Source organism: Protopterus annectens, chromosome 5.part0 (assembly GCF_019279795.1).
Source record: "Protopterus annectens isolate FY-2018-M chromosome 5.part0, PAN1.0, whole genome shotgun sequence".
Lineage (NCBI taxonomy): Eukaryota > Metazoa > Chordata > Ceratodontiformes > Protopteridae > Protopterus > Protopterus annectens.
In genome coordinates, this window is record NC_056735.1 from 939,929,330 (window position 1) to 940,001,418 (window position 72,089).

Sequence of the window (72,089 nt, forward strand, 5' to 3'; positions counted from 1 at the left end):
TAACTTTAGTTATTATTTTTGGGATTGATACATAATTAAATTAAATTAAGAAAAAATAATTTGAGGTAGCAGATTTGTGCAGATTTGTGCTTAAGAGTACTTATGAGGAACAAATTGTGAATATGCTTCTGAGTGTGATTTATTTTTTAATAAGAAGATAAGAGTTCCTATATAATGGAAATGGGTGAGACTTTACTTTTAGTATAAAGGAACCAGTAGAAATTGATACCATACTTCATTTTAAAGAGTCTGGCACTGAAACGGAACTATCTCACAATGAAAGTGATGACTGCCAGTTAGATTTTCATTTAATGATTTTCAGGCTGCTAGTCACTTAACCTCCTTTCCAAATAGTTATGGGATTCTAACTACGTGAGACTGTTGCTTGTTTCTGCATACCTTTGAATAAACTATGATTTCTAACAAGTTAATGTGCTTCAGCAATCATCATTGTATTATTATTTATTTGTTTTATTTATTTTCATTTGTTAGCTGGGATGTTCCAACTGAGCTGAGAGCTCATTTTCATTGAAGGCCCAGGGAGGAAAACTCCAAGAATGGAGAAAAAAGTTTACAATAATTGTAGGTCAGAGTTATACAACAGAAAAAATATTGAGAAAGAGAGCTGAGAGTAAAGTCTGTGAGCATTGTGCTGTTAAAGTCAAGTTTGGTTACATGTGCAGACCCAGGCAGACGTTATATATGTTTTTATCTGCTTAGAGAATATTTTGCAATTGGACTTACTTCTTAGTTCTGGGGAATGTCAGAATTTGAAAACACACACTGACTAGAATGAGTTTTGGCTATGGGATAAGTCTACATTTTTCGTAAACCTTACATTTTGATCAGTTATGACTCCTAAGAGTTTACTGTAAGTGATGTATTCAATAGATTTGTTGCTCAGGGAAGTAACATTAAGTTATATTAGTTCTTTATTTGAAGTAACTGAAATACTATTTTTTTTTTTGCATTTAGGATCAGTTGGAAAATAAAATAGTCATGTTAGCAAAGGTGTCTTTTGCAAGTAGTAGGAGCTAAGATTAATTGCCCATAGTTCAAATTAATGTGGAATTATCAAGATGGTATCTGGAAGTAGCTTTGTTCATTGTCAAGTGCATATCATTAGAGGATATGTTGAGTAGTAATGCTGAATCCCAGTTGGCATAATGGCTAAGGTGTTTACCTCCCATGCACAAGGTGCAAGAATCAATCCTGACCCCTAGCCAATTGCTTTACAGAATTTGCATACTCTGCCTGGGTCCCTGTGGGGTTCTTCCCACCTCTCAAACACATGCTGACTGTTCCTCCCCCTCAAATTCATCCAAGAATGGGACTATAGGCAGCAGCATATTCTCTAGATGGTGCTCTATGAGGGGAGAGTTGTATAAACCAACTGCTTTGTGCATCAATTGTGTTACAGTATATCCTCAACATAGGAGAATACAGATCACAGATGGAATGCCAGGGCTAGCCACTCAAGAGTGTAAAAAGTGTCTCTAGGTGATTTATTCATGTTGCCAAATGGTCATGGTCATGGATATTTGTGCCCATGATAAATGCGTTGAGAACCCGTCCTACTTTAACCTACAATAAAGATGCATGCTAATGTTGGCATGGATGTATGTGTCCCTGTTGGTCAGTGTGTGCTCACCATAAAGCCCAATAATCCTGGATCAATAAACCACTGGCTATTTGGTGTCCATTTGCCCAGCCTGAGTTATTTGGGGTAGTTCTTTTGAATGAAACTGAACATAAAAAACAATCAAACTGTGAAACATGAACTAAGAATTGTTACACTCAGTGGAGGTTCACTGATAGGATGCAGCTTGGAAGTGGATAATATGATGGTAAGGAGGAGGCTGGACATACTATGTATCAAGGAGGTGAGACAAAGGGCAGTGCAGCAAAGTCACTTGACTTGGGGTGCAGAGTTTAGTACACATGAGGAGGACAAACTAGAAATTGTGCAGTAATTGTGGTATTGGAGGGGCTTCAAAAACAGTGGTGTGTCATCAGACGTCATGATAGACTCATGGGAACCAGACTCCAGTGTAAGTAAAGGGCATTTTTCATACTCTCAGCCTATGTCCCATAGCAGGGTTATGATAGTGAAGAAAAGATTGCATTCAGACAGCAGTAGCAGGACCTACTAGATAAAGCAGTACAACGTGAATTGGTGTTGATAATGGGTGACCTGAATGCACATATGTAGATAGATAGAACAGGATATGAGGACTACCTGGGTCCACAGGGTGGGGCAACAGGAATAAAGATGAAGAGGCCATTCCAGGCTGCTCTCTGGCAAATGGTTTGATGGTGGCGAACACATGGTTCAGCAGGAGAGGCAATCACAAGATCACATACGAGAATAGCCAACATACAACTCAGGTAGACTTCCTTCTAGTAAGGAAAGGGTATGGGTGGAATCAGTCATTGTTAAGTTATACCCAGTGAAACAGTAAGCCCACACCCCACAGCAAAAGCCAATGGTACCTCAATCACCTGCAAACACTGAACAGAGAAGGCTCTAAGGTTAATAGAGACCAGGCTGAAGAACTGAAAGATGACTGCAAAGAAAGCACAAGAGTTCAAGGAATTACTCAGGACTCCAGCAACTCATGAAGGTGAAGAAATAAGTGGAGTTGAAGAAGAATGTCAGAGCCGCAAAACAGCATATGTGAGGACCATATGCTTCTGAGGCAGGTATGAAAATATGGTATATAAGGAAAGGTAGTGGTGGAATGCAAAAGTCTAAAAGTCCAGGAAGTTATCAGTAGAAAGAAAAAGGGCAGGAAAAAGTGTGAGACAGAAAAGATGGACCGGGCTAAGAAATAATAATGGTTGGTTATCAAAGAGAGAAAGAGAGCAAAGAACAAGGTGTCAGAGTATAGCTCCCAACTGTCCAGATTTTCACCTTATATTTTTTGCCTGTTCCTCATGAAATTTTGGTTTTCTGGAAAATCACTGTCTAATTATTAAGGATTTAATTCAGAAAATAATAGCAGACATTTGAGTTTCAGACTTCATAACCATCAGAAAATTCATGCTATTGCAAAATCCTTCATTTTATCAACTGTCTATGTTTTTAACAGCGATATTTAGGCCTTTGTCCTCTCATTTTTTATGCTTCATCCAGACTTCTTTCTAAGAGGTTGAGCAGCATATGTCAGAGGCAGTCTTCCAACGTCTGGAAAGTGACTCAATAGATGGCATAATAAAACTATATCAGCTTACAAGTACTAATCTAAAGACAGAAAGATAAAGAATACAGCCTGGCATAGTGAAACTATATCAGCTTACAAGGCAAAGACAGAAAGATGAAGGTAGACAGGCTACCTTGTAATGGATCCCAGGAACATCTTGCTACCCAGACCACACAAAATCAAAGGCAGAAGGAAAGGGTATTTCCAGCAGCTTCTGAATGAAGAAAACCCTGCAGAAACTGTATTGTCTCAGACACAGTCTATGATGAAACAAGAGAAGAAAACTCTAGAATAAGTAAGAACAGCTCTCAGGAAAATGAAGTCAGGACAAGCAGTAAACTTAGATGAGATCACAGTTCATATGAAAATGATGCTGGGCAATATAGGGGAGAAATGGCCCCAGAGGGCACTCATAGCAGTGTGGAGAGAAAGGTGTACCCCAGATGACTGGAGAATAAGCATACTAACACCAATTTACAAGATCAAAGGGGACATTCACAACTGTAGGCAGTATAGAGGTCTCAAACTCCTGTCCCACTACATGAAAATTCTGGACAGGGTGATGCAAATATTCAGAGCAGTAGAAAATAAGATGGGAGATGAGCAATTCAGATTCAGATCAAGGTGCAGCACAACTGACCTGATGCTTGTAGTGAGACAAATAGTTAAGAAGCCAGAGATAAAGAAAGACTCAAACTAGGCATTCTTAGATCTGGAGATAGCAAATGACAAGGTTCCAAGAAAGCTGATTTGGGCACTCCTGCAATGGTATGAAGTCCCAGAAACATTGGTAGAATTAGTGCAGGCTATGTACTAGGACCCAATGACTCAAGTACAATCAGTGTTTGGTCTCACAGAGGGGTTTCCAGTGGGAGTGAGTATGCATCATGGTTCAGCTCTGAGCACACTAACGTTCATGCTGATGATGGACAGGTAGGAGGGGACAGATCAACAAAGTTGCTGTATGTAAATGATGTGGCATTACGAGCAGATTCTGGGCAAGAACTTCAGCAAAGAATAGGGGAATGGAATGCAAAACTGAAGGCACATGGGATGAAACTGAGTACAGATAAGACAGTTGTAATGGCAGCAAATGGATGAAATCAAGAGATGTTGAAAATTGAGAGAGAAAGAAAATAGTGGACCAGGTTAACAGCTTAAGGGTGGTTGAGGGGAGGGAAGTCCAAATCAGGATATCAAATCTAGAATCAAAGGAGCTGCAGCCAACTAAACAGAGTGTCAGGAATAGTGTAGGACAGGAGAATTCCAAAGAAGTAAAAAGTAAGGTGTCAAAACAGTGGTGCAAGCAGTACTACTGTATGGTATGGAAACATGGGCAGTAAAGGCAGAGCAGTCGAGGAAGCTAAAGGTAATGGAGATGAAGTGCCTGAGATGGGTGGTAGGATGCCCACTATGGGATAGATGAAGAATTGAGGACATCAGAGGAGAAGCCAAAGTAGCTGAAAAGTGAAGAGAATCTGTTCCAAGAGAAAAGATTATGGTGGTTTGGGGACATGCAGAAAAGCAAAAAAAAACATCTGTTAAAGAAGATTTGGGAGAGACAGGAGGAAGATAAGAGGAAATGAGGGCATTCAGCAAAGAGATGGATGTATTGTGTGAGAGAAGACCTGTGACTGTCAGGCATAAATGTTGAAGAAGCTACGAGTGGCATTGAATAGGGAGAGATGGCATCAGCTGACATGACACCACAACCCCATTTAGAAAATGAAAAAAGGGTTCCATGAGACAGGATGGATCCTTCAATCATGACTACTGTTGCAGTTTGTAAAGAAGAATAAATTCATTGCCATTGATTGGATTTTGATCTTTGTGTAAGGTAGCTTCTGAACCATGTTAGGGTGTTCTTATTACGGTCAGCAATCATAACCTTAGCTAGGTCATCTGGCAACCTGGGCATTTCTCAACTAATGTCCCCCAACCCAATGTTGAAAGCCAAAAAAAGGAACTTCTCAAAGTTGAACACCAAAAAAAAAAAAAAGTCCTTGCATCTCATAAGCAGCTGCTGATTGATCCACTAACAGCTTTTCAGGTAGCTAACCCAGTCATCCTGCGTTAGTCATGGCTCTGCCAACAGTTAGCAGTCTAGTGAGATACATGCTGTCTAAAACAATGTTAAATGCTTTATTTAAATGGAAGCTGTGAAGAAGTGTTTGTTTTTGTGTTAGTTACTTGTATTTAGGAACATAAGTATAGTAGTTGAAATATTATGCCGTGCTGAAAACCATGCTGGATAGGTGACAGAATACTTACAGTAAAGTAGGTATATACAGTTTTCAAATATGTTCAGAGTGTGTAACAAAATGGCAGATTGCTTATAATTAGTTAGGTTTGAGTTCGACCTTTATGAATGTAAGATTGTTCCAGAGACTGGATACATATTGTGTTCTAAGATATAACTGTTGATTTGCCGATTAACAGGATTTGCTGTAGCTTCAGCTGCTATATTAGAGTATGTTCTGGTGCTATGGCAACAGCTTTTAGTTTTTGTAGACGTTTTTTATCAGTCGGAGGTTGAAGAGGCTATATTGTTGATTGTTTGTATGATGTGATTGTGCTGGGTTGTGGAGGTTAATTAATGATGTAGTTATGTTAATAAAATATTGGTTTAATTTTGAGCAGTGTGATAATCATGTTTTTAAGGGGATAGGGTTTATATTCTAGAAATTTGAAGATCGAGCTGTGGCTATGCTTCTTAGGCAAGTCTTTGTAATGACCAGTGTTTGATCTGCAGATAAGACAACTATTCAGTTACATCTATATTTGAGTCTATTTCTTGGTTAAGAGCAACCAGTCAATATCATCTAAATGCATAACTTTATTTTCTTCACTGATATGAGACATTTTAAAGGTAAATGGAACAGGAGTTAGATTTTGCCCATGAGAAAATTTGGGGAGCAGCCACCAAGAGCAGACAATACAGAACTTAAAAAAATGTGTTACATAAGGTACATTCTGCAAATCAGTCAATGGATGAACTATTGCCAGCCAGATGACCAAGTCTTGTGGGTTTATAAAAAACTTTGTCTATGTTTCCATGCATCATAAGTTAAAGTCACCAACTAAGAGTGTAGCCACTCCATTAATAAATGGATGTTTGAGACATATTTGCTAAATGTGCTTAGTACATCAATAGATAGATGTTAGGTATACACACCAAAATACCAGCTGATACAGTTTAGCTGGGAATAATTAATTTACTATCCTGCCCCTCTGCCATACTTATTCATGCAGATGTGCATTCCACCTTTTATTGTTTAATGAGGTTTTTTTTCATTTCTTTTCTGTTCATTGTTAATGTACCTTCATGTAATATTGTATGTGTGTATGTGTGCTTGAAACTGATAGCTTTCCTAGAACTGCTAATAAGATTAACAACTGGGACAAGCTGATAATATCATAACTCAGTCCTTTCACTTTCCTCTTCCAACTGGCAGTGTTTCAAAGCAGACAATTTTTCATCCATTATTCTGTCTGAAGAACAATGTCAATTTATGATCTATGTAGATTCTGCATTCAACACGGCATACAGAAGGCAGCAGGACAATAACAAAAGCTATGGTTATGGAAGACTGCATCATGAGACTAAACTTCCAGTAAAGTAGATAGTGCCCAATAAGTTTCCTTACTATTGTTTTTATTACTAGTATTATCATTATTAAAAAGGAGGCATTATATCCCTACTGTTTGGCATCTACTTCTCAGAGGTCCAGGCAAAGACAAAAGGCCTGTGGCTGACCAAGTTTGTGGATGACTGTAAGTTGGGTGCTGTCATTGTCTCCACAAATGATGTTAGCATACTGCAAGAGAGTCTCACAGCAACTAATGACTGATGCTAAAGTCATGGCCTGAAGCTAAACACAAAAAAAAAATGTATCATCATACCATTCTGCAAAAACACGGCCCCTACTGATTACCACATCAATGGCAACCCCCTAAGCACACAACCTGTGGTGAGAGACCTGGTTGATAACAACCTCACATTCGACCATCATGTAGCAGCAGTGGTCAGAAAACCTTTTACTTGGTTCATTTCATAAGTAAAGGGATTGCATCCAGAAAAAAGGAGGTTATTACCTCTCTATGCTCTTCTCTCATTAGACCAATAATTGAGTATAATGCCCCATTTGATATGTTTCTCTCCAAACACTTCCACCAAATGGAAAGGCCACTAAAATACCTCACAAAGAGAATCCGTGGCCTCCAACACCTGTCCTATGCGGACAGGCTCAAATCACTCTATTTGGTATCATACAGATTGCTCAGGGGTGTCTCGCCTACAAGGCAATCTCAGACCTTGCCCTTCTAGAGATGCTCCATATCCATAAGTCTAACTCCTCATACATTACCCACTCAAAAGGCCTGAATCTAATACGTGACATCAACAAAACCTGCTGGAGAGACAGGTTTGTCTCCCAGAGGCTACCCCATCTCTGGAATAGACTTCCCATACATGTCAAACAGAGCACCTCACTGATCCTCTTCAAGTGCAACCTTGATGAGTTGATGGGAAACCACAAATTTTTCCCAGGGGTTCCAACTCTGTCCCTCATTGACAGAGGTGACAGGTGCTGACTGAGGTTTCTTTTTGGGGATAAACTCTTAGCTAAGCTTGTAAGGGCCCCAGGGCCATTAGCCTAGTAACCTCCTATGATCCTATGATCTTATGGAGAAAGTAGTATATTATGATTGTTCACCAGCAATGTGTTTTCTTGTGAAGCATGGTTTAGTAGGACAGTTTACAGATACGCAGTGTTTTAAGGACACCAATCACAACCAGTGTCTATTTAATCTAACACTTCCTTAAAGATGAGTAGTCCCACTAGACCATTAAAGAAGTGGAGTAATGTTTACCATATTGTGGGTACGCTACAATTGAGAGAATGACTAAAATAAGCAAAAAGGACAAAAGAACAACTGTTAAAATGAAGAATAACACTACAAAAAGCAAACAATGGAAGTGACAGAGAAAATCTGAAGAAAAATGTATAACTAAATTATACAAGGTACTGCAGAATGATGTACGTGGAAATCCTTTTGTTGACAGCACCCTGAGAATTATAACCAGACACTAAATAATGCAAACCATTGATAATTCATTGAGCATAAAAACACACCACTGAAGAAGTAAACAAAAATGTAAAATGAAGTAAAATAAAGGACAAGACTTCCAACAGTATTGTTTACAGTTTATTCCTCCAATGCCTACACCTTCTAGGGATACAAAGTATCAAAACATTTTGGAAAGGAGTTTCTGCCATCCTTCATTCCTAAATACAGAAACATGCCTGGTTCCATGACAAAGAGGGTTGGATTTCTGACTGGACTCAGGCAGGCAGTACTAAATTACTGACCCCAGCAGTGAGGGAAGGCAGAGGGAGGGAGGTGAAAGGGCATGATTTGCCAGCCTCTTCTTGTGGAGGGAGGTTGCATATGATCATTGAGCACATTAGGTTGTGTGACTTCTCCGGTGGAGAACAGAGATACTACTGCCTATGCTCGAGGACAGGAGGAAGGGTCTGTTTGCTGGCACTACCCCTTATAGAAGTGAGGTATGACAAGTATGGTCAGCCTATTCACACCCCCCTTAGTTGTGGAATTTGAGGGTATGCAGCAGATATAAGGTTAAGACAATGAGCTGTTGACAAGCTACTATTTTCAGCTTACTGTTTGATTCCCTTAGTCCTTATTTTTCTGTGTTGTGACTCTAAGCAAGTCACTTAACCAGACAGTAATCTAAAGCAGTTGGGAAAAACTGGGCTATGCTCCTCTATCCTGAATCACATGGCGTGTAACTACGTATGAAAAAAATATTTCCTTATTTACACACAACTTGGATCTATGGATGGTAAACAGAAAACATATCCTAGGAATGCCCCCTGTACTACTACCAGATGGAAGCACCCCTAAATGCTTTATTCCATCTATGAGCCCCCTCCAATAATCTATAGTTTGATCCCAGTTATTCTCACCAGAGGTAATATATAATTATTGACCATAAGGTGGGTAAGACCAATCTATTACCAAATGGGATATCTTAATTCAAGCCCCAAAGGGAAATTAGCTTGGCTGAAAATGGTCCACAAGAGTAGCTAGTGCTTACCTATGAACCTATGAACCTATTTGCTAATTTATGTTTTCCCTCTTATCATTTCAGGCTATTTCTGCTTGGAAAGTTCTTAGTATGGTATGAAGCCTTATAGTGTTTTCATTCAATAAAACTGAACAACAGCCATGCAGAACAGAGCATGGGTTGTGGTAGGTCAGTAGTATTATTTTGTGTTTAATGCCATATAGTTAAGGAGTGTTTACATCTTCCCCTAGTGAATGAGCTTTTGTTCCCCCCTGAGCTTACTAACAAAATATCCATCATTAAGTGACCCATTTTCAAGAAGCCTTCTTGTTTTACTTGATAGGCCCATATTTATCCTGATAAATTTGCTTCTAACAGACTTGATTCACTGAGACTTGTAGAACCTATTTGATTGTTTTAGGTATATTAATCAGTATCTTTGTATAAGCTGTGTAACATAAACCACTGTAGCTCTGCATAGACAGATGACGCATTTCTGTTACCTAAAATGCATTCCAAACAGCTTTGTACAATACAAATTCCCCTGCCCATCTGACTAATGTATGTTAGCCCCCCAATCCTAAGCCTGCTCCTAGTCCAAACCTTACACCATACCTTAGAAAAACAATGTTCTGTAACATTACCAATATTCAGACAAATTTGATCTGAATGTAGTGTTCTTTGGTTTGAGATAGATTAGAAAAGAAATCTGTGTTTCTTTAATCAATTTTTTTTATTGTATTTCTATAAATGTGTTTTTGATATGCTAGCTTCAATCAGTTGAGATTCAGTGCTTGTGCATTTCAGGGATTAGACAAAAAACAGAGCCATATCTGACACATCCAGCTCCCTGTGCTTTTCACTGATCCTATGCTTATCACCTGTCTCCTAAGGAGTGTCATGTCTTATACTCACACCAGTTCGAGGAGAAAAAAACAAAACATGTCTCCTTAAAAACACTGAAGCAAGGGCTTCAGTCCTGACTGTGTGACCACAAAAGCTGTATTTTTCAAATGGATGCACTGCTCACCGAGTGGTAAATCATGTCCGCTAATACCTTGTACCCAAGGTTGATAGCTGCAGCAAAATACAAAACTTCACTTAAATATGTATTTGTATATGTACAGATGGATAGCTAAATATATTTGTATGTGTGTGTGGACAATTATCTGTGGTTGTGTCTAACAACTGGGAATGTACTTCTTTAAACTCATGCTAGGTAAACTACAGACAGACAGAATGTTTGATAAATGAGAGCATTGTCAATTCAAAATGTGTTTAGCTTAAAATCTGTATAACAGATATGAACAACATATATTTTGTTGATTCTATAGGAAATTCATTCCTTAGTTGATAAATTAAATATCTGTGAAGTATATCTGTTTGGACAGAATAAAGACATAAAGACATTGCTGCACTGAACATGTAAAGAAAAAAATGAAATATTGCGAACAACTTTATTCATACATTTCGTTTATTAAGCAAATCCCACCCAGCTAAGGGTCTTTTTACCACGAACACTTAGGCAGAAAAATAGGAGTAATAGCTTCAGATTAAAAAAATACACATGCATTAGACAAAGAACATACACACCAGAAATAACACTGGTGAGGCAAGACCTACCCTAATCCTCAAAAGGATAAAATCATGTAATTATTAACTACATTTACATTTCATAGTTCATATTGACTGTGCACAACTGTCTCTAAACAAGCAGATCACATTTAAAATTAGCATTTCTTAACTGAAGCTAAAGTCAATCATACATGCAATTTAATTTCTGAGATATATATATATATATACCAGGATTTATAAGTTATATGCAAGATCATACAATGCAAATAAAGTTAAAAATAAGATATGTCACATAATAAGGTGAAAACAGGTTTGGGTGGTTCAGTACATATGCAAATACTGGACACAGGGAGCACATGCGTACAATATCCTTTAGCCAAGTTACTTTTCAGTTCACTGCCTTTGGATGGAGTGAGCAAACTGAATGAGTAATCTCTGAAAGTTCCCCACCAGTTTTATGCAGAGATATTGAGCTCTGAAATTGCAAAATCTTATGATCAGTTGTTAAAAATGTCTGTGTGTGCCAATTCATTTTCTAATGTTTGTTCGATTCATTTTTGCTGAAACGTGACTTGACTGGAAGATTAAATACCTTGATTTCTTTTACCATCAAATTTAGCTTTAACATTCTAATGGTCTTTACAAAGTATAATTGAATTAATTAGTTGATAAAAATATTCCAAGATTAATTGATGGATCGTGCATCATTACATATTTGATTCAAAGCACTTTTTCAACATTTGCTGTTACAAAACTCAGTAGCACATTGTCCTGATACATTTTTTTGTAGAATACTGCCTCATAATCCCTCTTGAATCTACTGTTCTATAATACTGGAAAAAATGAAATGAATAATAGTGTCCATAAAAAAACAATAACTTTAAGTTGAGAATGGGCAAGTGCATTTTTCAGAAAAGCAGAATTAATAAATTATGCAGAGATCTGTGTCTGGGCAACCTTAATTACATATGATAAAGTGTAGTTCACGTCGACAATATAAAAATGTGAATTACATATGTACCACAATGACTACTAATGCTGCTTTTTTCCTCAGACATGACTATAATTCACATATAAACATGCTTGCGAGAGTGTACTGTGACAATCTTTTCTACACCTAGATGTTTTTGGTGCTTTAACTGCTCTTGCATAAAAAATATGTGTCTTAAACTGTCGTGAGAAGGTTTAATAAGAAATAGGTAAAGAAAAAGAACAAAGAATGCAGCCACTACGGATAAACTTCACCTTCTCCAAAAAATGTAGAACAATGAACACAAATAGCAAGAATGGAGATGAGAAGACCACAGCATAAAACCAACGATTTATTTCAAATCCAAGGAATCAGGTACCAAGTAAGCGCTTTCACATCCAACAGATGCTTCATCAGACTTCATTCAAACAGAACTTGCATACCATTTAAATGCATCATTGATAAAATCATTTGCATTATCAATCAATTACTAACCTTAAAGGTATAACTCTAAAAAACATACTAAATTTAAAAATACATGCATATATGCAATCAAACACAAGTATAAAAAGTTTATTAAAAATTACTTAAATCTTTTAGCAGCAAGTAAAGGTTTTATAGATGCCTGTTCATTAAGACCAGGGCATTTATCGGCCTGTAACTTGACTATCCAATGTAATTCCTTTTGTTCAGTAACATTTCTCTTATCACCCAGCCTTAAACCACAATCTATACTACATATAACTAAAAATTTGAAAGTATGGCTTTTATTCACCCTTATGTGTTTGGCTAATGCACTTCTTTCAACATCATCATTGCGAATGGCAGAAAGATGTTCCCTAATTCTTTCACGAAGAGACCTATTCATCATGCCTACATAAAATGATTTACAATCATTACAGACTGCAAGATATATCAGGTCATTGGTGGTGCATGTAGCATTTACTCTGAATTCATATCTAATGCCAGTCGTGGGATGTATGAAAATATTATCCACACTTAGTACTTTACATATATTACACTTCCCACAAGATATTAAATATGGTTTAAACACTCGCTTCTTTTGCGAACATTGTTTATCTGAGTTACATAATCTCTTTAAATTCTTTTTATTCTTATATCTAAAACGTGGTTTGTCACCCACAATCTCTTTAATTTGGGCATTAGTTTGCAGAATAAACCAATTCCGTTTCACAATATCCGTTACTATGTTAATATTACTAGAATATTGTAAGCTTAAAAAAGCTCTATTTATATTATAATTATCTTTATTTCTAATTTCAGATATATCCCTAGTGCCCAAATTTGGATTAAATGTGAATTACATATGTACCACAATGACTACTAACGGTGCTTTTTTCCTCAAACATGACTATAATTCACATATAAACATGCTTGCGAGAGTGTACTGTGACAATCTTTTCTACACCTAGATGTTTTTGGTGCTTTAACTGCTCTTGCATAAAAAATATGTGTCTTAAGCTGTCGTGAGAAGATTTAATAAGAAATAGACAGACAGCTGATTTAGTCCAAAGTCCATGAGATCTATACTGCAAACTTAACAATTCAGGGGGGATGAGCAAAGACTATACCTAGCTCATTAACATTTTTTTAACTGTTTCTTGCTCCCACTGACTGCCAATCATCATTTCCCTCCTGACCAATTGGCCTGTTCATTCCCCATCACTGGAGTGAAGGCCAGCCAGGAAAGGCCATCGATTAGGTTCCATCAAGGATAGTTTAACCTTTTTGCAGTTATACTCTATCCCCCTGCTTGCACTCAGCAAAGCTCTGGGGTGGAGTGTGAACTTGGAATAGATATGCATTATGTGGCTTCTGTGAACTATGACAAATCAGTATCTTGTTACTTTCAGAGATGATATGGCATTGGGAATGCTATAATTACTTCTTTCAGACTCATGCTAGGTAAATTACAGACAGCTGACACAACGTTATCTTTATTTGCCATGACATCCCCAGCCAAAGCATTATATTGGAAGGAATTCATAAAGGTAACCTTTTGGTGTTCAGCAACCACCATAAAACAGTGCCGCACAGTGCTGAATGGTAATGAAGCAGTATGAAGAAAGGCATATGCTTAGTCACATGCTCTCTGTTCTGCAACTGTCTCCAGAAAGACATCTACACACTGAGCGAATCAAGAAATCGCTTGGTCATGTAGATCAGCACCACCAGCCTCACGTGCTGAATGGTAATGAAGCAGTATGAAGAAAGGCATATGCTAATTAGTCACATGCTCTCTGTTCTGGAACTGTCTCCAGAAAGACATCTACACACTGAGCGAATCAAGAAATCGCTTGGTCATGTAGATTAGCACCACCAGCCTCCCGTGCTGAATGGTAATGAAGCAGTATGAAGAAAGGCATATGCTAATTAGTGACATGCTCTCTGTTCTGGAACTGTCTCCAGAAAGACATCTACACACTGAGCGAATCAAGAAATCGCTTGGTCATGTAGATCAGCACCACCGGCCTCACTATGTCACAGTACTGAACATTTAACTACATACCATGACAGTGGTACAAGGATTGGGGGTAGGGGAAGCAACTAGACACCCCTAGGGATAACTCCATGAAGTGCCTTAATGGCATAGATATCAGTAAAGGGATGGGGGGGGTGCTATCCACCATGGCTACATTTTACTTAAGTGCCTTCTTGGCAATGGCATCAGTATGGAGATCAAGGATGGGGGAAAACTAGCCATCTTAGACACACTTTAAGTGCCTTCATGGTACTGACATTGGTACAGGCATTCAGGATGGGAGAAATCAATAGACACTGTGAAAAACCCAAGACTAAAATGCCACAATGGCATGGGCATAACTACATAAAACAGGAGTGAGGGAATCATTAGACACCAGAGATACATCAAAATGAAAGTGCCATAACAGCACAGAAATCAGTATAGGGATCAGAGGGTTCATATGTGCAAACACTAAACACCAGGGATAACTCTACCATTGACTGCATAATTGCACAAACATCAATATAGAGATCATGGGGCTGGGGCATACGGGTCTATATTGTAAGTTTGAAAACTTCGAATCTCATATGATTGACTTCATATGAGCGAAGTTTTCAAACATCAAACGTTTCAACAGAGATCGCTGTAGGGAATATTTCCCTTAACGTCATTGCAGTGTGATCTCGGAGATGCTATATTTAGGTAGCGGGGGTGTGGGTGGTGTAGGGGGGCTTGCCCCGTGCATAGAGCGTTCAGGTAGTTTTTTTTATTTTTAGTTTGTTTATATTTTATGTTCGATGTTTGAAAACTTTGCTCATATGTAGTCGATCATATGAGATTTGAAGTTTTCAGACTTCGAACATATAATATAGACCCGGAGCATACTAGGCACATTGGAATCTACAAATGTACCATAACAGCATATAAACTATTGTAGTGCTCTGGGGGTGGGGGATACACTAGCTACCAGGGCAACTACAAGTGTGCCGTAATGACACTTAAACTATTATGGTGATCAGGGAAGAAGTAAATTTTACTAACATTAATATTTACATGATACTGAATTTTACTAAATCTATAAATATTGCCACTTGATGCCCTACTAGCTGCTCTAAGCTTATCGACAAGAAAGGTATTTGCTGTATATTAACTGCTTTATAAGGTACAGTTTTATGAACCATTTTATAGGGACAATTTGCTTTCTAGGTATTTGCTACTGTACAGGGCACTGCCAACCAACTCTGTGCAGTGAGCATCGCTGTACAAATGCACCAAATTTAGAGCAACACAGAAAAAATAGAAAACTAACTAATGATTCCTCTGCCTAATAAAACAACTGTACTATGAGGTCTTTTTTGTGCTTCCCAACTCATATAGACCAGGCAAACCCATCCTGCCACAAAATGAATAAACCTAGTCTTCCTAATGTAAAACTAAAGTAAAAGAAACCCATTCATTAATGTTACCACAAACCAGTTCAAGATCTAGCTGGAAATTTCTTCTTGAAGGTAATTTCAAGACAATCTTACAGCAGTAACAGTGAGAGGATGAGAATTAAAAAAAAAATACAGTAAAATGCACAGACAAAATCAGGAAACAGTAGTATTAACCCAAAATAACTTAAGCAAATCCATTTAGTAATTAAAAGTATTTATATTTACCTGGATGGCAGTGAATACAAGTGAACCAATTTTGGAACACATGCTAGGATGCTAAGCTTTGGTGAGCTCTGGAAAAATGAAAAGAAAACAATATGTATAGAAGTGTTTTTTCTCAAGAGCAAAACTGGTTTGTTGGGTGAGGACTCAGTATAATTGATCTATGGAAACAATGGGCAGGAAGAGGACCTAAATAGCTTATGCAACAGACAATAGCAATGAAAAAGTGAAGGATTTGTCTTCCCACTTGTTTGGGAAGTATTATTTTGTCACTTTTGAACATAAAGCCCTCAACACAATTTATTTCCTCCTCAAGTGAAAAAGACAGCTAAGTTTCTTACCTCGTTGATGATTTATGCTCATGTCATCCTTTCATTATAATATAAGCCAGTATCAACAGACATCTGAGATTCTTTTACCTTTGTCTTTGACAGCTATGATATTTAAGCAATAACCCATGCCTGGGTGTGGGTAAGGGTGGATTTACCCAACGTTGGTGTTTTGGTCATGAGGGTGAAGCCCAAGTGGCCAAACAAAGACAACCATGGGTAAATCCAGCATTACCCACACCCAAAAGTGAGTTATTGCTATTATACAATGACATTATTTAAGAAAACAAATACTTACTTTTCTTAAATAATGGCATTGTATAATGCCTCCTTGCTGCCTTTCCGCAGCTATCCAGTATTCTGTGGCAGTTCTGATGTACTGTGCATGTGTATGGTTATGCAGTACATCAGAGCTGTGTGTGGAAGCAACGGAGAAAGGAAGAGCTCCATTGCTTTTTAAAAGGTTTCTCGCTATGTTAAAAGAGTTTAACATAGTGAGATATCTTAAAAAAAAAAAAAACAATGGAGATCTTCCTTTCTCCGTTGCTTTTTTTTAAGATATCTCGCTATGTTAAACTCGTTTAACATAGTGAGATAACAGCAACGGAGCTCTTCTGTTCTCCATTGCTGTCCAACACACACACAAAAAAGACATACTAATGGAAAAAGTCCAGGCGACTGGACCTTTTTCCATTAGTATAAATCTGATTTACAATAGGCACACTGACCAATCAGTGTGCACGTTTTGAAATATTAATGGGGGGGTCATTTTATAATAACCATATAATCTGTAGTTGTTATGTTAACAGCTCTTATTTAGTAAGTGTGCTCTACTAAGAACATCTGCTATGCATAGATCTTAGCATGGTCTATATAGGTACTTGCAATCCTGGAAGTGTTTTGTAAAATAAATGTTTTGAATATACTTTGCACGGATTTATGGTATATTTTTTGAATATTTGCTAAGCAGGCAAGTCCAATGGACACAATTGTTCCTTTTCAGGGGCTACATGGGAGAACGTTCTGGGTAAGTGAGTTGCTCAGAGTCACATGGTAGACACTGAAGCTGAAGGAGTCAAACACTGCATCACAGACTACAGGAAGCAAGTCATTAACAGCTCAGAGGCTTAATACTATTTGCAACCTGCCAGATGTGGTGCCACCTGAACTTGTTTAACTATAGATATATTCATGACATTTCTCACATTCATACATTACTGCAAGCAGTTCCTCTTCTATCGGAATGAGTCTCTTTTGTGTATCTTTAAGTTTTTAAAGATTTTTTTTATTATTTTAAATCCAAATGAAGCCAGGACTATTCTCTTGCAGGATCACACTTCTATATCCCTGTGATTTGCAATTACATGAGAGTAGTTTATTTTCGTTGGTATTTTTGCATTGAATAATATTTCCTGAATTTAAAAGAGGCATGAGCAAGACAAAAAAAAAAAAAACAAAGAAAAAAAAAAAACAGATGCATCATATAACATTAAAAATTCAACACTATATACAAATCATGACTCACGTAGTACACTTATGAACTAATGCCTGTTTTCCAATATTACATGAAGTCTCTTTTATACTGTTATTTTTCTTCCCTCCTTGAATGGCTTAGCTATAAATGTGGATTTTATTCTAATTCAACCAAGTATCTCTTGTCATTATTAAGTCTGATCCTAACTTTAAAAAATGTTCTCCCACTGTTGCTACAAATTCTGTCTCTGTTTTTAATGCTAACTCCCTTTTCTACAGCTTTTTTTTTATTTTTCATTGCATTGCATTACATTGCTAAGCTGTATGCTCTGTATCTCCATTGCTCCTTAAGCATACTTTCTTTTTTGTGCTCCTTCCCTTCTGTGATATTAGTTTTGCATACAGTATTGCCTTTATTATGTCTATGTCCAGTACATTCTTTTCTTCCTCTCTTTGTTTTCCATTGTATATTGCTTACTATACAATTTGTTTCAGTGTTTTTTTTTCTTTTGTGCATCAGTGTGCCCATCACTATTGTTTCATCTCATGGTCTTGAAAGTGTTGCACTGATCATTGCATGGTCTGAGATCCTGAATCAAATATGTATACCTAGTAGTCTCACTAATACAGATTCCTTCTTTGAGATATTGTCCATCCTACTGGCCTGTATAGTAACATTCCTTGAAAATGCGAGCTGTACATCTTCTTTCTGATGCTGTTTCCATTTGTTAATCCATTCTTCTAATTACAGTGTTTTTAGAATTCATCCCTGTGCTTTCTTATAGTAATCCTTCTTTCAAAATAATCTAGTTTTTTCAAGGTCTAATGTGAAATTAAAGTATTCCACTATAACTGATTCATGATTTGCTTGAGTGTGTTTGCCCACCAATTTAACGACTATTGGACATGTATGGAAGCATCTTTGTTTTTCAATTAATTTCTTTTCTCTGTTGTATCAATTATGATAATGTTGCAAGTCATTTTCCAAAATGGAGAGACTATAGTGTGCTATATGACTTTTTTGTTTTATTGTTTACACAGTTTTTCTCTATAACCAGGCCCACACTATGATGCTATGATTGCTACTGAGGAAAGATTTACATACAGATGCAAAGCATTAGGGACAATTAAAAATAACAACTCTTTAGAGGAACTGCATCTTATTTATGTCATGGTTTCATCTGCAAGAACTATTTGATAACTTGGCTTTTTAGAAAGAAATAAACTAGTAGTGATGCATTTAACATCAAAATAGATCAGTTTATACATTCATTTTGGTAGTGAAGCATTGTAGGTTTAGTCTTTCATGATGCCAGGGCAGGGATTTTTAGCTGTGAGAAAATTTTACAAGAGGTCAACTTTACCAACAAAATGGAATGTAAAAGTAATACAATGTTTGCTTTAAAAAACGCATAATTTGTTTTTGAATATAGTAAGTAGGCTATATCCACCTCTAAAGGTTTGTTATCATTGCAAGCATTCTTAACCCTGGGAGATGCTGACATTTGTGCAGTCACAGAAACCTGGTTCAAAGCTGCAGAAAGCACTCCAGCCTTACCTGGTTACTCATCCTGTCATACATTCAGATGCCAAACTGTGGGTAGCAAAGTCATAGGAGGTGGAGTTTCAGTATATATATATATATATATATATATATATATATATATATATATATATATATATATAAAGACATACACACCTCCAGGCTGGTTAGTCAGTATTACGCACATGAAACACTCCAGATGCATTTAACCATTGACAAGACCACTATTCAAATCATAGCTAGCTACAGGCCCCCAAATTTGACTCAAGAAGCCCACTCTGCCTATCTGGACCCCTTCGAATCTATCCAGATTCAAACCTTTACCCTGATCCTGAGTGTCTTTAACTACCCAAACAAAGACTGGAAGAACTACTCATGCCAGAAAACAAATGCCCAGAGTTTCCTCGATTTTGTCAATACAAACACACTGGAACAGCTAGTCGATACCTCCACAAGAGGTGATAATATCTTGATCTTGGTATTAACCAACATAAGTAACCACTGCAGCATCCCTACAGTATCATCCTCCCTGGTAAGATCTGACCATAAAGTGGTCACTTTTGAAGTTAGTATCTCCCTCAACCCACTTCTAGCTAGGGTCAAACAAAAAAACTTGTCAAAGCTGATTGCAAACTCCTGAGGGATGGTATAAACAGCTTCACAGCCCCCTCCCCCTCTGTAGAAACTGGCACCAATGTCCAAATCTACACCAAAGTACTATACAAGCATTTATATAGATGCATGGAATCAGGAATACCTGACATGACAAAATCATATTCCGCACAGAACAGTAAACTTGTCTGGTAGACATATGCAATAAATAAACTCTGTAACAAAACAAAAATTACTGTCCAGGATCAAGAAGGAGCAGGTGCCCAATTGGAAGCAATCTCTCCTTAGCCTGAACAAGCAAATAAGAGCACTAGTGAAATCCTCTAAAGCCAACTTCTAGTCCAAATGCTCACATCTATTAGAGACAAACATAAGGCCTTCTATATGTCCGCAGTCTCAAAGGTAGCACCCAGATCTGTTGAGAAATGGTGGTTAAGGACACCACATACACAAATGCCGTGGATATAGCCAACTTGCTGGCTGACAGATTCAGCAAAAACTTCACCCCACTGTCCCCCCATTAGTAAATCTTGACATCACCAGTATCTGCCCCCCTCCCCTTATTTCTAAGGAACAGGTCATCACTGCCCTTTCAAAGGCAAAAAATACAGCCTCCATGGGACCCGATAGCATCCTAGACTGCATCCTACAAGAACTCAGGCAGGAACCTGCAGCACCATTAGGCACCCTATTCAACCAATGCCTGAGTACCGGCTTCATCCCAGCTGAGTGGTGGACAACCACTGTCATCCCTTTGCACAAAGATGGAGCGTCCACTGATCTGAGAAATTATACATCCATCAGCCTAACTACCCTGATCTGCAAGGCTATGGAATGGATTATCATGGATCTCATTAACAAGGTCATTGGCAACCTCCAAACACTCAATCCCACACAGTTTGGCTTTGTCAAGAGGAGGTCATGTCTGTTAAATTTGATCAACTTTTTTGAGGCAGTCAGCAAAGGCAAGGACGAGGGGAAGATAGGGCACATGGCCTACCTTGACCTGACCAAAGCCTTCGACACTATTCCCCACTCAGGCATAATAGATAAACTGTCTCAATTAGGCATCAATCCATATTTTACCAGATGGGTAGCAAACTGGCTCACTGATAGAACCCACCTAGTCAAAATAGGCAAAGCCACCTCAAGTAGTAGACCTGTAATGAGCAGCATACCCCTGGGGTTGGATTTGGGGCCTCTGTTATTTGGGATATACTTTTCTGAGGTGCAGGCTAAAACCAATGGGCTATGGCTGACCACGTTTGCAGATGATTACAAGCTGGGCATTGTCATCAGTTCCCCTAGTGATGTGGACATCCTCCAAGAGGGTCTCACCTAAACAAATGACTGGTACCAGAAACATGGCCTCAAGCTGAATACCAAAAAAATACATTGTCCCCTTTGAGGAGAGTGATATCCCCACAAATTATCACATTAATAACAACAACATCCTAAGCATGCAATCAGTTGTGAGGGATTTGGGAATCCAGGATGATAGCAACCTGACTTTTGACCACCATGTTGCTTCCATTGTACAGAAAGCTTTCTATGTGGCCCACCTTATAAGTAAGGGTATCTCATCCAGATACAAGGTGGTCATAATATCCCTGTATTCTTCCCTTATATAGCCCATGATGGAGTATAATGCCCCTTTCAGCATGTACCTCACAAAGCACATGTGGCAGCTAGAGTGATCACAGAGGTTCCTCACCAGGAGAATCCAAGGCCTCAAACGTCTAGCCTACATTGACAGGCTAAAAGCCCTGTCCCTCTACTCAGTTTCATACAGACTCGTCAGAGGTGACCTCTGTATGACATACAAAGCAATCTCGTATCCCACCTTGATGGGACTACTGCATATCCACAAGTCAAGCTCCACTTGAGTAACCCACACATGACCTCAACCTGGTCTGTGACATCAACAGGACTTGTTCGCGGAACAGATTTGTGTCCCAGAGACTCCCCCATCTATGGAATAGACTCCCTCTCCATGTCAAGCAGAGTACCTCATTATCCATTTTTAAGCACAATCTGGATAACTGGATGGAAGAGAAAAACAGATTTTTTGTAAATTTATGCAAACAACTGTGTGATATCACGTTTGTGTATCATAATATTACATTTTGAGTTCTTAATTTGGTGCTACAATAGCTATAAAAAGTCAAAAGGTTATTTTTAAGCATCAGCCATTAACTGTCTAACTTGCTGTATGGAAATTACAGTTGTTAAAGTAATATCCACCTGAACTATATAGTACTTCATAATCCTTCATATTAATTGCACCTTTGATCCTGTACATGTATTATTATCATCTCAAAAAGAATGGATTGTACTGAAATATTACACTTTCTCTAAAATCCCATTAATGTATTGTAAGCAACCTCTTGAAGAAAACAAAAAATAAGATTTGATTTTTCACAAAACCAGAGCCAAACTGGAAGTTAATCTGTCTCCACCCAAGACTGGAACAGACAGTCAAGAGGAGAAGGTTAACACTTGCACCACTCCTCCAGCCGCACACAGACCTACTAAAACAGCACTGGCAAAAAATACACATAAATGCACAAAATCATACTCAGAGGCTCTAAATAAAAACCTGCAAAAGCATCAGAGACCTCCAAAGCAGACACCCAAACAACCTGCACCTCCCATCACAAACCAGACAACACATAAAACACAAAATCAGTGTGCCGCACAATCACAGCCCTTAAGGCGAAATAACATACCTAACACAATAGTAATAGGTGACTCTATAGTCAGGCATACTGACATCCCACTCACTAGGCTGGACAAGCAGAAGGTTACTGTTAACTGCCTGTCAGGAGCCAGAATCCGTCACATAACACAAGCACTCAGGTCACTCCAGAACAAGTACAAATATGACTCTGTCATTGTTCATGTTGGTGTGAATGACCTGAGACGTACCTCCCTGGATGCATGAAAAGAGACATGGAAGAGCTCTCTGATCATGTAGTCCAGGCTGGTATGACTCTGTCCCTGAGTAGCATCCTGCCCTCACCAAGAATGATACCTCAGTATAAAAAAAAAAATGATCAATTTCAACAATTGGCTAAGCTTCGGGTGTCATTCAAAGGGGATCCTGTGTCTGCCAGCCTGGGATGACATGCTCGACAAGAAGCAGTGCTTCGCAAGAGATGGCTTGCACCTGTAACCCCTAGGCCTTCGAATACTGGCCAAGGCTCTTGCTGCCCCCATAGTGCCTTTTTTTAGGCAAGGCTGAAAAGTCAAACCCACCTCCGTAAATAGCACAATTAACAAAAAACTGAGGGTTATGCTACTCAACGCCAGGAGTTTAAATCTCAAAATGCACAGCTCGAAGCACTCCTCAGTATGGAGAACATCAACATCTGTGCAGTAACTGAAACCTGGTTCAAGGCTCCAGAGAGCACACCAGCACTACCGGGCTACAACTCATACCACATGTTTCAGCCACAGAACATGGACCGAAACACAAAAGGAGGGGGTGTCTCCATATTCATCAAGGACACCTACACCTCCACGTTAGTGGCGCAGCATGATACCTCTGAGATCATCCATGTGCAACTAACAACGGGCAAATCTGCATTGCAAATTGTAGTCTGCTACAGATCACCCTCCATGACCCAGGACCACCACTCCACCTTTCTGGAGACACTGGAAAACATAAAGGTCCTGCAGAACACCCTGATATTGGGTGATTTCAATTACCCTACTATTCACTGGGAAAACTACTCGAGTACAAACTCCCAGGCCCAGTGCTTCCTGGAATTCATCAACTCAAATGCCCTGGATCAGCTGGTAAACTCCCCTACCATAGCTGAAAACATATTGGACCTGGTCATCACCAACATGGGCGACAGGTGTTCCACACCGGAGGTCAATCCAACACTAGTTAGATCGGACCATAAACTAATCACTCTGGATGTCCACACCCCACCACCACCCCCAACTAAGGAAACCACAGTAAAAAACTAAAGCAAACTTCACCTTACTTAAGACAGAGGTGGTAAATTTCATAGCCCCCATGCTAAAGGATAATGCGGCCCAAGATGCAGAAACCTTTACAAATGCACTCTATGAGCGCCTACAAGGATGCATGGATCATGCCATCCCTAGCAAATCCAAGACTCACTCCTCTAAGAGAAGGAAACCAGATTGGTGGAACCCTGCCATAAACAGGCTATACAATAGAAGGAGGAAACTAGTTCAGAAAAAAAGCAAATCCCAAGAAGGAAAGACATCCCTGATCAGTATCAGTAAGAAACTAAGGTCCCTCATGAAATCATCCAAGGCTAACTTCAAAAGAAAAATAGCCAAGGATTCAAAAGATAATCACAAAGCCTTCTTTAGCTATGTTAAGAATCTAAGTGGCAACTTGCAGATATGCACTGAACTAGTGCAAAATAGCACAAAATATACTGAATCTACTGATATTGCCAACATCCTGGCAGATAGATTCAGTGCAAACTTCACTCCCCTCTCACCCTCAAAAGGGCCCACAACAATACCGTAAAAGTGCAGTGTCCCAAAAATCACAGACGCACAGGTGAAAACAGCCCTTTCAAAAGCCAAAAACACAGCATCAATGGGACCAGATGGTGTCCCAGGCTGCGTCTTGCACAAACTACAGAACAAACTAACCCCCCACCTAAACATGCTGTTCAACTTTAGCCTCTGCACAGGTTATGTGCCCATAGAATGGTGCACAGCAACGGTTATTCCTCTCCACAAAGGAGGGGCCACAACTGACCCTGGTAACTACCGCCCCATAAGCCTGACTAGTCTGGTCTGCAAGGCTAAGGAGCGCATCATCATGGAACTCATTAACAAAGACATTGTGAACCTCCAAACCCTTGACCCAACCCAGTTCAGCTTTGTTAAGGGCAGATCATGCCTACTAAACCTGGTTGACTTCTTTGAGACAGTCACCAAGGCCATAGACAAGGGAAAGGTGGTTCACACAGCCTACCTTGACCTCACCAAGGCTTTCAACACCATTCCCTACTCGGGTATTACAAAAAAACTCACCAGCCTGAACATAAACCCCTATGTCACAAGATGGGTTGCCAACTGGCTTACAGATAGAACTCACATGGTAAGAATAGTGGGCTCCAGGTCCGACTCTAAACCAGTCACAAGTGGTGTCCCGCAAGGCTCAGTCCTGGGACCCCTACTGTCCAGCATATACTTCTCAGAAGTACAGGCAAACACAGGAGGATTATCGCTAACCAAGTTCACTGATGACTGCAAACTGGGAGCCATAATTGACTTTCTGGCCGACATGGAGATCCTCCAAAAGGGCCTTACTGAGACATGTGGTGTCAAAGTCATGGCCTCAAGCTAAATGCCAAAAAATACATAGTCATCCCATTTGGGAAAAACAAAACACCCATGAATTACCACATAGGTGGCAGCCCCCTTAATGCAGAAGAGGTAATAAGAGGTCTGGGGACCCAGGTGGATAGTAATCTCTCCTTTGACAATCATATTGCTAAAGTAGTTAGGAAATCCTTTTATGTGGCCCATCTAATTACTAAAGGGTTCACATCTAGAAATAAAGAGGTTATAGTGCCCCTCTATTCGTCACTCATTAGACCCATCATAGAGTACAATGCCCCATTTGGGATGTACCTCACAAGACACTTCCAACAGCTGGAAAGACCACAAAAGTACTTCACCAAGAGGATTACTTGCCTCAAACATGCAGCCCGACTGAAAAAACTCTGGCTGTACTCAGTGGCATATCGCTTACTCAGAGGTGATCTTTGCCTGACTTACAAAGCACATGTCCAACTCAGAATTGATGGACATGCTCCACCTAATGAAATCCAAGTCACTGCGAGCCACGCGCTCTAGTGAGCTAAACCTCACCACAACAATAAATAGGACATGCTGGAGGGATAGATTCCTGTCACAGAGACTCCCCATGCTTTGGAACAAAATTCCAAACTACATTAGGCAGAGCCCCTCACTAAGACTCTTCAAGAGAAACCTTGACGAGTGGATGGGTAACAGAAAATACACCCCTGGGATCACTTCATTGGCTCTGCTTGACAGAGGATCAGTTAATTAATCAATGGGGTGGCGAAAGCCGACACACTCTGGCTAGGCTTATAAATGCCCTTGGGCAGAGAGCCTTGTACATATCTATGAATCTAATATTATACAGTTGTCTCATATAACAAGTCTACAGAGATAAGTAATAGCTGTTGAGCACATAACTGACACAATTTCTAATAAATGGTCAAAAAGTCAAAATAGGATCAAATGCTGACAATTATCATACAACTTTGAATTAGCAGCCCAAAAGTAAAAACACAATCTTTCAGTACTGACAGTAACCCATGAATCTTACCAGAATAACTGAAGTAAAATCACCATGCAGAGATGGATTTTAAAGGGGTGATTTAGGCAGTCAATTGGGACTCATAACTTTAGGAAGGCAGACACTACACAGTTCAGCAAAACTCATTTTAAATAATGTTATGTTCAAAACAGCTAACACATTTTAGATGCTGAATGTACCTGTTGCTAATTTTCTAAGCTTTATAAACAAAATGTTTAAAAGCCACAATGAATATTTGTTTATACTCAGGCTGCTTAATTTGTTCTTTGTGTACAAGCAGTGTGTGTGCATGCTCACAACCCTGAAAACCTGTAGCAGAAGGTGAAGTGACATGCATTAGGAGATTTAAGTGTCACAAGATTAGACCTGGGGAGCTGGCAAGTAAAATATTCCCCATTTCACGGATGATCTTGGAGTTTCCTTTATACTTTTGTAGAATTCCTCATAAATGTTATGGCATTATAGTAAATTATTGAGGATTAGCTTTGTACCTGATTCTTATACTTAGATGCTGGGTTTTTATTTTATTTATCTGTTTATTTATTTTTAATCACAGGATGTCAAGATATGCATGAAAAACTATCCTAATTGCTGAGTGGGGAGGGTGTGGACTCTGTGGATGAAAGTGTTTCCACTTCTTCATCTAACAGCTTGGTTTTGAAGGGCCAGTGTGAGTTTGTATGAAATATGTTGCAGTAGTTGTGGTAAAAGAAATCTGAAATGAAATAGCTCATAACTGTCTTTGTCAGAGAAAGCTCCTGATTCTGTGTCCTACTTTTGGCTAGTTCCTTATGAAGCTTGTGGCTTTCTGGTAAATCACTGATGACTGCAGTCACTATGTATGACATACATTTGAGTTTCAGACTTCATATCTTTCAGCAAATGTATACTAATGAAAAATATTTTACACATTCAGCTGCCCCTGATTTTTGGCCTTTGCCCTCATTATTTTTTTTGTCTTTATCTCTGATTCTTATGAAATTGAGAGGTATTTTTTTATCACATTCAGATAATGTAAATAATAATAAGATAATGCAAGTAAAGTCTGGCAGTTAACACAGAGGATTAAATCTGTAAGCTTTTAATGAGCTACTGAGTGGGGTGGGGGAATTTTTGTGGTTGAAGATGTTTGTTGTTTGTTCCGCTAACCAACTGGCTTAGTGACACGTGTATTTGTGTGAGATAAGTTTGAATACTTAACAACTATTGTTTAAGTGAACCATACTTGAAATTAATAGCTGTCAAGTGCCCTTGATTTCTCAGAATGTTCCCCATATTGCCTCATGTTTTTGGTCTGTTTCTTACACAAATTGTGGCTTTTCTAGCAAATTGGTAAGGACTGCAGTCACATAATATGACAGACATTTCAGTTTTAGGCTTCATATCTTTCAGAAATTGTATAAGAATGCAAAACGTTGTTATTGTAGCAGTCCTGTATGTATATAAGAGCAATATTTAAAATCTGTCCCTGATTATGGGCTTTGTCCCTCATTAATTTAGGCTTTGATCATGATTCCTGTCCTAAGTGGTTGCGAGGTATTATATTTTGTTGTCACAATCAGATAAGGTGTATGAAAAAAGGGCTATCACTGTTGGATTGGGTGGTGGCTGTCTGTGAATGATAGAAACGTACCCTCTTGTCAAGTATTCAGTTTAAACAGACTGATTTTACATGATTAGTCTGCCTTTTGTATGAAATAAGTTGACGTTCTATTGTGTGTTTATATGAAACAAACTTGAAATACATTAATTATTGTATGTTCACATTTGTTTATTTAATCTTTTCTAAAACTCAGGCATCTGATATGTACCCAGGCAACAGTGGAGGTATAAATAATAGATAATCCTATTGTCATGATTAGGTTACAGTCATTGATCTGGCTTTGTAGGACCAGTGGACCATAAGCATATTCACAATTCTCATTTTGTGGTGATCTACTTTAGCCTGCAGATATTTTTGATTTGGAGGAGTAGATAATTTGCTTTGAAAAGAAAGCATACCTATGCTTTTATATTATTTGCCTTTACATTCTGCCCTTTATCTGCAGCAGTCATATGATTTATTTAAAAGTTATTTCAGTGAAGATTATCTTGTGCTATGGGAATTAGTTTTGTATGGCTTGTGACTGGGGTGAGACTACTTTAGTTCAATACCTATTTAAGACTTTACTCTCGGCTGCTGCGTGTCCCCTGCCCCAGCATTGAAGAGTGTAAAGGACCCCAAAACAGGAATCCACAACAAATAAAAGGATGAACAGGTCCACCACAGGATATAAGTCACAATAAGGCTAAGACCACGAACAACTGTAGGAAGCAATTTAATCCACAATTCCACACTTCAACGACTGAGCACTTTCACCAGAAACCTGGTATCATCAGAGTCATAACATTTCAAGTACACCCAGCATGTTCTTATATACATTTTAAATGGTCAATTAACCAATTAAAATTCCTTAATTGGTAAAATACCCTTTAAGGTTACTTTGCAACAACCAAAAACATTTGTAAAAATGCATGTGTATGTATAAATGCATTAATTAAAATAATATATGAAAAAAATATATATTTGTATACACAATAAATGAAGAAATGAAGAAATATCCTTCCTATCCTTGTTACCAAACATAAACCTAACTTTGAATGCAATTCAATATATATAAAATGTAAAAATGAATGAATATAATAATATGTACATACAATTAATTCTAAATATAATGTTAATATGAAATAAAACTACTGATATTAAATGTTTAATACCTACTACCCATTTCACAAACCCATGTTGTATTATTCAAATTGTGTAAACAACCAAATAGCAAAATCAGATGTATTGTATTCTCAATGTATTAAACTAGTTAATATTAATAAATATAACAATTGAACAGTTACATATTGGTGTTACAACCATCTGAATAAATATCTAATAGACTAAGCAAGCATCCAGTAGAATAAAAATCTAAATAAAATTTGATCTATATTTTAACAAGGGTTTTAAAGAAATGCTTTCATTAATCCCCGGGTGTTTGGTAGCATTTAACCTAATCTGCCATTCCATTTCCCGGAGGGCAACAAGATTGTCAACATCTCCAAATGTGTCAGGTTTGATTTTATCTACTACAAAAAATAAAAAATTTTTGAATTCGTGACAAGTTCTACTATGTAAATATAGGGCATTGTGGTCATCCTTTCTTCTAATGGAACCACAATGTTCCCTTATTCTCTCTTTTAAACATCTTGTAGTCTTGCCCACGTAAAAAGCATCGCATGTCATGCATGATGCAACATATACACAATACTTAGTGACACAATTGCAGCGTCCAGGACATGCGATGGTACGACCAAAACCTGCTACAATGAGGTTGGAACCTACTGCTATGTATCTGCACCATTTACAACACCCACATCTATTCATTTGTGATCTCACAAAGTTGTCACTTTTCCTCTCTAGTATGTCTTTCAAGTTGTTTCCCCTACTAAAAACTATTACAGGGGCATCACCCAGAATTAATTTTAAACTTTCACTTAGAAAGTAGTCCCATAGCTTTTTTAAGTTTGTACAAATTTCCAAAGAATTGTCATTATATTTCAAAATGAATTTAGGCCTGTCTTTATTCATACCCACATTATTATCTTCACTGTTCGACCCGTACAAAACTGAATTCTTAACCCCTGTTTTCAAAATTGGGGAATATTTACTTTTCCTCTTCTTATACAATTCTTTTTTAGTTCTAATTAGAAGTGTCAAAGGATAACCCCTCTCCAAAAATAATCCAATGAGTGTATATATCTCTTTTTTAAAATCCTTGTCATCACTGATCAACCTAGAGAGACGAACCATCTGACCTTTGACCAAACCCCTCCCTTGATGCATAGGATGGCAACTGGTATAGTGCAGCATAGAATTGGCATAACTAGGTTTCCTATATATATTGCTTACAAACTCTGTTTCATTCTTGGAAATCCTGATGTCCAAAAAATTAGCACAATCACTGTTCCAATTGTATGTAAATTTAAGAAATCCAGAACAGTTGTTTAAGTAGTCCATGAATTCCCCAACACTATCCTCGTCGCCCTTCCATAAAATGAGTAGGTCGTCCAGAAATATATTATAAGACAATATATTGTTTCCAAATCTAGAATTAAGAATGTGCTTTTTTTTCCATGCTAGAAGAACTAAATTGGCATAAACCGGGGCACATTTAGCACCCATTGCTACCCCGGTTGTTTGTTTGTACCTTTCACCTTCAAACATGAAGAAATTGTTATTAAGTATCAAATCCATTAGTCCGTAACAAATTTCCAATTTTTCCATATCAAATTTCCTATTTGAATGTAAACTGTCATAAAAGAGCTCTAGACCCTCTAAGTGAGGAATTACTGAAAATAGATTAACAACATCAATTGTTAAAAAAACAAAATTGCCTAGTTTGGAAAAATCAATTGAATTTAATCTTTCTAGACAGTGCCATGAATCCTTCAGTATGTGTACAGCTGCCCCAGCATGTTCACCTTCTAGTAGTTTCCGTAGCCTTTCTCCAGCCTTTTGTACTACATCTAACTCTTATCCAAGGCCTGCTGGACAACAAAGGAAATACGCCTCACCCTAAAAGAGCTCTGTACCTCATCCACAGTACAAGAAAGAACCAAACAACTCCTTGATTATTTATTTCCTCAAACAAGGGAATCAAGAAATTTCCGTAGCCTTTCTCCAGCCTTTTGTAGTACATCTAACTCTTATCCGAGCCCTGCTGGACAATAAAGGAAATACGTCTCACTCTAAATAAGAACTCTGTACCTTATCCCCAGTACAAGAAAGAACCAAACAACTCCCTGATTATTTATTTCTTCAAACAAGGGAATCAAGAAATTTCTGTAGCCTTTCTCCAGCCTTTTGTACTACATCTAATTCTTATCTGAGCCCTGCTGGACAACAAAAGAAATATGTCTCACCCTAAAAGAACTTTGTACCTCATCCCCAGTACAAGAAAGAACCAAACAACTCCCTGATTATTTATTTCCTCAAACAAGGGAATCAAGAAAGTATGTGTGTTTGAAACTTGCTTGGCTCATTAATTTAAATAACTAATGGTGCCTTATCCCTACTAGGTGGTTAGTGCACGCACCCCATCAGGACAGCCAGCAGCCAAACCCTTCCTAACTCTGCCCCCCCCCATCCTTACCCCCTATCCTAGCTTTTACTAGCAGCCAAACATTCCTCCCTCTGTTTTCTCCCATATTTCTGGAGCACTCACTGTGGTCAGTGCTGCAAATACAGATTTGTCCACTAGATGGGAGCACGCACCCACTCTTAATATTCCCTCTAGCAGAAACTAATTTAACCACCTTGACTACTCTGCTACAGCCCAATGTCAATAGTCCTTTACCTCGTGCATCTCCTTATCCTTCTCTCTATCACCCACCACTATAACTTTCTTTCTCCCCTCCTGCATACTTTCTTCTCCAAACCTACCTTTCCACTCCTCTAATTGTTTTTTCTTGACTTGGATTCACCCTTTACTTGGCTCTCATCTCTATCTATATCTGATTGTCTCTCTCTTTTTCCTCTGTGCTATTTATCATTTTATTTCCTCTTTGTACCCCCTCAAAGCTCCTCCACTACCCCTTCCCTTCCACTAATCACCCTTCCTCCACCACTGGTCCCGGTTAAGCTCCCTAACATGAACAGAAGCTGGCCCCCATCTCTTCGTATCTCGAAGATGGTGCTAATCTAGCTGGTCATTACCTGCACTCAACTCGTCATCTCTCCTCCCCCTCTCATGTAATATCCATCTCCCCGATGTATCATAAGCTCCCATACTCACGGGCCGCCATCTTTAAACTCTCTGCTTTACTCTTGGCTGCTTCATGTCCCCTGCCGCAGCGTGTTCACCTCCTAGTAGGTATATTCTTCTGTTTTCAACTGTTTTTCTTTTTTTTCATTATCATGTAAGCACAAGCTGTCTCTGCATTTTTTGCACTGTTTTTAAATGCTGCAGAATGTCTTTTTTCTAAACGTAAAAGCCAATCTGTGTCTGCTCTTAAATAATAAGCACTCCTACCTACTATCTCTACTGACAATACGCCAGGAACCATGTTTTGGAATGCAATAGCTTACTCTGCAAATGTGTTTGATATCCTGTGAATAGTGTGTGTATGTACATGTAACTGAGATCAGTAACTCATTGATGTGTCTGTTTGCTGTTGTAACGCATTACGACTCAAACATAGTTGCTGAACTCCTTGTTTTAGCAATGTAAAACATTGCATACTCCTGGTCAAGCATATATGTGTTGGCGGTTATTTTAAAAGCTTAATGTTGGACTTTGGCTAGCACTACATCTGATTATGAAAGCTTAGTCTGCACTAGCGAGTTAGAGTGCCTAAACAGTCTTACAGTGATACGTAACTTGTCTAGAGTGGTATTTACTGCTTGTTTTCAGTTTGGTACATACAACACAGCTGACATTTACATAGTTAGTGTGCTAATACTATTTGTTTAATTGTGAATATGCCTTGCTGTTGACGCATCACTGTTTAGTCACCTATACCTTGTAAATTCACCCCTTTACTTTTTTCTCCCACTCTATAGTTTCCGTAGCCTTTCTCCAGCCTTTTGTACTATATCTAACATTTATCCGAGACCTGTTGGACAACAAAGGAAGTACATTTCACCTTAAAAGAACTCTGTACCTCATCCCCAGTACAAGAAAGAACCAAACAACTCCCTGATTATTTATTTCCTCAAACAAGGGAATGAAGAAAGTACGTGTATTCGAAACTTGCTTGCCTCATTAATTTAAATAACTAATGGTGTCTTATCCCTACTAGGTGGTTAGTGCATGCACCCCATCAGGACAGCCAGCAGCCAAACCCTTCCTTACTCTGCCCCCCCCTCCATCCTTACCCCCTATCCTAGCTTTTACTAGCAGCCAAACATTCCTCCCCTATTTCGGGAGCACTCACTGTGGTCAGTGTTGCAAATACAAGTTTGTACACTAGATGGCAGCATGTACCCACTCTTAATATTCTCTCTAGCAGAAATTAATTTAACCACCTTGACTACTTTGCTACAGCCCAACGTCAATAGTCCTTTACCTTGTGTATCTCCTTATCCTTCTCCATATCATCCACCACTATAACTTCCTTTCTCCCCTCCTGCATACTTTCTTCTCCAAACCTACCTTTCCACTCCTCTGTTTTTTCTTAACTTGGATTCTTCCTTCACTTGGCTCTCATCTCTCCCTATATCTGATTGTCTCTCTCTTTTTCCTCTGCACTATTTATCATTTTTCTTTCCTCTTTGTACCCCTCAAAGCCCTTCTCCTCCTCCACTACCCCTTCCCTTGCACTGATCCCCCTCCTCCACCACTGATCCCGGTTAAGCTCCCCAACATGAACAGAAGCTGACCCCCATCTCTTCGTACCTCGAGGATGGTGCTAATCTATCTGGTCATTACCTGCACTAACCTCATCATCTCTCCTCGCCCTCTCATGTAATATCCACCCCAGACTTATCATAAGCCTCCATACTCATGGGGCATCATCTTTAAACTCTCTGCTTTTTCTTGGCTGCTGCGTGTCCCCTGTCCCAGGGTGTTCACCTCCTAGTAGGTCTGTTCTTCTGTTTTCAACTGGTTTTTTTTTTTTCATTGTCATGTAAACACAAGCTGTCTCTGCATTTTTTGTACTGTTTTTAAATGCAGCAGAATGTCTTTTTTTCTAAACGTAAAAGCCAATCTGTGTCTGCTCTTAAATAATAAGCACACCTTACCTACTATCTCTACTGACAATATGCCAGGAACCATGTTTTGGAATGCAATAGCTTACTCTGTAAATGTGTTTGATATCCTGTGAATAGTGTGTGTATGTACATGTAACTTAGATCAGTAACTCATTTATGCGTCTGCTTGCTGTTGTAATGCATTACGACTCAAACATAGTTGCTGAACTCCTTGTTTTAGCAATGTAAAACATTGCATACTCCTGGTCAAGCATATATGTGTTGGCGGTTGCTATTTTCAAAGCTTAATGTTGGACTATGGCTAGCAGTACATCTGATTATGAAAGCTTAGTCTGGACTAACGAGTTAGCATGCCTAAACAGTCTTACAGTGATACGCAACTTGTCTAGAGTGGTATTTACTGCTTGCTTTCAGCTTGGTACATGCAATGCAGCTGAAATTTACATAGTTAGTGTGCTAAAACTATTTGTTTAATTGTGAATATGCCTTGCTGTTGACCCATCACTGTTTGGTCACCTATACCTTGTAAATTCACCCCTTTACTCTTTTCTCCCTCTCTATAGTTTCTGTAGCCTTTCTCCAGCCTTTTGTACTACATCTAACATTTATCTGAGCCCTGCTGGACAACAAAGGAAATATGTCTCACCCTAAAAGAACTCTGTACCTCATCCCCAGTACAAGAAAGAACCAAACAACTCCCTGATTATTTATTTCCTCAAACAAGGGAATCAAGAAAGTATGTTTGTTTGAAACTTGCTTGTCTCATTAATTTAAATAACTAATGTTGCCTTATCCGTACTAGGTGGTTAGTGCACACACCCTATCTGAACAGTCAGCAGCCAAACCCTTCCTAACTCTGCCCCCCTCCATCCTTAACCCCTATCCTAGCTTTTACTAGCAGCCAAACATTCCTCCCTCTGTTTTCTCCCCTATTTCAGTAATGATCACTGTGATCGGTGCTGCAAATATAGGTTTGTCCACTAGATGGCAGCCTGTACCTCCTCATAGTATTCCCTCTAGCAGAAATTAATTTAACCACCTTGACTATTCTGCTACAGCCCGTCAACAGTCCTTTACCTCCGTGCATCTCCTTATCCTTCTCCCTATCACCCACCACTATAACTTCCTTTCTCCCTTCCTGCATACTTTCTTCTCCAAACCTACCTTTCCACTCCTCTGAGTGTTCTTTCTTGACTTGGATTCTTCCTTCACTTGGCTTTACCTGCTCCGTTCGTTCTTCGGGATCACTCCGCTCCCCTACCCTGCCCCCTTTCCCACCCGCCCCATGCACCTCCACTGTTATAGCCATAAAACCACTCCCACCATTTCCACTCAACCAATCCACATAGCCCAACACACCTCTAGTCAATTCACACCTACACTCAACCCCTTAATATAATCCTTCCCCTTATAGTATACTGGCCACCACCACTGCAATCTATCATCCAAATAAGAATCCCAACCCCAAAACTATATAACTAACATAAATACCTACCCCATCAAGCTCACCCATTAATACAACTCCTAAACACTATCATGATCATTAAGCCTCTGTTATCATTAACCCACATACTGCTGCAGATCACCTTGACCTCCCTAACCTATCTCACACAACCTGTCAGTGCTAATCAGCCCCAACCATTTCACACAACTATCCCATTCACAATAAAGGACACAGATATCTCAGCCTGTATATTACCCTTTCTCTACCCCTTGAACATTAGCTTGCTCTTTATCTGCAGGCTCCTACCCAACACTAAACATTTTACCTCCTTTAATACATTTCACATATCTATAAAGCTCAATACCCATAAACTACAGTCCAAACAAACTAAATACTTCTTTCACCATCATACTTCTCTCTGGAGACATCCACCCAAACCCTTGCCCCTCTCCCACACACATCCCAACCCCTCATCCACATTCTCCTCTTGTAACATGCAAAACCCTCCATTGCCCAGCTCTAAATGCTCAGAGTTTATGTAACAAACTCCCAAACCTTCATGCCTGGCTTCTTCATAACTAGCCAGATATTCTCTCCATTTCAGAATCCTGGCTCAAACCCCATATAAAAGATTCTGAACTCATAGCACCTAACTATCATAGTTTAAGAAAAGACAGAACACACAAAAAATGTGGAGGGGTAGCACTGTTATACTCTTCATCCCTGCTAGTCACTTCATATAGCAAATTTGTCCCTGATTTTGGCAAGGCAGAGATGATTCCAGCCTTACTCCACCTAAATAAGTACAAACTCATTTTCCTTCTCTCCCTCAAGACATTCTCTCCTGGGTGTCCTCCAATATCTCTCATGAAATAATAATCCTAGATGACATTAACATAAACTGAGCTACAATTCTATCTCCCACTAATTCACTCAATATCAACTTGTATAACTTCAGCAATTAATCAACACCACTACTAGACCTTCAAAAAACTCCACTAATGGTAGTATACTAGACTGGATTCTAGTATCCCACCCCCACTATATCTCTGACAGTGGTACTCTCCCTGACCCGCTAGCTGACCATCTTCTCATCTTTGCCCACCATCTCCCATTTACTTTCCAGCATACTCACACCTATATTTCATCTCGCTGCTTAAAAACATTCAACCCAGACATTTTTATTAACACACTAAAATACACCAACTGGACCCCATTAAAAACATTTCCCTAGATAATGCTGTCTCCTATTTCAACACCATCTTTACAAACCTACTCATCTCCCTTGCGCCCCTAAAAACATAAAAAGCAACCCTGTACATTGGCTATCAAAAGACACTTTTGTAACCATGCACCTTCATGACAAACCATGGGCACAATACAAAAAAAATAAAAACCCTTCTACCCCTACTGAATATAAAACTCTACCCAACAAAGTCAAAAAACTCATTGTCTCTGACCAGAAGACTTATTTTCTTTCCCTTCAAACCAACCATAATACCAACCCCAGGCAATTTTGGAAAGGAATAACATCTCTCCTCAACCCTGGCAAAAAAGAAAAACCCTGCCCCAACCCAGATACAACTGACATGGAATTAGCAACCCAATTTAACTCCTTTATTGACTCCATCAACAAACTAACACTATCCTTCACTAACAACTCTGCAGCTCCTCCTCAGCCTACCTCTACCCCCTCCTCTCCCAACATCCCATGCCCCCAACCCCACCTTTCTCCATTAATCCCATTTCCATATCCACTATAAAAAAACTCCTACAAAAATTAAAACCTGTTTCCAATGCCCCTGATGACATTCCCTCCTACTTCCTAAAAGTAGCTGCTGAAGTAATTGCCCTCCCTGTCTCCTTACTAATAAATCATTCCATCTCAGAATGCCAGTTCCCCCAACTCTGGAAGAAGTCCTTTATTATCCTTCTCCACAAAGGTGGAAACAACAATGACATCCCTAACTTTTGCCCCATCGCCATTCTATCCCCTATTTCCAAACTACTTGAGAAGTGTGTCCACCAACAACTTTTACCTTATCTCATCAATAACCACCTCCTAACTCCCACACAACATGGTTTTAGACTAGGTCATAGTACCTCCACTGCCTTTCTGTCCTTCCTTGAAACAATCAACAAAGCCCGTGACTCTGGGAAACTCGTATCTACTCAAGCTACCTCACAAATAGACAACAAGCAGTTAAATGGAAAAGAGCTACCTCAACCTTCCTCAACACTTTCACAGGCATCCCCCAAGGTTCCATTCTAGACCCCTTAGTATTCAATATATTCATAAATGATTTCTACCATGCAATCCTAAACTCCAGACCTATTCAATATGCTGACAATTCCACTATAATCTGTTCTTCCCCTTCCATTAAAACTCTCAACAATCTAACACAAGCCGCCTTCTCCTCCACTGAACAATGGATGCTAGACAATCATCTTGCCCTGAATGCATCCAAAACCAAACTTATGCTATTTAACACCTCTAAAACCTCTTCCCCAGACAAACAATCCTTAATTACCAGCAAAAACAATATCCCCCTAGAACTAGTCTCTGACACAAAACTGCTAAGAGTTATTATCGATGACCAACTAAAAACAAGCATATACAAGCAAACATAAAAAAAACATAGAAAACTAGGTATGCTCTACCGTCAGAGTTGCTTTATCTCTCCCACCACCAGGATTATGCTAGCCAATACATATCTCATCCCATTCCTTTTATACGGAATTCCCATCCTAACTAGCCTTCATTCTTCCCTTACTGCAAAACTCTCATCCTGTTATAACAAGATATCAGAATTTTCTGCTGGCCATAGAGCCTCCTCCCACCATTGTAACTCGCTTCATCAACTTTGTTGGCTAGAGCTACCTAACCTCCTCACCTACACCCAGCTCATCCAAGCACACAAACCCATTCACAACCCATCTCTCTGCCCCTCCCTAGGAAACACCTTTGAAATGCACAAACCAGATAGATCACTAAGATCTAATTGCCAAAACCTAATTAAATTGCATAAACCTTCAAGTCCAGCTGGGAATCACCTGATGTCCTTCTCTCTAGCATGCATCTGGAACTCCCTCCCTCCCTCTATCTGCACCATCAACAGTCTTTCCTTATTAAAAACCTCTCTGCACTCTCACCTTACTTCTGAATGGAAATGCTCTTGCTCTCATCCAGCCTAAAGTTAGACTATTCTGTTCTCTTAATTCTTCCTAGCACATTTCTTGCCATTCACTACATACTGTAGTACACCATCCGGTGATGTTATTTACCTACAACTGAAAGATCCCCCACCACAATCTCAAAACATATGCATTTTCAAACTGAATGACTCTTGTTGAATAATGTTTTTTTTAATTGCATATATTTTCCTTTTTTGCATTATGTTAACACTTTGAAAAATGGACATGTGTACACATGATAAGTATCTGTACTTGACTTTACTATGTACTACTATGGATTTTATACATCCTTCCTATATATCTGTATTTTTTTCTGGAGCTTTTCTCCCTAGGACTCCATTGAAAATTGGCTCCTGCAGCCCAATGGACTATCCTGGAAAACAAACTGCAAATAAATAAATAAATAAATAAATAAATGTGGTATCTTTCATCTTCCTCTTGTATCCAAAGGTGTTGACATGATTTTTAGAATCATACATAACTTTCCATATTAAATTACAATTTGTGGTATATGTGAGTATCATGTGTTTATGTACATGAGTGAATGTGTATATAGATGCATGTACATGTATACAGATATTTAGTCCATTTGTGTATTGTATATGCAGGCATGCATATACGTAATTTAAAAATGTACCCTACTGAAAGTTAATTCTATAGCAAACATATTCCATTTTGCTCTTTTTCCTTATCTATTTACACTTTTTGCTTGTGCTACTTCCTGCTCCATGTTTAAATGGTTTGGTGTTATAATTTGCATACAAAATGACCTGTGTTCCACTGAACAGAAATCAATTTCTTACAGATAACTAAAAAATGCAGCTGGTAGAACTGAGTTGTCTTTGCCCTGTGAAAATTGTCCATCAGGGCTATTTAGTCTCTGATTTATGTGATGCATGGGTGCACTATTGAAATGAAAGTGCATAACACAACATTGTACCTTCTTTACAGGATCAGTCGATGCCATTCAGTTTTAAACTGTTACAATGTATTTTAGAAGTCAGCATGAGAGTATCCCACTCTACTCAGCATTAAATGACATACTGACATAACACTCCAACGCCATTTTTGTGGGTGAACATTTAGTAAAAGTTTATTAAGACATAATAGGCCCTTGAATAACATATTGAAAGACTAATTTTCTCAGCAATGTCTGCATACATTCCAGAGAATATCCTTTCCATCTAAGCCAAGAAGAATATTGTTTAGGCAAATTGTCTTTTATCCGCAGTCAATAATGAAATATTTTCTCCATTCAGTTGAGAGTTAAATAAAAACATAAACTTTGATGTACTTCTTCCTGTGGTGTGAGTGCTGTTTCATACAATAACCCTTGTGTGCTGGTTTATCCATCACTCTGGTTTCCTCTTCTATTAGATCCCTGCCTTTCAGAAATGTCAGAGTTGCAGATCCCGTTACCAAACTGTTGCATATCCCCAAACTAAGTCACTTTAGTACAATAGCGGCTTATCTTTTTCTTCATTTCTCTGCAGACTGACTTGTTTAGCTGGGCATTCAGGACACAGATCTGCATATAAAGGTAAGAAAAATTCACAGAATGTTTATCTAGATCACCCTTCTGTCATTTCCTCCATTAGTCTTTACCCACTGCCTTAGCAATGGGTCAGAATGATGATCCTTTTTTACGATTGCTAATCTTAACTACTTCAATCTATTCTAGGCCTGGAAATTAAAACCACGGGGGAGGGGACTCAATCTTTCTGAAATGTTCTATATGTACTGTATTATCATCAGTCTCCCTAAGATTATTAGGCTGCATATAGGACACTTATTATTTGCTATTCTTTCTCCCCCACTTTCCTGTAGTTCATGCAAAATATAGTATACCTTGTAGGCCACTAAAACATGCCATTTGTCTGCCACAAAGTGCCAATATATAGTATTTATTGTACCTTTGTATGAGATGGTTCATGGCTGAAAAGGGTCTTGATGACAAGTTCACTTGTCCATTTAATAAATGAATAAATGACACATTTTAAAAGTCAGCTAAATGATAGTGAAATGGATCATGCCTGAAAAGTTTCCATGATTACAAGTCCACTTGCAAGTTAATGTAAGCTCCTAGTAAGTAAAATTTGATATGGCCAGTGCCTAGACAAATGTGTTGGTTTTCATAAGTAATCATCTAATCATTTTCTTTATTCTGATAGCAAAAGTTAATGTATTTGTTGGATTATATGTCATCCAATCAAATCTGAAAACATCAAAGCAAAACTAAACTATTTTTTTATTTAATCATTTTTTGTACCCTCTGATATTAAAATATGGCTTGTGTATTTCAGATGTGTTTTTCCAGTTTTATATTTGCTTTGAACTTCAAATTATATTGTCTTATGTTTTTTTAGAAGCAGAATCAGTCTCTGGTAACACCTGAATGAGTCTCTGGTAATGTTATTTTTATGTCTGACCCCACAGTAATAGATCAAGAGTTATAGTACTGATAACATGTCAAGCAGAATTTCAATAAATCTGTACTTTGTTTTATCCAGTTTTATTTGTCAGAAATTCTAGATGTACCTTGTACTGATAAAATCAGCATTTGGCATTGTTGAGACCACTTTTTCATCTGTATATAGTGTATAGTGTTCTCTCAAAATCAAGCAAATATGAGTCTTGTAATTCTTTACAATATTAATCATAATATTTATCCATCTTGTTGAGTCTAATTGCTTAATAATGACTTCTAGCCTTTCTATTGTCTTCAGTTCATGTGCAACTTTACTCCTGAATGCTACTGGTACTTTCTAAGATCATGGAACATCTGTCACTGACCCTGTAGCAGGATTTATTTATATCCAATACCTTGGTAAGCTTCCTAAGCATAGGAACAAATCAACATAAGTGTGTAACATACAATTTCTAAGTATTTTCTTGGTCTGAGATGTTTCTGAGACTGTGTGAATAATTCTGTACAGGTGGTCTCTGTGACTGATTTTCAGCACATGCAGTCTTTGTCTTCACATTGTACATTTCTTTCACCCTTTCTAGCTTTTCACAAGCCACTTAACCAAACAGATAAGGAAAATTCACTTGCAGTAATTTTAAAGAAGAAGAAGACCAAACTACTTTTAAGACTACTTGAGAAACAACAATGGGACAACCACGGCAAAGTGCATATATTTAATAAACAATAAGCAGTAAACAGATAAGCACTTTCGGAGATGCTTCCTTCATCATGTCAATACAAAAAATATAAAATTAGTCTGCATATAAATACACTTGAAAAAACAATTACATATAGGTGATATACAGAGAAATGTGCAGAGAAGTGCAGTAGCTCAACACATTAACGAATTTCCATAGCATTATTTTAAATTTATGGCTTTGGGTATTTACATTCCTGCACCTAGAGGTGGTGATATAAAGAATGCCACAGAAGTTAAAGAAACCCACTGGATAGCTGGTTTGAGAGCTGATGTTCCACCAGGCTTAAATGTTTTTATACCTTTAAAACCTATTTTAAAGGCTAGAACATGTTAATTGGTTAAAGGTTTTAATTAATATCATTGGTTTTTCAGGTGTATTTATATGCAGACTGATTTTATATTTTTTGCATTGATCTGATGAAGGAGGCATCTCCGAAAGTGCTTGTCTGTTTACTGGTTATTGTTTATTAAATATATGTGCTTAGCCGTGGTTGTCCCATTGTTGTTTCTCAAGTATTTTAACCTGCTTTTATCTAAATTGGGACTGATTTTCTCCTTGTTACTATTTGCCTACTTTATATACTTTTAAGACTAGTAATCACATATCAGTAGTTTGTGACCTAGTAGTACCAACTGATGGTCAGTATAGGTTAAAAATGTATGCACAGCTCACTTTTTAGTGCCAGACACAAAGCTTCAAAGGTATTTTCTGAAAAGGTATTGTACTCTACACCAGGATCTAACTTAAATTCTACAGTATGGATGAAATTTGTAGACAGCTTTCATATGATGTAAAATAGCAGAAGTTGCTTTACAGGGTGGGAGGATGGCATAATGGTTAAGGTGTTTACCTTACAGACACAAGGTGCAGGGTTTGATTCTCACATGGGGTAATTGGCTATGCTTGAAATGGCCCACAAGGGTAGTTAGCCTAGTACTAATCTATGAACCTATGAACATACTACAAAATGGGTTTCCAAGTAATAAATGCCTTCTTGCTCAGCACTACAGTTTTGCTCAGCTGAGCAGTGAGACTTTTCACAGTCACATATAAACATGGTTTTCTGTTGGCATGGACTAAGGAAGCCAGTACTTCCATATTCTGGTAGAATGATCTACAAATATTCTTATATGGCACATCAGTCCATAGATGTCTGTATCCAGGATCCATGCAGGGCACTGCAGTACAAGTATGTGTATGTGACTTTTAACTGTGTTGCATGTACCTTTTCTAATGGTAGAGCCTGAGCAGAGCAAACAGGAGTAACCCCACTCTCACCAGATTACTGATCCAGGTGGGAAGTGCAGTGTAATATGTGTATGTATGTGAATACATATATGCAAATGTGTGTGCGAATGTGTGTGTGTGTGTGTGTGTGTGTGTGTGTGAGTGTATGTGTGTGTGTGTGTGTGTGTGTGTGTGTGTGTGTGTGTGTGTGTGTGTGTGTGTGTGTGTGTGTGTGTGTGTGTGTGTGTGTGTGTGTGTGTGTGTGTGTATGTGTGTGTGTATGTGTGTGTACCTGTGTGTGTTTCCATGTGTGCATATGAATTTGTGTGTGAAGTGAGAGTTGTTTCATGCGTGTGAGTCTGTGTATGTGTGTGAGTGTCTGAATGTGTGTGTGTGCATGTGTGTGTGTGTGTGTGTGTGTGTGTGTGTGTGTGTGTGCATGTGTGTGTGTGTGTGTAGTGCGTGTTTCCATGTGTGCATATGAATTTGTGTGTGAAGTGAGAGTTGGTGCATGTGTGTGAGTGTGTGTGTGTGTGTGTGTGTGTGTGTGTGTGTGTGTGTGTGTGTGTGTGTGGGGGTGTATATGTGCAGGTGTGTGTGGGTGTATGTGTGCATGTGTGTGTGGGTGTATGTGTGCGTGTTTCCATGTGTGCATATGAATTTGTGTGTGAAGTGAGAGTTGGTGCATGTGTGTGAGTCTGAGTATGTGTGTGTGTGTCTGAATGTGTGTGTGCATGTGTGTGCGTGTGTGTGTGTGTGTGTGTGTGTGTGTGTGTGTGTGTGTGTGTGTGTGTGTGTGTGTGTAAAACCATTAATCTATACTAGCAGGTAAATCTGAGTAGAGCAATGTTGCATAGCACTTCTCAGGTTAGACTCATGTGAAAGATAAGCACATGGGTTAGTAATTCTGACCATAATGTGTCTCTGTGTATTATATGAGCTGGGGCTGTTATAGTGTTTAAGGTGTTTACTTCACAGACACAAGATGCATTATTTGATTTCACCTTTAAAAGGGAAATTGGCTAGTCTTAAAATACTGTAAAATGGTAGCCTAGCAGCTGTCTCTGTGGTGGGAGATTACCATAATGGGTAAGGTCTTTACCTCCCAGACACAGCATACAAGGTTTGATTCTGACCTGTGGTTATTGGTTAAGTTTCTAAAAGTCTACATACTAATTACCTGCCATTTACCTACTTTAGACATAAGGTACAGTATTTCATTCTCAGCTTTGAGGGAAATTGTCTAGGCTAGTACTTAGCCATGAACCTATTGTATATCTATATATTTCTGTGTACACTTATTTATGTGTGTTGGTCTTTGTTGCCTGAAGATGTGTGCCTGTTTGTTCATATACTGATTTAACCAGGGAGGTAGAGTGCACATGTGAGCAATTTTTAGTTATGTAAATTAGTTACTAAAGAAATTCAGTAATGCACAAACTGCACATACCTATAAATCTCAATAATTCAGTGAAGCACAACTCACTTTATCTCAGCAGTACAAGTTGCATTATTATGAACATATGAATATCACCCTCTACCTGTTAATCTTCAGTATGAATACTTACCCTGTGTCTCCCCTGAGAAATGACCACTGGTTTGGTCTAAATGACCACTGATTTGGTCTAATGGGAATGAGCAAAGCATAAGTCAGTCAGTCAAACTCTTCTTCATTCAATCAGTCAACCAATCTTTCTAATAGTCTACTTTGCAGAACTGTTTCAGTGTCACTGAAGCATTTTTTAGATCTCACATTATCAAGTCTTTTCATTACAGTGATATCCACAGGCAGATTGTTTTTGTATTTCTGTTTAGCTGCGGTGGTGGTGCTGCGGTAGCATTGTCGCCTCACAGTAAGACGTTGTCCTGTTCGATTCTCAGCTAGAGCATCTTCTGTGTGGAGACATGCATGAATGGGTGTACCTTTGTTGAAGGTTGTTCATCAGGGCCGGCAACTCGGCACGTAAAAATCTACTGCCAATCATTAGCGGACCGGAGTTCACTGTGGCGAACCCTAACCAGGAAAAGCCGATAGACACAACAACATGTATATTATTTTGAACAGTCATGTGTTTGCTTTAATACATCTTTGAAAAATGCCTCTTATTAGCACAAATTCTGCAGTTTTGATTAAGATGTGGGCAGTGTGTCTTTCCTGTCAGGCTTACAGCTATACTTACCACGAGTCTTAATGTCAGCGATGCAAGCACCAAAATCATGACCACGAGTCTTAATGTCAGCGATGCAAGCACCAAAATCATGACCACGAGTCTTAATGTCAGCGATGCAAGCACCAAAATCATGACCTTCAGTGATACAAGCACAAAAAATCACCACGAAGTCTTAATGTCAGCGATGCAAGCACCAAAATCATGACCACGAGTCTTAATGTCAGCGATGCAAGCACCAAAATCATGAGTTCTTTCTTTGTTAAAGCAGAATACATTTTGGCTTTCTCTTTCATATTCATTGCTTTTAGATCACATCCTACCAATAATTCTTATTTTTGTTTTCTCGTTTGAGCCACATTTACATACCTTTTCATTACTTCATGGTCTTATATGTATACTATTAATTTCACTTGCTATGTGCACATCCACAGATTTTTATAAAGACGGGTCTGTTTGTCTTACTCCCCTCACTCAGTTAATTTCATACAAAATTTAGTCAAGGTGTCAGTCTACTCATCATACCTCTCAGTCTTTTAGCAGTAGAAACAAGGAAATAGGCCCAAAATTCTGGACAGATTTTAAATACTAATCTTATTGTTGTTTGTCTTTTGGCTTTTCCCGGTTAGGGGTCGCCACAGTGGAACTCCGGTCCGCTAATGATTGGCAGTTGGTTTTTATGGTGTCGAGTTGCCAGCCTGATGCCCAACCTTCAACGAAGGCACGCCCATTCAATGCATGTCTTTCGAACGCCCACTCGACTGCGGGGAGGACATGCAGACTCCACACAGATTAACTTAGAAAATTGCAGAATGATAGGTTTTGAATAAGCATGCATTTTCTAAAGGATATGACATCTGAAACTTAAATGTTTCTCATTACTTAGTTACTGCAATCCTCAGTAATTTGCAAGAAGACTACACATTTTACAAGGGACAAACCAAAAATATGAGGCAAAAATTTAGACATTCTGCGAAATTCCAGACAGTTGAGATATATGCATATTCCTAAATTCAGTCTTTGGCTCTGTTCTTCAGCCCATCAAGATCTATGCATTTATATTTCTGTAAGGCCCTGCATTCTTGCAAAAAACAAATACCTCAGGAAAAGCAAATTCTTTCCAGACTGACAATAATTGCTGTCTTTACCTCAAAGTTTTCATTAAAAAAGATAAAATAATTAAATACTTTTATAACTTTTCTCTTATGCAACATGCAAGAATACTACACACACTGAATCTCTTCATATGTTTAAGCTAATCTACTTACACTGAAGATTAAATCAAATTGTGGATCTAAAGCTTTTGTTTTTCAGACAGGTTTCCTTCCTGCAATACAAGTATTCCAGGAGGATGCAGAACCATATTTCCATTGACAGTTATATTTGTGTGTTTTCAAATATAAAGTACTCTAGACAGCAAGTGCATTTCTTTACTTTTTGCAGATATGTGTAAATAGAAGTTCCAGTGAATTCCATGCACAATATCAACTGCTTATAGTTTAAGGCACATCTTCTGCCTGTGCATTATTTGTGAAGCCTTATGGCATCACATGGTACTAGAATGGAGAAAGCATCTGTCAGAGTTGACAGATCCTTTTTCCATTCTAGTACCATTTTATTGCTTACTTAACTTAAATAAAAGCAATATATATCTTATTTTGTATTTTGATATAAAATAGTACTTCTTTCCATGGTAAGACTTAGTGTAGAGGTATGGAGAGGCAGATTATATAAGGATATGATTTATGACTGCTCTTATTGTAATAAGATTTTGTACTGGAGTGTATAGTATAGCAGTTTCTTATCAACACACCAGAATGGAATGACTGGACATTTATTTTACTTGTACTCTTCACCCACACTTTGGTCTAATTTTGACCTAAAAAACATTAGTAATAGGTTGATGCTTCTCTTGGCCTATGACATTTGTTACGGGTCTATATTAACATATCGAATGGTAAAAATGTTGAACGCTCACATGAACGAAAATGTATGAAAACAAACTCTCCCCCACACCCCTGCTAAATATTAATTCCAACTCCAAGGTCGCACTACAGTAAGGAAAGGGCAACTATTCCAATCCTCACTGTACCGCGACCCCAAAAAAACAAGTTCGTTTTCGTACGTTTTCGCTCATGTGAGCGTTCGACATTTTTACCATTCAATATAGTAATATAGACCCTTTGTTACTACCTAGTCCTTTCTTTTTCCATTTCCCCACTATAGCTACTCTTTCTTCAAACATTTATCCAGAGTTTTCTCTCTCTTTCTCACTTACTGATATATCTCAGTATATCCCAGATTCAGATTAAGTGTATATATTATTTATTTATTTGTCTGTTTTACATTTGCTTACCAGGAAAGTCCGACTGGATATGCATTCATTTTCAGTGGAGGCCTGGGGAGAAAAGCTCCAGAGGTCATATTGAACATATTTCATATCACAAAAATAGAATGATACAGACAAATTATGTTTTACAAACAATGTAAGTTACAACATTTAGAATGACTCAGACAATGTAACAGATGTGTGGTTGTGGACAGAATAAAATTAAAAGGAAATGAGCCATGTGAGAGTACACTCTATATACAAAAATCACAAATTAGGAAGCTCAATCTACAGGTGAAAACTAGTACTGAACACAGTAAGTAATAGAGTATTAAACTTGTTAAGTCAGGACACACTATGTCCAGACAGTGGTAATTAAATTATAGTAGTAGCTAACAGGCATGACTTCTAAGAGTAGAGTAGCATAGAGTAGCATACACAGAGAAAACACTACAGTCACTGCAAACTGATTCCATGTTGAAAGTACAGAGACAAGGCAAACAATTTGGGAACCACTAAGAGGGAATGGGATATTATCCTTCTGCAAACAATTGTTACTAACCTGACCATGTCAAACTGGGCTTGAAAGAGGATGAAACTTTTGGAATGCATCATCAGAGTCAACTCAACCATAATGTTTTTGACTTCAAATTATTGCTCAGCTAACTTTTTCAAGTATTTATTTGAAATATTCAGACTAAGATTTTAAAGGTGTTGCTGCTGTCTGATGACTTATGCCTCAGCAGGTTGCTGGCAGACGCAATATAATCATGGGAACTGTACAAAAACGAACACTCATTTATGCCAGTGAACTTGTCAAAGGGGTTACAAACTGCCAGACTAATACATTTCCCAAATTAATAGGTCCATAACTACAGGCATTCAGGCAAGTAAATACAAAGAAGGTCAAAAACAATTACAATCAATAATAATGAAGGAATTGCTGAGTGCTTAACTTAATCAGCCTTGCTTGCGAGGTTGACCATCACAGCCATACTACAGCACAATAATTGTTGTCTGGGTCTTCAGTCTGAACTTCTCATCAAAATGACTATGGTAGAAAGAACATTGCATTAACCTGGTGAGAACCTTTGCTAATTTGTGATACAAAATAACAAGAAGTTTATAATTTAAAGTAAGTCTTTAATTCATTATAAAATAAGGTTTTGGCATTATACAGTTAGGGCAAGAGCCAGTGTCTCAGTTTCTGATTATTTAAAATGCAGTATAGATGCACATAATGTTATCAAAGTTTTATACACCCTACACATTTTAATGTTTAGCTTTGTATTTTTAAGTGTACCATCAACAATGTTGTTGCTGCTTTTGAATTACAAGTATTTAGGCAGGCTGGGTGCTGCTGTTCAGAAAGTGACAGCTCTTTGAGTCATTAACGGCTAGATGTTTTTCTCCTGTGTAAGCCTCATAGTGTCTCCAAAGCCAATACTTCTGTTAGTAGGTGCTTTTGTAAAAGGCAAAGAAAGAAAATACAGTGGGTAAGTTAAGGCTCTTGTAACAACTCTCTGATAATGTTTAGCTTATCATTGCAGTTTGTGCCATTAACTGTCATTTTTGTAGTGTAAAGCCTTGTACCATCTCCTAAATAAGAGCTTTTAGTTGGTACTTTTGTTACAGGCACAGACAGAGTGAACTAACACTCTTACAAAACTTGGTTGCAGTAATTGCTGAATTCACAGATCTCGAACTCAGATAGAGGCTGTATTGTATGTTAGTTAGAGTCATTAGGTGGCACATTAGATGGAATGATAGTAACAACTTAACTCTCTTCACAACCCCTGAAGGGATGAAGCCAAAGTTAGCTACCTTTAGGATGTGGCATTTTCTTCACACACACACTGCCATTACATGTAGTATGCTGATTCTGCATAATTTAAATGATATTAAATTATATGAAAATGAAACAGACACATTAGCAGCTTGTCCATTAACAATTCTGATATATCCTGTTAAAGCATGGCATACTACATGATTCAGCATAGTGGTGGAAGATCTTCCAAACAGTCCAAAGGAAATAGGAGGTGAGACACAGTGATTCTGGATCACAGGCGAGGTTACTGAAATCTGGGAATTAACTACATTTTGTGACCGGTGCTACTGAATTTGGGACATAGCTGAACCTAGACATGAGCAATTTGATTGATATGGGGACCATGATGATGCTATGCATGAGCAGTGTATTTGAACTAGGGATCTGGGTTTATGCCAGATATAACTACTGTTATTGAGTTAGGGACCTGGGTGACTCTAAACATGAGTAGTGCCATTCAATTGGGATATGGGTAACTCAAGACATAAGCAGAGTGTGACTGAATTCAAGAGATGGGAAGGGTTAACCCTTGGCATATGCATTAAAAATATAATGGTATAAGATAAGGAAGAGGAAGGGCAACATAACTGAGCATTACGAAATCTGGGGTTAAACTCCTAGCAACACATGACAGGGAAGAGATGTGACCCAGGACAAAGCAGCAAACTTATTTTCTTACAAGACACATTAAGCATTAGTTTAAAGAACAGGTATTGATATTATTCTGTTATAAGGACTGAGAGGAACTCTGCATATTCTAAGGGTAAATAGGATAGAGGGTGTATACATGATAGTGAAGACATTGCTAAACTCACATGGAAGTAATGATCCTAGAGTATTATGTCAACCATAACATGGGGGAGTAGAGATGTACACTCACTGCTTTTGCAACATTATGCTGATTGGTGGTATGTATACTCTGCTTTTGCATAAAACTATGTATCTCTCACAATGCTGTACAGTCTCTTCAGAAAAACTAGTCAGACTATATGTTGGAAGCTTCCAATGTGATAGCAGGGACACCGTCTAAAGTATGTCCCCTACAGTCAGTGTAGTCTGTGGTGGACTCTGGCTACATTATTTTCAAGCTTTTAAAAATCCAAGCCATAGTCTTTTGATTAATTGACTTCATATGGATGACTATTTAGGAATGCACTTATAGCCTACAATGAAATTAGGATTTGCTTAAAAGTTTTAAATTATTTTAAAGTGAGGAAAGTGGAAGGGACTGCCATGGGCAAGTTTATTCCAACCAGCTCCCTTTGTAAGTTCATAATAATGGCTTATTACTGAAATTGAATGATAACGCATTAAGTTATTACTACATTGTACTGATTTAACTTAGTTCATTATAAGAAACTGATAAAAGCTATAAGTTGTGGTTACTGACTCAGGTTGGGGGGACAAATTCAGCTTGTGGCAGCCCTGTTGTCACCACTGAGTTGAGTCACGGAAGGGTGGCATTGATGAGGCCTATTTAAATGCTCTTGGGTCATCCCTCATCACTATGGTTGTCAGCTCAGTGGACATCCTACCGCAACATAATTTATATTAGTTAGTGAACTGATCACCTTGTGTCATCACCCCCCCATTATATCCCCCCCTTTTGTAGTTCATCAGCCTCTTCTTGAGGTTAGTTAGGCAGAGAGCTGTTTATGGTTTGTTGGTTTGTTACAATCATTTGGTATGCTCTGTATGGGTAATAAGGGTCAAGCCACAAGCTGGTTTGGTAATAAGCTATCCGAGGTGGCTTGGTATACACTACTCAGGCACCAGTGGAAAGGACTGGCATGGGCTAGTTTACTCCAACCTGCTCACTTTGTAGTGGTTTATTACTGACATTGAATGATAACGCATGAATTTATTACTACATTGTGTTGATTTAACCTAGTCAGTAGCATAGCTAGGGTGGGGTGAGAGGGGCAACTGTCACAGCCACAAAGTGTTGGGGGAGGGGCATCAGCCAATCCTGATCTTTTTTTTTTTTTTTTGTTTAATGAAATACTGTTTTTTAAAAACTGGTATTGCATTTGCAGTCACACTTAGCACTGTACTGCTCCATGTAGGGTCTAAACTGTAATGTAGGAAGCAATTTGCTACAGTTTAAAAGTGAAAAAGTTACTAAAGCCTGAGGACTTATATATATATATATATATATATATATATATATATATATATATATATATATATATACTAAAGGAGGGATGAGGGTAGGGCACAAAAATGGGACCTGAATGACTGGTGCAGGAGGGAGGGGGAATGGAGGAGCTTGGAGGGGTCCCTAGATCTAACTGTAATAAGCTGGTTGCTTGGAATGTAGTGATCGTCTTATTGCAGTGTAGTTTTTTTTTTTTTTTTTTTTTTTTGGTCTTTACTTGAAGAGGTGAGGGGGTTGGGAAACTAGTTCAGAGTACCAGCCCAGGGAGCAGGTTGAACCAGATACACTTCTCAACCTATTTGTTTATCATAACATACCAGTCACAAAGGCCATTAGGTGTAGTTACTGACTTGGGTTGGGGCGATAAGTTAAAATAATTATGAGAATGGGTACCGAGGGTAAAACCTGTCCTCTTTTATGCATTGTATTTTATTTCAATTTGTTAACTAAAAAGAATGGGCTGGTCATCAAGCCCTTTTCTAGCTATGACCGAGGCTCAGGATAAAAAAAAGACCACATACACTCAAAAACTGTACATTTTTCACAGGCATGTATAAAGGAAAATTATAAATTTCAGAGACCTTAAAAGAAAGTGCAATTATTACATTAGCAAGTTTACAAGTTTTAGAGACATTAGATACAATACTAGGAGAGAACTAATAAAACATTTTTCTATTGGAGGTAAAACAAAAAAATCTTATAAAATATAGAAGAATATTCACTAAAGTTTCAACATTTAAAGTCATGCTTCAGTAAGAAATATACAGATATTTACAGATACTTACAGTTTAATGAATTATCATGTCTAGAAGCGCATTAGGTAAAGTATTCTTGATCTTAAGCTATTTATCGGAGTAAAATGAGACATGCATAGCTCAACCTAACCATTAGCTGCCAGCAAACATGTTTATTTATTTATTACTGATTGGTTGATACAGATGTATTTTTAATTACATTATAAAAGTTGTGAGCTTTTGTTCATTTCTGATGTTTTGTGGTATTTCATTCTTTGAGGCATATTCAGCTTTGGAAATGCTTATTTGGCTGAAAGTAAACCAGACTGAGGTCTAATCAGTATTACTGCTTAGTGTGAAATGAATTTCTAGTAATCATATTTTGTCATTTTTTCACTTTTATTAGTTACGTTATGCTACGGTGGTGGTGCTGCGGTAGCGTTGTCGCCTCACAGAAAGACGTTGTCCTGTTCGATTCTCAGCTAGAGCATCTTCTGTGTGAAGACATGCATGAATGGGCGTACCTCCATTGGTTGTGTGTCAGGGCCAGCAACTCGTCATGTAAAAATCTACTGCCAATCATTAGCGGACCGGAGTTCTGCTGTGACGACCCCTAACCGGGAAAAGTTGAAAAACACAACAAATTAGTTACGTTATGCATGGAATCTCATTCATTATTTATCCTGGTCATTAATCTGCTCATGGCATGGTTCATGAAATTGTCCAGTGATATGAATATAGCTGAGACCATACATATGTTTTTTTCACATAAAGATTTTTGCATCCTGTCTTGCACACCTTGGATTTGTCTGATTTAACACCTAGTTTCTCATTTAACAGTTTTGAATTTGCTTTAGCCCCTTTGCTCTCTGAACAATTTTCTTCCACTTTCTCTTGTGCTGAAGTTGCATCTCAATGCTTGCAAAGTGGAACATTAAGTCTGTCTGACAGACATTCAAATATAATGTATGAGGAGTAAATGCACAAAGTGGCAGTATATATTTCAGCGGGACTAAATAATGTGCAGTGTTTGGTTCATGTCAGTGAGTTACTGTCAGTTGTGTGTACACTGTAGCAATATTCTTCAGCAGAAATGATAACATTAGCAGCCATAGCGTCCTGAGATTTCTGCTGGTACAACCTGACCCTTACTTATCTATTTACAGTGGTATTTAGTACCACTCTACAACAAGCGTGCATGTACAACAAGCATGCATCTACAACAAGCGTGCAGCAGTGGAACAGCACTATGAGCTTGAAGGATCAAAAAGCTTAACTGATCAGACAGAATTATGGATCTGATCTGTTTATGACGTCCATGTAGTCACTTTAAGTTTGATCACTTCAATTTTCATTTGCTTATTGTGTGATTCTGGGCAAGTCTTCTAATTATAATGTTCTTGGGTGATAGGTAAAACAGGTACTTTTGCCTAGTATGTTTACTTGGGTAAAAAGCAAAACAATAAAATAAAAAGCAGCTTCACTGCAGGCCAACAAATTCCTTTCCCCAGGATCAACTACCCAAGTTGCTAGGCTCCAGTGATCCAAAATTTGAAGATGGCCTGTGCAGTTTCTACATGTGCACTGGCAGTGATGCCATTTTGGGGGGACCTTTCTCCCTCTGTCATGTTTGTGTAACCATAAATATGGGATCAGAATGGGGTGGGGGTCAGGGACTTTCTACCCTGCATAAAATGCTTACAGCCTGAGTTTTTGCCCTCATGTGTTTCAGGCTTTTATTTTCAGCATTGTGGTTCATCAGCTTCTGTGTGTTCAAGATTTCATAGTGGAAACATAAAAATCACTCACCTGTATGCTGTAATTGAAGTTGTACCCTAATAATTACAACCACTTTTACCCTCTGATGTTTCCTGGTTGTCATTTTAAAAGTCCAGATGTAAACAGCACATATAAAACAGCGACATGTTGACATTTGTTGTTTTACTTTGTGCTTTTGTGTTTTTATAAGATTATTTCTGTGAACTCCCCTGATACTTGAAAGTTGAAACATTAAATTTTTTTCTAATAATTTATTTAAATGCAGCTTTAAATATTACCTGATAACATGAGAGCTTCAAACAATATTTTTTGAATGGGTATGACCTGCTCTTGCTGTCTGGGATTGCATCCACCTGGTGCTGCAGCTTTTAATTAATAATATAAAAATAGGATAAAACATAGTAGTTTCTTATAACGGAAGTCATTGAGTAATACATGAAACTTTGTGTTGCTATAGTGCCAATATAATTTTGAACAACAGACACAGTATTCTGACAAGTTTTCAACTTATTGTGATGTTTTACAACTTAATAGGAAAAATATAACAATTTTAGTACAGCCATGCCAGCTTCTTGAGTAGAAGCTTTTATTGCACTCTAAACAAAAGATGTCTCATGCGATATTAGTGTTGTTATTATTATGCCAGAAGATTATAAAATATATTGATTTTACTAATGGAATAGCTCTGCTAGGTATAAGTAAGGAGAGAGGCAACCTTGGCACATAGGTGCCAGGTTTGCAAAATTATTGATGGGATTGTTAAGTGCTACTTGGTCATATGTTCTGGTTGGAAAGGTCAAGGCTAACCCACTTTCTAAGATCCTTAATGCCAAAGGTCACATGTTCTGGTTTCAAAGAAAAAGACCTACCCACTTGGGCATATGCTCTTGGGTAAATGATTCTTACAGAAACAAGGAGTCGCTATGGGCTCTCCATGTGGTGGCAGTTTTGCCAACATTGTGATGGCATATTGGGAGAAAAACTATGTGTTTAACAATACCACTTTTATGCCGCTCATTAAATTCTACACGCGTTTTCTTGACGATATATTTATTTTATTTAGAGGCAATGCTGATACAGCTAACAAGCTGGTGGAATATTTGAATAACTCTACTACCTTTCTTAAGTTTACTTCTAATTTCCAGACTAGTAGCATTGACTATCTTGATGTGAAATTAATCAAGGATTTGGATTATAGCAGATACATATCAAAAATCCACAGGAAAGATACATACTGTAATGCATTTTTACATTTTTCTAGTTCACATCCACTCCATCAAAAGCGCTCTATAGTTAAAGGCCAAATAATCAGGGCAGCTAGGATGGTGTCTTGCGACAATGACTTTGAAGATGAATGTAATTTCCTTGGGGGTATGTTTCAACAAAGAGGATATCCACAATCCTTAGTTGAATCAATTATTTATGAAGTATGCCTGAAAAGGGCTAGCAAGTCCATCATGCCCATATTAAATCAGTGTGTAAAGCTAGTCACTCATGACATAGAGTTGTATGACACCACTATAATTAACGAAGGTTGTGTAAGTGGTGTCACCAAGGTTAGTAAATCTATTAATGGTTTTGAATATAGTTTCATCACTCGATTTAGTGCTGATAGTGCACTTATCAGAATCATAATACATAAAAACTGGGAAATATTAAGGCTTGATAAAACAATAGCAGATAAATTTGATGAAATTCCTAAGATTATATTCAAGAGAGGTACCAATTTGAAATCAATTTTAGAGTCCAACACGAGCAAGGGTATGAACAGACGGCCTGGTATGTCTATTTGCGGATGTTGCAGTATGTGTAAACTTGTGACTACTGGTAATTCATTTATTATCAATGGCATTAAATATAATATCAAATACAATTTGAACTGTAATTCGAAAATGGTAGTATACGTTGTACTCTGTTCCTCATGTAAAGGATTTTACATTGGGAAAACAGAGCGTAGACTAAGAGATAGAGTCTACGAACATAACAATGCAATAAATACAAATAAAAATACAAATGCCTTGGCTAGACATTGTATGGAAAATGGGGGGCATAAATTCAGCTTCATGGCAATAGATCAAATCCAGTCTAACATCCGAGGTGGCCCTTATAATTTAATTTTGGAAGAATGTGAACTATCATGGCAAATTAGATTAAATGCTTTTGCTGAACCAGGTCTCAATGACCATTGTAACATTCAATGCATTCTAAGATTAAAAAGCTTAGATAGGAAGTAAACATTTTTACATAAAATATTTCCGTGAATCAAGGATAGGGGAAGCCTTATGTTAGCATTTTAATGGCATGATTTATATATTTTTGTTTACTATTGTTTATAAGTGGAATAGTTTTTCTATAAGTTGTTTTATAGATGTTTTATAAGTTTTTATACACTATTTTGGTATCTGTATTCAATCCTTATAAAGTTTTCATTAGTTGTTCTTACATGTTGGACTAGTTGGCAGTACAACAAATGTTATATCACAACTTTTGTTTATTCAAAACTTTTATAAGATATTTTAAAACTCCAATAAGGTACTATTTTATGTTGAATCATTGCACCACTTAAGTGTAATCATGTGACTAATTTTTACTATTTAAAGTCTATGTGTTGCTTATTTAATGTAATCTGAAGAAGTCACCTTAATAAGGTGACAAAAAGCGCTTCATTAAATTGTCTTGGAAAGTGGTTTGTGGTGTACTGCATTAGACTTGGTATCGTTGGCTTCTTGGAGCCTGTGTGTATTTTCTAAATTATTCTTTTTCCAAGACCATATTCCTGTTTGTAAAAACAATGCCTTGGACCACTCATGTCTTTAATTCTGCTCCATTCACGCCTACAAAGTTTAATTTACTAATTTAACTTTATATGTTGTCTTGATCCACTGTCACATGCAACATGAGAGATCAATTATACAGTTACATTCTTTATTTATTAAGAATTAAATATACCCAAATCTGGTTTTGCTCTTGCTCAGAACTTCAAACCCACAACCCGCAAAGGTGTTTCAGAAAATTAGATACTTTAAGGTGCACACAAGCTGGTCATGTATTCTGAGGTAAAAGAATCAAGATTCAATATTCCAGGTCACATCAGGACCCACTCATTTGGCCAAACGCTCTGTAAATCAAAACTAAACCACTGCTTATATAGAGAAATAACCACACAAAGCTATACATTCTAATCTAATTTTTTATTCTCTTGGTAACGCCTACCTTTTTTACAGTATTTAACTTCATTGTGACCTGGACATTATACTACATTTTTATATTTTCTGTTAACCAAGATGTGATGCCCGTGACCTGGCCCAGCAGTCAAGGAGCCTCAATCCTCACCACTAACACCAGGGAGGTTGTCTCCTAGAAGAGGAAAGGATAAGTAATACACACAGTAAAGTACAATTTCCCATAAGTGCACACAGAGATCACAGTCAGTCTGGGGCTGGTTGCTCCCTTGCTCACCAGGTCCCCAGTAAGACTCCCCACTGGCACAGCTATAGGGTCCAGGTCTCAGCCTAGCTGGGCAAGCTAAAGCCTCCAGTACCCTCTCTATCCAACCAGTGCTTCATGTCCCTGCCCAAGTAGCTGACACAACACACACACACACTTTGAGAAGAGGTTATACAACCACACAGACCCTCCTGGGAAAAGGCTGGCACAAGTTCTCCAGCTGTGCCCCTATTGCCCAGACCATACGGTAGTAATTCCTGCCACCACCCAGCTAATAATTATCAGCTACTAAAAGGCCCTTAAAAGGGTGTCCAATCATTACTGTGCAATATTATAATCCAATGGTAGTATGACTAGAAAGTCAAGGCTTAATTTGGAGTGACTTCGACAGTAACATCTGTAAATATGTAATGTACTTTAGAGGTTAAATTATCTCTACATAAACCAGCCACAGGTAAAGGTTTTAAAATATTTAATAAATAATTAAAACACAAGACAAAACTACTACAGTACAATGCTACTCAAGTTCAGAGATCACACAGAAACTTAAAAAAATATTGTAGGAAAGATCTGATTTCAAAGAAAAATACTTAGTCTAACTTTCTTCTAAGTTTAACTATTCCTAAGAGAAATCACAGTGCTATAATCCTACTTACATACATAAAGCATAAGCAGTGCTGGGTTAGATGTCCAAGATCAAAATGCTATCAGTCTCTCACTCAACAATAGTTATTAAACACTAACGAACAGCTCTCTGAGACCCTCCTAAATTACATCATTTTGAAACTTAGTCTGGAGTTCCCAGGCCACAAACTGCATTATTTAGCAAGCTAACACCTGCTCAGGAGACTACAACAATAAAAGGCATTTCACATATACACTCTAGCAGAAACCAGAGCAATAAAGCACCTTCCACATGTAAATTCTGACTCTTAACTTTAACCTTACAACAATGGGTATGTAACCTTCATCCAGACTCACTGGAGCCAACTTGTAAACCATCAAAGAGATTCATAAGATCTTTTCAACTTCAAAAGACACATTTGAAATGCTTGGCTTGGTTTTCCTTACAGCAGATGGCAATGCTGCAACAATCTTGAAGTTCACATTTTGCAGTGTTTTCTTTCATTGAAAAATACAAGCCTGTATTTTACATTTATTTAAACAATTGATAGAATTATGTATCAAATTCTATTTGACTAGGCTGGCAGCCTTCGCCCATCTTCCTCCAATCTTCATATCTCATCCCCCCAGGGAACTCAAGCAAGTTTTTCAAGTGCCCCTTGAGAAACATCGCTTGAAAGTGTCAGGTCTATCTGGATGTACCTCACCCTATTCCCTGTCTTGAGAGCCCACCTGCAGTGGCATTGCTACTCCCACTGTGGTGCTGCACTGACATATCATATGCTTGCAACCCCAGGCTTCATCTTAGCAACTTGGCATTTTGCTGACTGGCTCTGTTTAACCATGTTAGTGGGTTGTGATCTGTCGTCACAGTGAATTTTCATCCATACAGATAAGGCTGAAGTTTTTGTAGTGCCCACACTATGGCTAGACATTCCTTTTCTACCGCTGCATAGCCTACTACTGAGATAAACTACTGGGTGCTCTTCTCCCTCTGAAGAAATCTGGCTAAGTACAGCCCCCACCCCATAGTTTGAAGCATCCACCTGCACAACACATTCTTTGCTGTAGTCTGGACTGGCTAACACAGGGGGTCCTCCCAAAGCTTCCTTAAGCTTCTGAAATGAATGCTCACATGCTGGGGTCCACACTATCATATCTGGCCTGTTCTTTCGTGTCAGGTCTGTGAGGGCAGATGCTATGGTACTATAACAGGGAACAAACTTTCTGTAGTACCCGCTGTCCCTAAGAATGCCCTCACCTGCTTTTTGGTAACAGGTGCAGGCCATGCCTGAATGGCTTCCACTTTGGCAGGTTCTGGCTTTATCTTACCACTCCCCACTCTATGTCTTAGGTAAGAGACCTCTGCCATACCCACCTGACATTTGCTCAGCTTAATGGTCAACCCTGCCCTCTGTAATCTGCCCAGCACCTCCCTGACATGCTGAAGGTGTTCTTGCCAGGAATGGCTGTAGATAGCAATATCATCCATGTAAGCAAGGGCAAACCCTCCTGCTCCTTCTAAGATATGATCTACCAGCCTCTGGAAAGTCTCTGGGGCATTCTTCATTCCAAAGGGCATCTTTGTGAACTCATACAAGCCAAAAGGAGTCACAAAGGCTTACTTCTCTCTAGCACTGGGAGTCAAAGGCACCTGCCAGTAACCCTTAATAAGATCAATGGTTGTAAGATACTTAGCCCCAACCAGATGCTCAAGGGCCTCATCTGTCCTAGGCATGGAGTAAGCATCTGCCTCTGTGTGACTATTTAATTTCCTGTAATCCACACAGAACCTGGTGTTGCCATCCTTCTTTAGCACCAGTACCACTGGGGAGGCCCAAGGGCTGTTGGACTCCTGAATCACCCCTAGTTCCAACATTTCCTGTACCTCTTCCCTCAGAGTCTGTTTGACTCTCTCAGGCACCCTATAAGGGGTCTGCCTGACAGGCCTTTGGGGTCCTGTATCCACCTGGTGCAGCACCAGGTGGATGCTCCCTGGTTTCCTGGTGAACATGCCCCCAAACTCCTGCAACACTGCTTGGATTTCTTGAACCTGGGTAGGAGGTAGCTGCTGGGACATTGCGACACCTTCCACTGAGGTATCAGCCCAAGCTTCACTGAGGAGATCAGTCACAAGATCTCTCTCAGACTCCTCCTGTAATCCACTACAAATGCTCAGCACAAGGGCCTCCCTGTCATGGCAACGTTTCATCATGTTAGCATGGTACAATTTGTGCCCCTGCCTTCTGCCTAGCCATTCTACCATGTAGTTAACATCACTTACCTTTCTTACCACCTTGTAGGGTCCCTCCCAAGCTGCTTGCAACCTGTTGTGTCTGACAGGAATGAGAACCTTCACATGCTGCCCTACAGCATACTCTCTAGCTCGAGCATTCTAGTCATACCACACCCTTTTCTGTTGTTGGGCTACTGCCAGGTTCTCCTGGGCCAGGCCCATGAGTTCCCTGAGCCTTGTGCTGAGGTTCGGGACATATGCCACAACAGATACCTTGTGAGACTCACACTCACCTTCCCACTCATCTCAAATTAAATCTAGAGGTCCCCTCACCCTATGCCCATATGCCCATACAACAACTCAAATTGTAAAAAAACCTGTGGATTCCTGGGGAACCTCTCTGTAAGCAAACAAGAGATGGAGGAAATATTTGTCCTACTCCCTCTTAAACTGATCTGCAAATGCCTGTAGCATGGACTTGATTGTAGAGTTTAACCTTTCAACAAAACCATTAGTCTGGGGATGGTAGGGGGTGGCTTTCATGGGCTTCACCCCACAGGAATTCCACAGACAAAATAGAAGGTCTGACATAAAATTGGCACCTCTGTCAGACAGCATTGCCTTTGGGAAACCTACCCTGCTGAAAATCTCTAGCAAAGCATTTGCCACCTTCTCGGCCTCAATGGAGGACAAAGGCGCTGCCTCATGGTATCGTGTAGCATAATCTACAATCACTAGGATATACTTTTTCCCTGTGTAACTTGGGGTACTCAGAGGACCCACAATATCCATAGCTACCCTCTGAATGGCTCCTCAATCACAGACAAAGGCATCAAAGGAGCTCTCACCTTGTCTCCTGCCTTGCCTACCTTTTGGCACTGCTCACAGTTCCAGTAGTACCCTGTTACAACTCTGGAAATTCCAGGCCAATACACGTTTTGCATAATATGCCTCTTTGTACATTTTATGCCCATATGACCTGCAAAGGGAATATCATGGGCTATGGCTAGAAGCGCCAGATGGTAAGCTCTAGGCACTACCAACTGCTGTACTCTCTCACCTTCTAGCCCTCCCTCAGGGGTCCACTCTCTGTACAGCAACCCTTTGTTCAAGTATACATATTCCCCCTTCCATTGAGAATCATGTGCCTCCCTAGCTACCTACCCCAGGCCTTGCAATGTAGGGTCTGAGAGCTGAGCCAGTCTCAAGTCTCTGCTTGCTAGGTATAGGTCTTACTTCTTCCCCAACTCCTCTGAAGTAGCACACTGTCTATCAGCTAACCAGATCCTCATGTCCTCAGGCAACGTGCTAAGGGCTTATTCCCTTACCAAAAGGTCTGCCAGCCCTTCAAAAGTGGTGACCTAACATCCACTCACCCAGCTATGAAAATAATTGCTCAGTTCAGCAACATATTCACGTACATTTTCATCTGCCTTGCGTCTGTGCTCATGAAACTTTTTCCTATACATTTCAGGTGTTAGCTTAAAACATTCCAACAAGTGTATTTTTACAGTAGTATAATCAAAACTGTAAGTGTCATGCATTTTTGCTAAAAAAGTTACAGCTTTATCATGGAGTAAGTGGGTCAGGCACCATACCCAGAGCCCTTGGTCAACTTCATACTGTTTACAATACCCGCTCAAACATATGAATGAAGCTATCAAAATTATCCCTCTCTTTAAACTGTGGAAGAAATTTACTGACCTTTTGTGCTTCTGGGGTCCAGTTACTCCCTTCCCCATTACCTCCATGACTCTGGCGAAGAGTCAGCATTTCCCTATCATGCCTCCTCTGCCATTCATTTTTCTCAGCTTGTAGACTCCTCATTTTCTCAGCAGTTTCTATTTCCATACACCTGGCCTCCAACTCAAGTCTCTTTAGGTCCAGCTGGATTTTTAAGTCTCCTGCAGAAAGGCTGAGCTGTCCATTCTCTGAGGATATTGTATCGCCACTGTCAGTCTGATTGTCCTCCAGGCTGCTGTTTTCTGATGCAGCTGTAACCAAGGCTGCAATCAGGTCTGCCTTAGTCAGGTTTCCATGCACCAGTCCCCTAGCCTGGCACATCTCTGCCAGCTGGCTCCTTGTCAGCTTTCCATACTCCTCTGCTGACATGCTGCCTGCTCACCCTAACACTAAGCTAACAAAAGAAATAAAACAATTCTGATCTGAACTCTAAGTATACACTGCATGGCTGTTTTAGAGTACAAAACACTTTTAGAGATCACTGTACATAAGCTACAAGAATTCGCTCCACCCACACCACTACAAGCCAAATAATGTTTGCCAACTTATCAATATGTGATGTGGATCCCACCACAGCAAACCAATATGTGATAGGATATCCCAACCACTGCCACCAATATGTGACACCCTTGCCCCTGGCCCAGCAATCAAGGGGCCTCAATCCTCACCACTAACACCAGGGAGGTCATCTCCTAGAAAAGGATAGGATAACTAATACACACAGTAAAATGCAAATTCCCATAAGTGCACACAGAGATCACAGTCAGTCTGGGGCTGATTGCTCCCTTGCTCACCAGGTCCCCAGTAAGACTCCCCACTGGCACAGATATATGGCCCAGGTCTTAGCCTAGCTGGGCAAGCTAAAACCTCTAGTACCCTCTCTGTCCAACCAGTGCTTTGTGTCCCTTCCCAAGTAGCTGACACAACACACCCATACTTTAAGAACAGGTTATACAACCACACAGACACTCCTGGGAAAATCTCCAGCTGTGCCCCTATTACCCAGACCATACGGTAGTAATTCCTGCCACCACCCAGATAATAATTATCAGTTACTAAAAGGCCCTTAAAAGGGTGTCTAATTATAACTGTGCAATACTATAATCCAATGGTAGTATGACTAGACAGTCAAGGTTTAATTTGGAGTGACTTAGACAGTAAAATTTGTAAATATGTAATGTACTTTAGAGGTTAAATTATCTCTACATAAACCAGCCACAGGTAAAGGTTTTAAAATATTTAATAATAAATAATTAAAACACAAGACAAAACTACTACATAAAGCATAAGCAGTGTGGGTTAGATGTCCAAGATCAAAATGCTCTTAGTCTCTCACTCAACAATAGTTTTTAAACACTAACCAACAGCTCTCTAAGGCCCTCCTAAATTACATAATTTTGGCACTTAGTCTGGAGTTCCCAGGCCACAAACTGCATTATTTAGCAAGCTAACACCTGCTCAGGAGACTACAACAATAAAGGGCATTTCACATATACACTCTAACAGATACCAGAGCAATAAAGTACCTTCCACATGTAAATTTTGGCCCTTAACTTTAACCTTACAACAATGGGCATGAAGCCTTCATTCAGACTCACTGGAGCTGACTTTTAAAACTTAAAAGAGATTCATAAGATCATTTCAACTTCAAAAGACACATTTGAAATGCTTGGCTTGGTTTTCCTTACAGCAGATGGTAATGTTGCAACAATCTTGAAGTTCACATTTTACAATGTTTTCTTTCATTTAAAAACACAAGGCTTTATTTTATATTTATTTATACAATTGATAGAATTATGTATCAAATTCTATTTGACTAGGCTGGCAGCCTTCGCCCATCTTCCTCCAATCTTCACACAAGATATCTGTGTCACAAAGACTGCTTGTTTAAACAGACTAACAAATTATATATTATAACTTTGTGTTTTCCTTTTCTGAATTTACTGAATCTAAATACACATTTAGATGTATTTTTATTGTGGTTCATTTCCCTATCAAGCAACTGTAACCCTAATTGCAGTCATCCCTGTCACAAAATCTCCTTTCTTCATTCTCGTGTTGACATAGTTCTTTGAATAAGTAGCTAAAGTTGGAAATACAGTGCCAAGAGCACAGCAGTGCCAGCCAACTTGATTAAACCAATAAAGGCACTGTAGAGGTGCCAAAACAGACCACCAATGAAGAACAAGTCCACAGCAATGCCAAAACTTTAATAACCAAAGGCAAATAATAAACAAAGTGCACTCAAATGATAAAACTTTAAAAGCGTAACTGTATCACCAAATTTTTCATCTCCCAGACCCTGAGACTTCTATAGAAATAATACTTAGTCCTCCTTTTATAGTTATCTAAATATTAGTTCACTAATAAGTTTTCATTAAACAATTTAACTATTAAAATATCCACATACACTTAAAACGTAGCACAAAACTGACTGAAATACAATTTAAATACACATAACAATGATTAACAGTTTCTCTCAATATGATTTGACAGCACTTACAAATCTAAACCGTAAATGGAGGCTCTGAATATGATTTAACTTAAAAAAGAAGTTTACAAATAAATATAATCTACCCTATTTCATAACTACCTTTAAGTTCACATACCTCTGCTAGCCTCTACTGACCAAATCATCATATTACAAATAAATATCTAGCTAAAAACTTTAAAATACACTATGACAAAATATAAATTAAAACCTATTATATTATTTATAGTTTTAAAAAAGATTTTATATAATTAGAAACATTTTGAAACAGTGCCTCATATATTCAATAGAAGAAAAAACTGAAAACATTTTCTGTGTTTTAAAACTTATAACCTAATTGCTGTCATTTTTAATAAAGGTGCTATATAAATGTTATAATTTAGACCAGGGGCCTCATTTGCCTGCAAATATATTTGCCAATAGGTTTCCTGATATTCAAATTTATCTTCCCATAATCCTCCCCTACTGTTCCAAGGGACTGTTTCCAACACAAAGAAGATAAACTTGGAATCTTTGGTTTGTAAAGATTCCAAGTTTATAGGCTCCCTAGGTTTGCCAACAACCCTTTCTACTTTCCATCACCTAAGTCATTCTGCTAAAAGTTTTTGTGTTGTGGAGTTATTATTAAAAAACAGTTGCTTAACAGCAATCTTTCTAAACATGCATATTATCTGTATTCTCCCTTATTTTCTCTTTAGTACTCTGCACTTGTGCCTTCTTTGAGATTACCCTTATTCTGCAATACTTTAACCTTTGCCAGCCCCTATAAATAATTCCTGTTACTTCTTAACCAAATATATTTTTCTTTGATTTCTTGTATCTTTCATTTTATCCCACTCAGTAGCTATGACCTGAAGAAATTTCTATATTCCCCAATAACTTTCAAATAATTCCTACTACTCATTCCTTAAATTCCTCTCTTTTTAACAGGTAGGTGAGGAAGCACCAGTGTCTTATTTTTACTTCATTACCCTTCATTTATAATAGTTGTTATTGATGCATGATCTGAAATAGTTATTGAATGTGTGTCAAAGGTTACAATTTAATGTGCATGTACCTGTGAAGTATGACTTCTGTTTAGTCTAGCCCAGTTTTTGCACCTTGGGAAATAATATACTCTCCATGTTCCTACTACTCAATTCATGTCTTCCACACGTAATATTTTCATAAAGTTCTTCAAAAATCTACCCTCATTTGTTATATTTTTCCTTCTAGGTCACCCAGATACATCCTCACTGTTGCAAATCAAATTGTAGTCTCCATCTATAAGTGATATTACCTGATGAAAACTGATTATTTTCCCAAAAGTTTCTTAAGTTCCATAATTGCAGTTTTTGGTGGAATATAAAGACATGCCAGCATAACCCTCCTCCCTTGCCAGCAGCCACTTACTACCACAAATTTACAATTATTACCTTTTTTATTCTATCACTATTCAAGCTCCTCTAGCAATTAGTATAAATGCACCTGTTTTTCTTTGTTCATGACATTCTGCTGAATATCCATCCTGAAATTCTTTTTTTAACAAACACACATGCTCACTTCTTTCCAGATTTATTTACTGTAGCATTACAATTTACAGCCTGCATTTCTTAATATAATTAAATGCTCTTTCTTTTTTGTCCTTACCCATGAGACCATTCACATTCCAAAATAATATGGATACTGTGGCCATTAAGATAAGAAATTATTATTCCCATATATTGTATACGACAGCCTTTTTAAATGTCTATTTCCAGCTTTTGTGTTACATGCACCCACTGTTTGGCAGGTTGATGTTTTTACAGTTGTGTCTTATCTCCATTTGAACCTATGTCACAGCTGAACCTATGTCACATTTTACAACACTTTTTGTTTTAATGAAAATCCTTAAAAAAACATTCACAGAACCTATTAACTTAAAACAAATACATAAATCTATAAGCATCTTCAAATAATGAACCTTAACCCTCCTAATAGTGACAATTGACCTAGACCAACAGCTGCATGTACAGTCATACATGCACTTGCACACATAAGCACATACACAGGCACTACCTTACCTAAAATTAAGATCATCCATGCTAAGTTGCATGTTATAGTCTGTAACTACTACTAACACTAATTGCTGTCTGTTCTTGTCTTAACTTTATTTGTCTCACAGCTTTGAAAAATAGCTTGCATGTTTTCAGAAGATGTAAATGTTTAGTCTTAAAAATGTTCTGGCTTTTATTGCATAACCTTGTAGTCAGTTTGTCTCAATGGAAACATAAGAACAAAATGTACAGCTGTCCTCAGCTGCAGACTTCTCAACTCACACTGAAAATTTATTTGCTAAAGAAAAACTTTTCATTACATTCAGTTTACTATTTACTTACTAAAAACCAGTTATTAGATTAAGCCAGGGGCCTTAATCCAGACATTCACCCATGCAAACGTAAGACCTACCAGCTCTGCATATATTATGATCTGCGCATATTAACACTCCATCTGCCACCACAACAGCTGAACCTTACAAACTATGAAAATAACCTGATTTTGACCAGACTTTCTTCTCTTTTTATATGGTAATGCCTACATTTCTTAAAACTAATAAAGGAGAAAAGAAAATGAGTTAATTGTTTGCTTTAGTATTTTATCACAACCAACAATAACTGAAAATGCTTTATTATATGATATGTAATTTATATAAAGACATGTTTATACAAATACTATTAAGAACAAAAACTGTTTTATTTACAGCTACCTTTTACTTCCCCTTAGTGTCCTTCCAAACATTAATAACAGGATATGGGGCATATCCTTTTCAGTCCCCACAAATTTAACAAAGTCAACAAAAGCCAAATCTTTCCACTTTTTTATTGTACAGCCATATTTACAAACACATTTCTCAAATGTGATTGATAATTTATAATCTTATATTTATTCAATAATTTCAGTGTTACTTGTCTTCTTTCTGTTCATCTCTATCTCCCAACACCAGACTTTGGTTCAAGTCCAATGTACTCCCAATTCTTCTAATCAACTCCTGTGCTTTTTTCTGTTTCTCAAACATTTCCCTTTTATACACTGGAAAAGGTATCACTGACAAAGTCTCTCTGTGAAATTCTATTATCAGTAGAATTAGAAGCAGTGTCTCCTTCTGTTTGATAGCTCACCTTTAGTTGGACAAACCTTTGTATTTCCTCCTTAGTCTGCTCTGCATCAAAAAGAGACTTTGATTCTCTAGGAAAAAAATATTCTGAAGACAGCTGGATATAGCAGCTTTAATCTCTACACCTGCATCTAAACATTCCTCAGTTGCTGAGATAAATTTGCATCTCTTCTGCCTGATGTATAGTGAATTTCCACAAACCCTATACTGTCTCCTATTTTAATGCCCTGCCCTTCTGCCACAGTTTTGTCAGGATCAACTCATTCTGCTAGTATATTGCATCTTTACTAATTCAAGTCTTGGCTGTTTCCTCATTATCAGGTTTGGACCATATATATTATGTGCTCTTCCAATTAGCAAATTCTGTTATGGAATACCAGTCTAGTTGCTTATTTGTGCTTTCATGAAATTAATACATAATGTTCCTTCCAGTTTTGCTGGTTCTGCAGAAAATCTTAGGTTTTTCCTGTATGCTCTGTCCTGTAACTCTACTATTTTTTGAAACATCTCCTCTTGAGCAGTTTCATACTCAGCCAGCCTTTTCTACATTTTGAATACCAGTTTTTGCAGTTTTATCAGTTCATCTGAATATCTGTTGAAAGCCTCTTCCATTTTCTAGCCTTTTGTTATTTGAGTTGATATACTCCTTCAGTGTTTTGTTTATTTTAATCAGCTCTAAGCACATTTGATTTATTTTTTTCTCTGGATTACTGAAAGACATGATTTACACTAAAGCTGGAGCTTGAACTGCTTTTTGCTGTGCAGCTGCAAGTTTCTTCCCAGTTTTTTTCTTGAAGTGTTTATGTAACATGTAGCATGTCACTGTCAAATATCTGTAATTTTTATACGTTGTATATTTTATACCATGATTGTAGAACTTTTCTCCCCAGGCTTCAACTGAAAATGGGTTACAGTCCAGTTGGAAAACCTGTTAATTAAATCATAAATAAATAAATAAATAAATAGACACACAAATTCATATGTATATGTTTGCCTATACACATAAGAAAGAATATTTCAAATACAATATGCTAATAAAAATTAAATTGAACAATTTGCTTCCTGTCTGAAACCTGACAGGCTGGGCACTATAAAGGTCTTCTATAACAGTAATACTTAGGCTCCATTGGATGGAAAACATGCAAACAGACCATATTTAGTTTTCATATCAATGATCAGATACCACACGATTTGAAACAGAGAAGCATATTGGTTAGTTTAGAAGCACCTAGAGAATATACATTTCTTAATTTAGTTGCAAGGATGATACAACTTTCAAGAGGTTAAGCATGTTATTAAACAAAAAAATATATAGATATAAGTGCAACATCTGTACAAACCAGGGGTGCTGTCAGGATTTCTGTAACTGTACATCAGCTAGTGGACTCTTGAAACTCATACTCTCAACACTCTCTCCCAGAAGTAGTGTTAAGTTACTAATCTTTATACCAGACTCTCTAGCTAACTGACTGTCTGCTTTTGCCCTCTCTGTAACTGGGTATTTTTATGTATATATCTGAATTAAAAATGTTGCACACATACTTAAATTATTGCATAAAAATCTTGGTTGGTAACAATATATATAGCTGACATCACTATGACCACATTTTTTTTGTTCCTTGCTAACTGTCTTGTACCCCTTTGACTTAAGTTTGGTGTTTGAATCTAGGATGAATAATATTCCTGCATTGAGAAAATGCTGCTTCTGTAAACATGGCATGAAATCAAAGAAGTTAATATCCCCCAGGATTCAATCAAATCCATGTAGGCTGCATGTACAGCCTACATGGAGTCGATCTGTGTACACGGTCACAGTACCTCCCCGCAAACCATACATATTAATTATGGCATGCTGCCAGGGGAGATCAGAGTTACACAGGTATTGAATCCATGCAAGCAGCAGTGTAGAGGCTGTTCCATACTTGTGGACTGTCTAGAAAACACCTGGACAGGTAGTAAGCACAGGACAGTAATTTTTATTTTTTTCTACTTGTATGAATGTTTGGCAATGCTGATCTGCACTTATAGTTATGGACCTTACATCAGCTATATATCTAAAAATAGAAACTGGATGTAATCGATTTCTTTTTGTTTTCTCCTGTTTGCATGGAGTGGCGCCATGCTTAGTGATGTGGAGGTGTGCTTATAGTTATGCACCTGACATCTGCTATATATTTAAAAATAGAAACCCTAACCAGATATAATCAATTGAATGTTCTTTATATTTTCATATTTGTGTCTGCCTCTGTTTGCATGGAGCGGCACGGTGCATAGCAATGCTGTCAGGCATCTACAAATAGAAACTGGATGTATTTAATTGTTGTAGTACTGCAGTGCTTACAAATGTGCTGCTCTGTGTAGCTTCACTGCACAATGTTAATATGTATCATAGTAGCATAGGTGAAGATATAGTGCTTCTCTGTATTATTGAAGTGACTAGACAGGTTGAGTCATGAAGTATAGGTTTGAGTCCTGAGCCCTCATATGCATTACATTTATTGTTGTAAAAATGATTCATGTGACTGAAACATCAGTGTAATTTAAAATAAAAACAAATTATAATATTTAGCAAAGCTGTGCGGTGCTAAGCTCTGCTTAAACATAGTCAATGGTCTACTCTATTTGCATGATGCATAGCCTCACTTAGATAGTTTGTGCGAGTTTGGGCGATGCTAAGCTATGCATCGCTTTTTTAAAAGTTGCAGTATGATGTGTGTAAGAGTGGGAACGCATTCAATATAAAGGCCAATAGGTGGAAATTTCACACCTTTCATTGGAGTTCTCACTTGGCTGTTGATATGCCTAGTGGTGTTGGTGATGGAGCACACTTTCGGGCACAGAGGTTGGGTGTGCAGGAGTCCAAAGTGTTTGTTGGACTCTTGGTGAAAAATTATGAACCCCAGCTGCTGCAGGGCAAGGCTCAGAGTGTAAGTCCGAGGCCTGAGATCAGTTGGCTAGGAACTTACCACTGCAACTGGTATTTCCCACACTAGTGAGCAGTGTCATCACTACTATGAGGACCTGAAGCATAGGAGGAAGGGAACCTTGGATACCTGGGTCCAAGACGTTCGGGCTGGGCAGACGCCACAGATATGCAAATATGTTACACAGCATTTTGGAAATATACAATCTACATCTGTGCCAAACTGATATGCATAATGGATTGCTTCTCTTTCAACAGTTGCAGAAGAGAGAACTGGCGCCTGGTCAAGATAAGGCAAGAGTGTGGTAAGTAGGGAAACTTCAAAGTGATAACTTAATGCATAACATAATCTGATAATAAATTAGTTACAGAGTTTTCAGTCTTAACAGTCATGGATGACATACCTGGGACATGTAACATGTTTAGTAATGTGTCACTGCCTACCTGTAATGCTAAGGTGGGTTACATCAGATAAACATGTAGTACTGTATAGTATAGCTGCCAAACATCAGTTAATGTTGGGGTCTACCAAAACTAAGAGTCACCCTTCTGGTCTGCTCATTAATGGACAGGGTATATGGGTTATTTATTAGATGTCTTACACAGCTATCCATGGTCTACTTATTAGACTTGAAGCGACGATAATCAATAAATGCTTTCTTATGTAATGTCTTCAAATGAAAAATTATTCACTATTCGTGTATTCACTGCAGGTGTTTCTATTCTGACAACAGTCAACTATTAAATGTACAGCAAAAAAGACTGCAGCAGAAAATGTCTGAAACAAATGTAGTTCATTAGCCAGAGTAAGATTCAAGCCTCTGTTCTGCTCATGTTGTCTGAAAGACTGTTGTGTATTCCACCCAGGCAATGAATGTGGTATATGGATAAGGTTACTGCAGTCCTGGAATGCTATCCATGTGTCTAAATGGCAGATTTTATAAAACACTTTCAACACAGTTTAAGTCAGGAATGTGCTGTGATAGGTAATCTTATCAAATAGGTGTTTAGTATTCCGTATTCACTGCATGTGTCTTCTAATCTGATACCAGTCAACTGTTAAATATACATCAATAAAGAATGCAGCAAAAACTGTCTGAAATAAATGTAGTGCATTACTCACAGTAAGGTTCATGGCTCTGTTCCACCCATTTTGTCTGAAATACTGCTGTATAATCCACCTAGGCAATGAACATGGTATATGGGTAAGGTAAGTGAAGTCCTAGACTGCTAAGCATGTGTCTAAATGCCAGATTAAAATGAACAGTTTATCAACACAATTTACAACAGGATTGTGCTTTGATAAGTAATCTTAAATAAGTTGTCATTAATCCAATATTCACTGCATGTGTTTTCCATTAGGAACACTATTCAACCGTTACATATTAATAAGTACTGTCCCAACAAATGTCAGACATATATGTAGTGCAATA